Source organism: Mustelus asterias, chromosome 8 (genome assembly GCF_964213995.1).
Source record: "Mustelus asterias chromosome 8, sMusAst1.hap1.1, whole genome shotgun sequence".
Taxonomy (NCBI): Eukaryota; Metazoa; Chordata; class Chondrichthyes; order Carcharhiniformes; family Triakidae; genus Mustelus; species Mustelus asterias.
Window position 1 is genome coordinate 39,533,878 of NC_135808.1, and position 72,089 is coordinate 39,605,966.

A 72,089-nucleotide genomic window follows, 5' to 3' on the forward strand; every position below is an offset into this window, starting at 1 on the left:
GGGGGAGGTGGGGGTGTGGGGGTGTGGTGGGGTGCGGGCAGTTGGAGGGGTTGGGAGGGGGGTGGGTGGGGGGGTGGTGAGTGGGGTGGTGGTGGATGGGGGGTGGTGGGTGGGGGAGTGTGGGGGGAGGGCGGGGGGGTGGGGTGGGTTGGGGGGTGTGGGGTGGGGGTGGGGGGGTGGTGGGGGTGGGGGGGTAATGGGCGTGGCAGGGAGGGTGGGTGGGATGGTGGGGGGTGGGGGTGGTGGGGTGAGTGGGAGGGGGGTGGGAGGCGGTGGGTGTGGGGGGTTGGTGGGTGGGGGTGTGTGGGGGGGGTGACCCCCCCACCCTCACCCACCCCCATCCCCACCACCCCCCACCCCGCCCCCCCACCACCCCCACCCTGCCTCCCCACCCCCCCACCCCCCCACCGCCCCCACCGCCCCCAACCCCCCCACCCCCCACACCCCCCTCCCACCCCCCCAACCACCCTCCTCCCACCCCCCCCACCCCCCCACCCTCTCCCACCCCACCCACCTGCCCCACCCCCCCAACCCCCCCACCCCCCCCACACCCCCCTACCCAGCCCCCCCACACCCTCCCCACCTCCCCCACCCCACCCAACTAATACACTGCAGAAAAGGATGTCCTGCAGTGGCGAGACCATGCAGACACTACGACAACAGATGAATGGATACTGCTCACCAATCACCAGGCAGGAGTGCTCCCTTCCTGTTGGGGGACACTTCAGCAGTCAAGGGCATTCAGCCTCTGATCTTTGGGTAAGTGTTCTCCAAGGCGGCCTTCAAGACAACACGACAACGCAGAATTGCTGATCAGAAACTGATTGCCAAGTTCCACACAAATGTGGACGCCCTCAACTGGGATCTTGGCTTCATATCACATTATCTGTAACCCCCACCACTTGCCTGGGCTTGCAAAATCTCACTAACTGTCCGAGCTTGAGTCAATTCACACCTCTTTAACCTGTGACTAAACCTCTCCACTTGCATTGTCTGTACGTGTAAAGACTTGATTATCCTGTTCAGACTCGCATTCTATTCATTATCTTGTAATTAAGTTTGTGTCCATATATGCCCTCTTTGTAAACCCAACCCCCACTCACACAAGGGGCGGCACGGTAGCACAGTGGTTAGCACTGCTGCTTCACAGCTCCAGGGTCCCGGGTTCGATTCCCGGCTCGGGTCACTGTGTGTGTGGAGTTTGCACATTCTCCTCGTGTCTGCGTGGGTTTCCTCCGGGTGCGCCGGTTTCCTCCCACAGTCCAAAAATGTGCGGGTTAGGTTGATTGGCCAGGTTAAAAATTGTCCCTTAGAGTCCTGGGATGCGTAGGTTAGAGGGATTAGCGGGTAAAATATGTGGGGGGAGGGCCTGGGTGGGATTGTGGTCGGTGCAGACTCGATGGGCCGAATGGCCTCCTTCTGCACTGTAGGGTTTCTATGTTTCTATGTTTCTATGATGAAGGAGCAGCGCTCTGAAAGCTCATGCTACCAAATGAACTTGTTGGACTTTAACCTGGTGTTGTGAGACTCCTTACTGTGGAATGGTAAGAGCACCACCAACCCATTACATTAGACAAGGGATCAGAGGCACGTATATTTGAATAGGCCAGTTTGAGACTGCGCCAGGAGCAGTATCCTGATGAAGAGATTCCAATATGGAATTCCCAGGAATATGTACATGAATTTTTTGAAGCGATCTCTCGCTGGAGAGGAAGTTTAAAATTTAAATTTAGTTCCAGGTATTCGAGGGAAAGAGTGGATTGGCTTCAGAGGAAGGCATGCCAACAGTGGCTTTAAATGGAGGGAAAGACAAGGCGAGACACATGTCAAATAATGACAAACCAGGGAGCTAATAATTGGGAATGAATGGTTACTAACCATGTGGAAATCAGCTCTAGGTACAAGGAGGTGTGTTGCATCGATAAATAAACTTCAAATAGAGCTTGAGGGAATATACAAGGGAAATTGGTGAAGCACTTCAGTTGAAGGATGAATTCTGATGTTGGTTCGTCCTGAGAATAAGGGAAGTTTGGTTTCCACAAAAGCTGGTGGGGAGGTTATCTGAATGCTAAGAAAACCCCAATCATCTGACTTTTCTTTCATGAGGTGGTAGAGGAGGGGAAGAGGAGATATACAAGCAAAAGTAATTGTTGTGAAGAAGCAGGGGGCTTAGTTTTGTGTTACAGAATGACCCTCGATATACTGGCCTCTTTGACAGGAGGAAACCCGTTTTGTGGGATCCAGCTCAATGCAACAGTGCAGCAGTTACGTTCAGATGTGTTTTCCATGGATATTTAGAAGTGAAGTTAGACTGCATCAGGAGGGTGCATCTGGGGAGACTGAAACTGTTCCTAACATTTGCTACAATTCTGAAACTTGTTGAGGAATCTTGATTCCTGAAATCTTATATTGTTGTGCCTATGTGTTCGTCTTGAAAGAAGTGGTTTCTGTATTTCAGCAACAAAATGACTTCTAGTGCATCCGAACATCCTTGGATGAGGTTGCTTTTGCGTATGGAACATGCTATTTAGTGATGCATCTCTTTTAAGGTTAATTAATTAGCCGTATTTGGCTAATGTGCACTTTACCTCCACGAACCCAGTTATCAAATTAATATTGGAATATTTCATTTTATGCAACGTGTTCTGTTCCAGATGGTACCATTTCAGTTGCCCACATGAAAATTCACCTTTAATATTTGAGCCATTATACATAATTAATCAACCTGGAACTGCCTGTTCTTCATTCCCCCACAAGTTCTGTGGAACATGAAAGAAAAATACTTGCAAAACTGCAAAATCTGCTGCAGATCGATGTTAATTACGATTGCTTACATAATTTCCCATTCAGAGTAAACACATATTTCACTGCCTTCTTCAGTTCGCGCCTGAATTTCTTCTGTGTCAGTTCATAGATACAAGTGTTTGTGCAAGAACTCAGGAGCTGCAGCATGAACCCAACTTGTTGCATAATATATATTGAGTTACGATATTATTTATCTGAGTAAGGAAAGTTTATCACCTGCCAGTTTATTGAGTGCACAACATAGATCATCCACAACAGGATGAAACTGGCAGAAATAGTGAAGAGCAAGACCATTGATTCCCTCTGAATTTTAATCTTTGGGTCATTTGGGTTTTCACTGTAGCTTTGAAAATCTGGCGGACTCTATTTTCTGCGATTAAACATCTGATTGTCAGAGGATTCAACAGCATAATTAAAAACATTGGTAATAGAGGAGTTATATTGCTGTCAATCCACTCCAGTGCCTTCAATAATGGGGAGGTGAGATCATCAGCTTTTGCTGCACAATGCCATGGCATATTGTCATTTATGAAGGCGGGCTCAGTTATAAAGTAAAATTGAATACCCCTCGCACAACTCATTAGAAACACAATGGAAATAACCACCTTTGCTGTTTTTTTCCGTACAATATTTTGACTGTAGCTTTGGCAACAAATTGCTACAAAATGATCAAATGTCAAAGCGACTCTAAATCAAATAGAACGGTCTACTAGTACAATGTATGAAACAAGGTTCAGAGTACAGATTGGAGTCAGAAGCAGAATAGTGACTGGCAAATATATTCTATTAATCTGATGAAATATCACATGGATGAGAACCACCATTAGATCCGCCACTGTCATCACTACAAGGTAGAAGGTGATGCATTTGGAAATACCACATTTTCCTCACAACAAGATCGCTATCACCACCAAATTAACTGTAGAAATTAAGTAAATATGATTTTTTCCTCATGACAGTTCCGAAATATTCTGGTTAAGGAACGACTTAAAGCATATTGGAAACATCTGAAAATGGGTGTTCTCCAGTTATGAAATAATATGATTGGTAATTTAAACAGCTGTTTATTGCCGAGCACGGAAGTCCATGCCAACGACATTACAAAGGCTATATGAGTTGATTAGATGTAAATAAAGATCATTACGTCTGATAGACAGAAAGGTGCTCATGGGGTAATGCTATTCTACTTTTTCTGGAGAATCCACTTGTATCAAGCACACATATGCAATGTTGCATTATATCAGTGCCTCCAATTCCAGATATCTGGGACTCAGTTCAACACCTTTGGATAAAACACTGTGCAAAATAAAGGGTGAACTCTCACAATTTGGAGTTATTGTTCGTGCAACATGAAAGAAAATTCTGTTTGTATTTTGAGTGCAACTTGGAGACTGCATATTCGTCCTCTTGGGTGACAATGTAAACCGATGCACAGTGTACTCCCGCCCTCTCCGTACAACGTGGGAAGAGTGTCCTCACCCTGTTGCATTGTGGCCTGTACAACATGGAGAGCGCATCTTCATCTTGTTGTATAATGGTCTATGCAACATGAAGTAATGATGATTGTTGTTAGGATTCTTAATCATTCTTTCATGGGATGTGTATATTGCAAGAATGGCCAGCATTTGTGAGCCATATTTACTTGTCCTTATGAAGGTGAGTTTGCATTCCTGCACCACTGCAGTCCATGTGTTGCATCTACATAGTATTCTTGATCCAACAATAATGAAAGAAGGGTGATATATTTCCAAGTTATGATGGCAAGTGACCTGCAGGGAGATATGCAGGTGACGGTGTGTCTGGTGCCCTTTTCCTCATAACGAAGAGCTCAAGTGTTTGAAAGGTCCTGTTGAGAGAGCCTTGATGAATTGCTGCAGTGCATATTGTGCATGTTCACATTGCTGCCATTGTGCGTTGGTGATGGAGCAAGTATATGTAGAAAGATTGTGTGCCAATCAAGGGTGTTACTTTAACATGGATGGTGTCGAGCTACCGTGCCGCCCCGCGGCACGGTAGCACAGTGGTTAGCACTGCTGCTTCACAGCTCCAGGGACCTGGGTTCGATTCCCGGCTTGGGTCGCTGTCTGTGTGGAGTTTGCACATTCTCCTCGTGTCTGCGTGGGTTTCCTCCGGGTGCTCCGGTTTCCTCCCACAGTCCAAAGATGTGCGGGTTAGGTTGATTGGCCATGCTAAAATTGCCCCTTAGTCTCCTGAGATGCGTAGGTTGGAGGGATTAGTGGGTAAAATATGTAGGGATATGGGGGTAGGGCCTGAGTGGGATTGTGGTCGGTGCAGACCCGATGGGCCGAATGGCCTCTTTCTGTACTGTAGGGTTTCTATGATTTTCTATGATTTCTATGAGTGTTGATGGAGCTGCACACGTGCAGGAATGTGGACAGCATTCTATTTCATTTTGTCTTGATGGCATGATACTGGGAGCAAAGAAGATCCAGGCACAATTCCCACAGGGTTGATCATGAGACAGTATTACACACTCAGAGAGCACATAAAGACATTATGTCATTCCAAATGATAGTGCAGTATTGTGCGTGAGCCAAATATGAATCATGTGTTATGAATGCCACCTTTACAAGACAGCTACGATTTAAAATTTCTCCTTTACCATAACATGAAACAGAATGTTCCAGAAATTGGAATGATCAGGTCATCTGCTCGGAGGCACGCCATTGTGATCTGGCAATGATGGAAGAGAAACTCATCAAGAAACCGACTGAATTCAAGTGCACGTTTTGAGTTTTGTGCAATAACTCACAGGGAATAGGAACACATATTTACTTTGCAGACACAGAGGCAACGCAAATAATAGGGTGGGGAAGAGAGATAGGATACGATACGAGAGGGGAGGAGGTCATATCAGGCTATTGAGTTGGATGATCAGCCATGATTTCAATGAATAGTGAAACAGGGCTGAAGGGCCAAATGGCATCATCCTGCTCCTATTTTCTTTATTCTGTGTATTCTAGGAATGAAACAGTTGATGCTGTGTGGAGAACAGAAGAGTTGTTTTGTGATGACAACAAAACAAGATGAGTCTGAGAGCTGGTTTTATGTCAAAACGAAGGAGACAGAAACGATAGGATTTGGAGATTTAAGAAAAAGGAGTCGCTCAGGTGGCTTATGCTTGTGAAAGGGGGATGTGAACGTGTAAGGCTGAGTGGAAGAGCGTTCCATTGCGTTTCGCTCTCACCCCAGAAGGAGAATTCAGCCAGATGGAGAGCCAGAAGTAATATTGGACTCATTCTTCTAATTCTGGACACGTGCTGGAAATGTAATGGAAAGCAAAAACGGTTGAAAAATGTATTTTGATTCAATTAACTAGTCAACACGAATGCACCATTTCATTGCCTGTTAACTCTTGTTTGATCCATGTTAATTTTAGTTTTTTTCAGAATAAAGGTATTGAAGCATGAAATATTGCCCTTCAGTTATTTGCACCTGTCATGGGGAGAGTCACCACTTTAAAAAGTTTTTAAACTCCACATGAATGGTAACGCATGAAAGAGGTCATCAACAACTTCTGTAATAATGTAGAATAGGCCTTGAACCCAAGACTATGATGCACACACTTCTGCCAGCGCCAATGAAGATAAACACAGCAGTTTTTTTAATGCACTTTAATCAGGCAATAGTTCAAAGGCTCTCAGGGCACTGAGTGCTTGCATTGACCAGGTAAAAATTACAGTTTTCCACAGATTTCATTGCTATTGACATGTCCCCAGAACAGGATTAGGAGAGTTCTCTGGAATTTCAGAAACAGTTTCACAGTATTGGAGGCTATTGGTAGAACACATTTTCCAATGAACCACCGAGCAAGGAAACTTGCATAACTCAACAGGAAGAACATAAGAACATAAGAAATAGGAGCAGGAGTAGGCCATCTAGCCCCTCGAGCCTGCCCCGCCATTCAATAAGATCATGGCTGATCTGACGTGGATCAGTACCACTTACCCGCCTGATCCCCATAACCCTTAATTCCCTTACTGATCAGGAATCCATCCATCCGCGCTTTAAACATATTCAGCGAGGTAGCCTCCACCACCTCAGTGGGCAGAGAATTCCAGAGATTCACCACCCTCTGGGAGAAGAAGTTCCTCCTCAACTCTGTCTTAAACCGACCCCCCTTTATTTTGAGGCTGTGTCCTCTAGTTTTAACTTCCTTACTAAGTGGAAAGAATCTCTCCGCCTCCACCCTATCCAGCCCCCGCATTATCTTATAAGTCTCCATAAGATCCCCCCTCATCCTTCTAAACTCCAACGAGTACAAACCCAATCTCCTCAGCCTCTCCTCATAATCCAAACCCCTCATCTCCGGTATCAACCTGGTGAACCTTCTCTGCACTCCCTCCAATGCCAATATATCCTTCCTCATATAAGGGGACCAATACTGCACACAGTATTCCAGCTGCGGCCTCACCAATGCCCTGTACAGGTGCATCAAGACATCCCTGCTTTTATATTCTATCCCCCTCGCAATATAGGCCAACATCCCATTTGCCTTCTTGATCACCTGTTGTACCTGCAGACTGGGCTTTTGCGTCTCATGCACAAGGACCCCCAGGTCCCTTTGCACGGTAGCATGTTTTAATTTGTTTCCATTGAGATAGTAATCCCATTTGTTATTATTTCCTCCAAAGTGTATAACCTCGCATTTCTCAACGTTATACTCCATTTGCCATATCCTCGCCCACTCACTCAGCCTGTCCAAATCTCTCTGCAGATCTTCTCCGTCCTCCACACGATTCACTTTTCCACTTATCTTTGTGTCGTCTGCAAACTTCGTTACCCTACACTCCGTCCCCTCCTCCAGATCATCTATATAAATGGTAAACAGTTGCGGCCCGAGTACCGATCCCTGCGGCACGCCACTAGTTACCTTCCTCCAACCGGAAAAACACCCATTTATTCCGACTCTTTGATTTTCTGTGATGATCATTTTTGATGCTCAGCTGCAGTTCCTGAATGCCAATGCAGATACCCGGGTATGCGATATAATGACTTCATTACAGGCTTCTATCAATTTTCAGGCATGTTATATATAGGTCTAAATAGGAAGCAGGCGGCTAAGGGAGTTGCGGGACATCAACTGAATGAGGTGGGTGCAATCATAGCATCATTGAATGATAGAATCATAGAATCCTACAATGCAGAACGAGGCCATTTGGCCCATTGAGTCTGCACTGATGACAATCCCACCCAGGCCCTATCCCCATAACCCAATTCGTGCTGCAAATGAACCCGGATCCCTGGCACTGTGAGGCAGCTGTGCTAACCACTGTGGCACCTTGCTGCCCAGTTAAATTGATTATAGCAAACAAAGATATGGTGGATAGACTAAATTAAATTTACATCAGTCTTCAGCATGGAAGACATTGCAAACATCACTAAGTTGTCAGATGGGCTGATTTCAAATGACATGGTAGAACATACAAAAATCCCAATCACAATGGATAAAGCATTCATGAAAGATCGGCAGGGTTCAATGTACTGCAGGCTAGGATTTTAATGGAAGTGGCTGCAGAGGTAGTGAATCCATTGGTTAAAATCTTTTGTAACTTGCTAATTCTGGGATGCTATCAGAAGTTTAGAAAACAACCAATGCGATGCCTTTGTTCAAAAAGAGAGAAAGACAGAATGCAGGGAACTAGGCCAGTTAGTTTAACATCTATTATCGGCAAGATATTGGAGTCAAGAATCAAAGAGGAAATAGCTAACCTTTAGGAAAAATGAACATAATCAAACTTAGTCAACATGGATTTATGAAGGATAAATAATGTTTGACAAATTTTCTTGAATTCTTTGAAGATGTAACAGGGAGAATAGTTAAAGCGAGACATGTAGTGTATTTAGATTTCACAAATATATTTGACAAACTGCCGCATAAATGGCTGGTGCATAAAGTGAAAACCCATGGTATTGGAGGAAAATTGGCTGCCACATCGGTAACAGAGAGTTGGAATAATAGTCCTTTTTAGACTGGAAAGATGCAACTGGTTGAGTACTACAGGGATCAGTTCTTGGCCTGCAGTAGTTCACTATTTACATTAATGGCCTGGAGGAAGGAACAGAATGGAAGAATTGCAAAATTGCCAATGATATAAAGATAGCTGGAAGGGCAGGTTGTGATGAGAATATTGTAATTCTGAAACAGAATATATATCGATTGGGTGACTGGGCAAAAATATGGCAAATGGATTTTAATGTAGTGGGGTTTGAGGTCATGCTGTTTTGTCGGAGGAATCAAAAGGCAGATTATTATCTAAATGGAGAGGGACTGCAGGCCATTGAAATGCAGAGGGATCTAGGTGTCTCGTGCATGAATCAAAAGAAAACTAGCAAGCAGGTTCAACATGTTATTAAGAAGGCTAACGGCATATTGGGATCTATTAAAAATAGGGAAGCTTTGTTGCATTGGTACGGGGTGTTTGTGATGCCTCACCTGAAATACTGTGTATGCTCTTGGTCCCCTTACCTATAAAGGATAGATTAACATTGAAGGCAGGCCAAAGGAGATTTACCAGGTGAATTCCTGGGATGAGATGGGTGTCGTACCAATGAAGACTAAATAGTCTGGCTCTGTATTGCTTAATGTTAGAAGAGTGAGGATGACCTTATTAAAACATGTAATATCCTGAAGGGGCATGAGAAGATGATGATCATCTAGGATAGATGATGACATGTTTTCACTAGTGGGAAAGTCTCGAACAGGGGGACATAGCTACAAGAAAAACTTAACACTAAGTTGCATTGAACTTTATTCTCTGAAGTCTCTGGAATTCTCTGCCACAAAGGATAGTTGAGTCTGGATCATTTGAAGTATTTAAAGTGGAGCATAAATATTTGATAAATTTGATAGATCGAGGAATAGAGTGCAATGGGTAAATGGAACAGAAAAGGTGTGGAGGCCAGCATAGATCAACCATGATCATATTGAATAGGATGGCGGGCTTAAATGGCCTTTCTCTTGTTTCTATTTCTTCTGTTCTCGTGCTGTCCCAGAGATCTCGGTGAATATTCAACAACAAGAGTTATTGGCTGAAAATGTGGTTGTTGACCCTTTACTGCAGGCCCAAAAGTGTACTCCAGGAACTTTACACGTTTGCACGCATTATGTTGTGGAGAAGAGAATTGGGGTCTTAAAATCAGGTTTCCCGTGCCTAGGAATGGGGCACTTCACAAAAATTTCCTATCGGAATATTGAAGATTTCCGTGGTCTCTTCCATATTGTACAGCTTAACATTGCAGGAAGAACTTCGCCATCACCCAGCAGAGGAAATTGTGCCAGCACCTGATGAAGTGATGGATTGTGACATGGATGTGGCTTGGCCCATGCTTCATCAAGTGCCTCAGCAAGATTTTCTCACTTAAAGACCAAGTATCATTTGCTTTCCTAATAAGTTGTTATATCTTGTCATGCATTTTTTGTGATTCAGTTACGATGTTGCACAGGCCCCTCTGAATATTCGTATTTTCCACAGCATAGCCATTTTATATTTTTAAAAATTTTGTTCTGAGCAGGAACACAGCCGACATTAAATTCCAACTTTCCAATGCTTTTCACCAATCATGATGAGTGGCACACAATGAAACAACTCACTGGAGGAAGTGGGACCAAGTGATGTTAATGCTGGACTCTCAATCCAGAAGCTCAGCTAATGTTCTGGCGACCCAGGTTCGAATCCCACCACCACAGGTGGTGGAATTTGAATTCAATAAAAAAAATCTGGAATTAAGAATCTACTGATGACCATGTAATCATTGCCGATTGTCGGAAAAACCCATCTGGTTCATGAATGCCCTTTAGGGAAAGGAATCTGCTGTCCTTACCTGGTCTGGCTGACATGTGACTTCAGAGCCACAGCAATGTGGTTGACTTTCACGTGCCCTCGGGAAACTAGGAATGAGCAATAAATGCTGGCACGCCAACAATGTCCATGTATCACGAATGACAAAAAAAAATCCTCAATAATGGAAGCCCCCAGCAAATGAGTGCAAACGTTAAGGCTGAAACATTCTCAAGAATCCTCAGCCAGATAGTCTATCTCCACCTCCTCCGGAGATCCCCAGCATTATACAATTCAGTCTTCAGCCAATTCGATACACTCCACTTGATATCAAGAAACCACAGAACGCACTGAATACTCAGAGGCCCTCACAATGTTCCGGCAAGATAGCTTGTGTTCCTGAACTTGTCACATCCCTAGCCAGCTGCTCCAGTCCAGCCCTAACACTGGCATCTAGCTGGCAATGTGAAAAATTGCCGAGGTATGTCCTGTAGACAAGAAGCAGGGCAAGTCCAAATTGACCAATTACTGCTACTTCGGTCGACTCTCTATGATCAGTAAAGTGATCGAAGGGGTCATTATCAGAACTTTCAAGTGGCACTTTTTTGGCAATGACCTGCTCACGGACTTTCATTTCTGGGCCCACTCATGTCCTCCTTCATTGCAACCTTGGTTCAAAGATACTCAAAGGTGTTGAATTCCAGTGGTGAGGTGACTGCCCTTTGCGTCAAGGCAGCATTTGACCGATTATGGCATGAAGGATCACTATCAAAACTGGAGTCAATGGGAATAAGGGGGAAAACCTTGACTGACTGGAGTTATACTTGGCACAGAGGAAAGAGGTTCCTTTGGCGGGAGGCCAATCATCTCAGTCCCAAAATATTACTGCAGCTGTTCCACGGGTTAGTGTTCTAGGGCCAACCATGTTGGGTATCTTCATAAATGACTTTCCTTCGATCATAAGTTCAGAGTGGGAATGCCCAGTCCATGCTAAATGCAGAAAGACGTGGACAATATCCAGGCATGGGCTGTCAAATGCAAGTAACATTCATGCCACACCAATGCCAAGCAATGACCATCTCCAACAAGAGAAGGTCTAACCATTTGCCCTTGATATTCAATGGTATGACCATGCTGAATCCACCACTATAAGCATCATGGGGGTTACCATTGTAAGAAGTCTCACAACACCAGGTGAAAGTCCAACAGGTTTATTTGGTAGCACAAGCCACAAGCTTTCGGAGCGCTGCTCCTTCATCAGGTGAGCGGGAGTCGTGTTCACAAACAGGGCAGATATGGCCACATCATGGCTGCCATCGACACCACAAACTGCCGGCTCCAAGTGGAGAGGATCTCCAAGAAGCTCGCGCATATCGACACAGACATCAAGTTTCTACAAAGATGCAAGAAAGCAGACAAGATACCGAAAGGACTACAGATCACGAGCCCACTAAGGTCAACCTATAACACAGACTACACTGAGAGACTTTGCCGTCACACCTCTCTCACATTCCTCAATCACCTCACACACCAGCTCTACAGCAGATGCTGTATCCTGGAAACCAAGATAGAGTCCATATTCTCAACTTGTGCTCAGGACACAGACCAGCTGTGAAACACTGCCAAGCAGACGAGACAAAGGAACTACACCATCTCCATGCACACCAAGAACAGGAAACTTGAGAAACTCGGCATCACCATCAGCAGCAACCAAGCCTCCCCCGGTACCACAATAGAAAACAGTAGCACTGCAGGGAAGTCCATTGTCAACTTGTCGGACTACACACTTCAACCAGATGAAATCGAAGTTCTCAGCCGAGGGCTCAATTTCTTCCCCACCACCAAAATAGACCACATCAATCTCGCAGCGGACACAGAAGAATTCATCAGGCGAATGAGGCTGAGGGAGTTCTTCCATAAACCCCAAGAGCCAACAGCGAAGACAATGAGACAGCCAATGAACCGGAATAGGTGACAGAGAGATCTGCGGTGCAGCTACCGAAGAGGAAAGAGTCGAATTGGACTCCTCCGGAAGGCGGCTGCCCTCCACTCAACATGCATGCCCAAGCCGTCAGGAGGTGCGTCAATGCCAGATTCATCAGCCGCACTCACAAGACAGCCCCGAATGTCAGCCAAGCACAACGCAACACCATCCACTCTCTCAAGGCCAACCGCAACATTGTCATCAAACAAGCAGACAAAGGAGGGGCCACTGTCATACAGAACAGAACGGATTACTGCAAAGAAGTGTACCGACAACTGAGCAACAAGGAACACTACAGACAGTTACCTGCAGATCTGACCAAAGAACACACCCGTCAACTCAACAGACTGATCAAGACCTTTGATCCGGACCTTCAGAGCACCCTCTGTGCTCTCATCCCATGTACTCCCCACATTGGAGATCTCTACGACCTCACGAAGATACACAAGGCCAACACACCCGGCTATCCCATCGTATCAGGCAATGGGACCCTGTGTGAGAACCTCTCCAGCTTTGTCGAGGGCATCCTGAAACCCATTGTACAAAGAACCCCAGCTTCCGTCCCGACACTACGGAATTCCTACAGAAACTCAGCACACATGGAGCAGTTGAACCAGGAGCACTCCTTGTCACAATGGATGTCTCGGCACTCTACACCAGCATCCCCCTCAGCAATGGCATTGCTGCAACTGCCTCAGTACTAAACGCTGACAACTGCCAATCTCCAGATGCAATTTTACAACTCATCTGCTTCATCCTGGACCACAATGCCTTCACCTTTAACAACCAGTTCTTCATCCAGACACGTGGAACAGCCATGGGGACCAAATTCGCACCTCAATATGCCAACATTTTCATGCACAAGTTCGAACAAGACCTCTTCACCGCACAGGACCTTCAACCGATGCTATACACTAGATACATCGATGCCATTTTCTTCCTTTGGACTCATGGTGCACAATCACTGAAACAACTATCTGATGGCATCAACAAATTCCATCCCACCATCAGACTCACCATGGACTACTCTCCAGAATCGGTTGCATTCTTGGACACACACATCTCCATCAAAGACGGTCACCTCAGTACTTCACTGTACCGCAAGCCCACAGATAACCTCATGATGCTCCACTTCTCCAGCTTCCACCCTAAACACATTAAAGAAGCCATCCCCTACGGACAAGCCCTCCGTATACACAGGATCTGCTCAGATGAGGAGGATCGCAATTGACACCTCCAGACGCTGAAAGATGCCCTCATAAGAACTGGAGATGGCGCTCAACTCATCGATCGACAGTTCCAATGCGCCACAGTGAAAAACCGCATCGACCTCCTCAGAAGGAAAACACGGCAGACAGAGTACCATTCAGCGTCCAGTACTTCCCTGGAGCGGAGAAGCTACGACATCTTCTCCGGAGCCTTCAACGTGTCATCAATGAAGAGGAACATCTCACCAAGGCCATCCCCACACCCCCACTTCTTGCCTTCAAACAATGGCACAACCTCAAACAGATCATTGTCTGCAGCAAACTACCCAACCTTCAGGAGAACAGTGACCACGACACCACACAACCCTGCCACAGCAACCTCTGCAAGATGTCCCCGATCATTGACACGGGTGCCATCATCTCACGTGAGAACACCATCTACTAGGTACACGGTACATACTCTTGCAACTCGGCCAACGTTGTCTACCTGATACACTGCAGGAAAGGATGTCCCGAGGCATAGTACATTGGGGAGACCATGCAGACACTACATCAATGGATGAAAGAACGCCACTCGACAATCACCAGGCAGGAGTGTTCTCTTCCTGTTGGGGAACACTTCAGCCATCATGGGCATTCAGCCTCTGATCTTCGGGTAAGCATTCTCCAAGGCGGCCTTCATGACATGTGACAACGCAGAATTGCTGAACAGAAACTAACAGCCAAGTTCCGCACACATGAGGATGGCCTCAATCGGGATCTTGGGTTCATGTCACACTATCGGTAACTCCCACAACTTGCCTGGGCTTGCATAATCTCACTAACTGTCCTGGCTGGGACAATATGCATCTCTTTAACCTGTGCTTAACCCTCTCTCCACACACATTGTCTGTACCTTTAAGACTTGATTGCCTGTAAAGACTCGCATTCCAACCATTATTTTGTAAATTGAATTTGTGTCTTTATATGCCCTGTTTGTGAACACGAATCCCACTCACCTGATGAAGGAGCAGCGCTCCAAAAGCTTGTCGCTTGTGCTACCAAATAAACCTGTTGGACTTTAACCTGGTGTTGTGAGACTTCTTAAAGTGCTTACCCCAGTCCAACGCCGGCATCTCCACATCAGGGTTACCATTGGCCAGAATTGTAACTGGACTAACAATATAAATACTGTGGCTATCAGAAATAGTCAGAGGGCAGGAAACCCATGGCGAGTAATTCACCTCCTGACTCTCCTAATCCTATCCACAATTTATATTGTACAAGTCCGGAGTAAATTAAATATTCAGCACTTGTCTGGATGAGTGGAACTCGAACAACACTCATAAGTCTCGACACCATTCAAGACAAAACCACTGGCTCAATTTGCACCCAAACTACAAACATTCACTCCCTCCACCACTGAGGAACATTGGCAGCAGTGTTAACCATCTACAAGATGCACTGCAGCAAATCACCTTGGTTCCTTCAGAGGCACCTTACAAACCCATGACCATGGCCGTTGAAGTGGACAAGGAATGCCGTTAATTGGGAAGACAACAACCTCGAATTTTCCCTCCAAGTCACTCACCATTCTGACTTGGAAAAATATCATTGTTCCTTCACTGTCACTGGATTGAAGTTGTAATTCTCTCCCGAACAGCACTGTAGGTGTACCTACACCTTGTGACCACAGCAGTTTATGAAAGCAACTGACCACTTCCTGCTGAGGCATAGGCCTTAACTTCTGGCCTATCGAGCGATGCCCACATCCAGTAAATTATCAAAGAAACTTATTTTCCTTTGCAGGTACTTGGCATTCTCATTAACCGGCCCTATGACGACAGCCTAACAAATTGAAAATGTCTGCCTATTCTTCATCACTGTTTTTCATTCTTTATCTAAATCTCTGTGTTCCCTTATATTTGCTCAATCACAGTCATGTACATGTCCAGTTATATCTCAATTCGAATGAAGAATGCATCATCAATGCTGGTACAATACAGGGTCTGCATTATGCAATCAAAAGCAGAATGCGCTGATAATATTCAGCAGGTTTGCCAACATCTCTGGAGAGAGTATTAAAGTTTTGATTCCAAGGAGAAACGTATTTGGAACTGTGCAAGGATCTTGGGGATCGTGCAAAACTGATGGCTTGGGATGAGCCAGGGTTGTACGTAAGAGGGTGTGTGTTTTGTGAACTTTGGAAGAGGTAGGATCATCGCAAGAGCAGATCACAACAACAATATCTATACTACTGGGTGAAAGAGTGAACTGGTCATACTGCATATGTATCATAGCGCTTGGAAGGAACTAGGACATATAGAAATACACTGGAGATACATAAGTCCAGGAACATTGATCTGTAACATAGATCTCAGGGAATGTCAGACCTGACCCATTATGTTTTACCAGTATCATGGGAGATCAGACCAAGCCCATTGTTGCTGAAACACAGATGCGGAGAACACCCCTGCATCTGCATCGCCAGTGAACAGGATAGACAAGCAGCACTATGTCTGTATCATTGATCTCAGAGGAGAGCAGATCTGTCCCACTGTATATGTATTGCTCACCTGGGAGTGAGCATATGTGTTGCAAACACCAAGGCATTGAAGATGGATTTCCCTGTAACTTGGAGGCCATTGGTAATTTTGAATAAGAAACCGAATGTTGATGCTACAAAGTCTGAGAAACATCTTCTCAGTAAAATCATCTTACAATTACAGAAAAGGGATATTTTATCATATGTTTCAATTCCTCTCTGAACTTAGTCTGTGTTATGGCATAAATACAAGTGTTTGTGCAACTACTCAGGAGCTGGAGCATGAATCCCATTTCCTGTACAAAACGAGGTAAATATATAGACTCATAACCCAAACCCGACATTCGGTTCCATATAGAATACAACATGAACATTGTCCATAACAATATGAAATTCCCTGAGACCACAAATAATAGAATGATGGATTTCCTTCGGCTCTCTAACTCTGGGTCACGAGAAGCTTTGCCACTGCTATTAACTTGGAATCTCCTGCGAACTCGGCTGGCCACCAAAATATTTCTGATGGTTAAAACATTGAGTAGAAAAATCAGAACAAATGGGATACATGGGGTGAAGATATAGTGAAGGAACTCAATTGAAGCCCATACCCATGAATCCCCGGCATCACCTGCTATATGACAAAACCAGGGAATATTTGTCAGCCAATATTTACCTGTAAACATAAAATACCAGAAAATGTTCTTTAAGCAGCTCAGTAGCATCAATATTCCTAGAACCAGATCTGCAGTTTTCTTGGAGCAATATTTAGTCTTCAGCTTTTGACAACAAATGGCTACAAAGCGATCAAAAGTGAAAGTGACGGTGAACCAGACAGAGCAGTCTGTGGCTGCAAAAAGCATGACAGCATGAATATTACACACGGGTATTGACAAAATAAAATAAAACTCTTCCCAATACGTAATTGGAATCTGCCTCAACATCAGGTCAAAAATAACGACCAGTAGATCTGCCACTGCCATGGCAACCAAATAATGAGTGACACATTGTGAGAGATCACATTTTCCTCGAGACAAGATCATAATCGTCACGATGTTAACTGGAAGGAAGACACATAAAAAGGGAAGATATGCATCAGGCTGGGAGCAATGCAAGTTTGAAAGTGCATCTATTGTGACTTCACAATGCACTATTAATTTAAATGACTGTACCTATGACTGCATTAACTCCTCGAGATACTACGACAACGGATGAATGAATACCGCTCGACAATCACCAGGCAAGAGTGTTCTCTTCCTGTTGGGGAACACTTCAGCGGTCACAGGCATTCGGCCTCTGATCTTTGGGTAAGCATTCTCCAAGGCGGCCTTCATGACACACAACAATGCAGATTCGCTGAGCAGAGACTGATAGCCAAATTCCGCACACATGAGGATGGCCTTAACCAGGATCTTGGGTTCATGTCACACTATCTGTAACCCCCACAACTTGTCTGGGCTTGCACAATCTCACTAACTGTCCTGGCTGGAGACAATACACATCTCTTTAACCTGTGCTTAACCCTCTCTCCACACACATTGTCTGTACCTTTAAGACTTGATTACCTGTAATCACATTCCAACCATTATTTCATAAATTGAGTTTGCGTCTTTATACACCCCGATTGTGAACTGAAATCCCACTCACCTGATGAAGGAGCAGCGCTCCGAAAGCTAGTGGCTTTTGCTACCAAATATACCTGTTGGACTTTAACCTGGTGTTGTGAGACTTCTTACTGTGTCAACTCCTGGAGACAGTGAATCAATAGAATCATCCATTAAGGAGAAATTCAAGCTTATAGTATAATTAATATCTGAGCTCATATGAGATTTGCTTCTGAACTGATAGCTTCTTCTTTTTTCCAGCAAAAGCCGCCATTCGAAACAGGCCACATGAACATTGTTTCATTAAGGGCATGTAGAGTTCAGCTTAACGACCTTGTGTTTAGGTAGGCTAGGTGGACTTCATCCCTGTTGATGAGCGCTAAGCATGATTCTAGTTTACGGTGAATTACCTAATAACTCATCAGCATTTTCCAGTGACTCTGCATTCCTGCAGGTCGACCATTCAATTTCCTGCTCTTAATCGCTGCCAGTGAAATTGAATTAATTTGCCAATTGTGACGTAAGTGTACCTTGAAGAGTATTTTTAACACTCATGTTCTCCCAGCTCTCAGCTCTCAGTGTTGTCGGTGGTCCACCACATGTCTTGTTATTGCTCCTTAAGTGGCTTGGATGGGAGTTGTTTGTTTTTACTTTGCAGCTTGTTACAACTGTGCATTGTTAGGAGCAATGAAAATCTGGTTGGCAGGTCAGGTGACAGAAGTTCTTTCAGTTTGAGTTCTGAGCTACAGTTTAGTTTTAGAAGGAACAACAAGCTGAAAAGAGGTCTCTCTCTGTCTCTCTCTCCCTGGTTTTGGAACTTCTGCTAGTTAGCTGAAAGCAAGGTCTTGCCTTCCTGCAGGAAAGAATCAGCTGTTGGCGGCTTGACAAGTGTTTCTCCCTGGGGTTCTGAGACGTTGTTTTGACCTCAAACTTTTCTGAGTGAATCAAGAAATCTGCAGACTTCATCCAAATGACTCAAGTCCAGTATCACGGGAGCATTAGTCTTTGCTGTGTTAAACCTGTTAAAAGGGTCTTTTGTCTATGGGATTGGCTTGATTGGGACGCATTAGATACATTTGTGAGGTGATATACATTATCGCGGTTGTTTTGTTTTCTGTTTGCAATTGATAAATGTTCCTGCTAATTTTCTTACCACACATGTCAACTATATTCTTAGATAAACTTTATTTGACAAAAGCTCCCGAGTGGGTCATTTGAATCGTACCTGAAGTGATACATATCATGCTTATCTTAGCCAAAATAAAATAAAGGTGCAAAACTTATGATCCAGGCAGGCTCCATAAAACACTTCGGAGTTTCTGACCTGAATCATCTGGGCTGCAGAGGAATCTGGAGTGGGAGGGTGAAAATCCAGTTGTTGTGGTCCATGTAGGTGCCAATGACATAGACAAAACAGGAACTAAGGATCTGCAGAGGGAGTACGAATTGCTGGGGAACAAATTAAAAAGCAGAACCAACAAGGTGGTAATCTCTGGATTACTACCTGAGCCACACACAAATTGGCGCAGGGTTAATAGGATTAAGGAGACGAATGTGTGGCTCAAGGATTGGTGTGGGAGGAATGGGTTCGAATTCATGGGGCATTGGCACCAGTATTTGGGCAGATGGGACCTGTATAGATGGGATGGTCTCCGTTTGAACCGTGCTGGGACCAGAGTCCCAGCGAATCGTATGACTAGGGCTGTAGATAGGGCTTTAAACTAATTTATGAGGGGGAGGGTGCAGAGGTAAGAGGAATTACGAAATCAATGGTAGAGGAGAGGGAGCGAGTGCAAGTGAATGAGGGCATTCAAGTAGTTAAAGGAGTAGAGGGTGAGGGAGAGGTTGATAGCGTTTCATCAAATCGGGTCCAGATAAAAGCTGGAATAAAGACACTTTGCCTGAATGCAAGAAGCATTCGGAACAAAGTTAATGAGTTGATGGTGCAAATCAGCACAAATGGGTATGATCTAGTGGCCATTACAGAAACGTGGCTGCAGGGAGACCAGGACTGGGAGATGAATATCCAGGGGTATCAGGCATTTAGGAAGAATAGACAGGAAGGAAAAGGTGGTGGGGTAGCTCTGTTAACAAAAGATAATATCAGGGGAGTACTGAGGGATGACATAGGCTCTAAGGAACAAAACGTGGAATCGTTATGGGTAGAGATAAGGAATAGTAGGGGGAGAAAGACACTAGTAGGCGTGGTCTATAGGCCCCCAAATAATAATGTTGAGGTGGGGAGGGCTATAAACAAGCAATTAATGAATGCGTGCAAAAACGGAACGGCAATAATCATGGGGGACTTCAACCTGCATATTGATTGGCTGACTCAAGTTGGAAGGGGTGGGATGTAGGAAGAGTTTTTAGAATGCTGTCGGGATAGTTACCTTGAACAGTATGTTACAGAACCGATGAGGGAATGAGTTATCTTAGATCTGGTAATGTGTAACGAGGTAGGTAGAATTAAGGATGTTCTTGTGAAGGACCCTCTTGGGTCAAGTGATCACAATATGGTCGAATTTCTGATCCAAATGGAAGAGGAGAAAGTAGGGTCCCAGACCACTGTCCTCTGTTTGAACAGAGGGAAGTACTATAGGATGAGGGCTGAATTGGCTAAGGTGGACTGGGAGAGCAGACTGGTAGATAGGACAGCTGAGGAACAGTGGAGGATTTTTAAGGAGATCCTTTTCAGTACTCAGCAACAATATATTCTGGTGATAAAGAAGGGCTGTAAGAAAAGGGATAACCAGCCGTGGACAACGAAGGAAATTAAGGAGAGTATTAAATTAAATTAAAATTTGGCGTACAGAGTGGCCAAAAATAGTGGAGAATCGGAAGATTGGGAAAACTTTTAGAAACAACAAAGAACCTCTAAGAAAGCGATAAAGAACGGAAAGATAGGTTATGAAGCTAGGCTCGCTCTAAATATAAAAAATGATAGTAAAAGCTTTTACAAATATATAAAAAGGAATAGAGTGGCAAGAGTGAATGTTGGACCCTTGGAGGACGAGAGGGGGGATTTAATAGTGGGAAATGAGGAAATGGCTGAAACTTTAAATAAGTTTTTTGTGTCGGTCTTCACGGTGGAAAACACAAATAGTTTACCGAATATTAACGATAGAGGATTGGTAGGAGGAGAGGTACTCAATACAATTAATGTTACCAGGGAGGCAGTGCTTGGTAGACTAACGGGACTGAAGTTGGACAAATCCCCAGGTCCGGATGGAATGCATCCCAGGGTACTGAAAGAATGCGTTAGTGGTTATTTATCAAAATTCGTTGGATTCTGGGGTAGTGCCGGCGGATTGGAAAACGGCTAATGTTATGCCGTTGTTTAAAAAAGGAAATAGACAAAAGGCGGGTAACTACAGGCCGGTTAGCTTAGCGTCTGTAGTTGGGAAAATGCTGGAATCCATCATTAAAGAAGAAATAGCAGGCCATCTGGATAACAATGGTTCGATTAAGCAGACGCAGCATGAATTCATGAGGGGAAAGTCGTGCTTGACGAACTTGTTGGATTTTTATGAAGATGTGACCAGCGCGGTTGATGGAGGGGAACCGGTGGATGCGGTGTTTTTAGATTTCCAAAAGGCGTTTGATAAGGTGCCTCACAAAAGGTTGCTGAAGAAGATTGGGTCACATGGAGTTGGGGGTAGGGTGTTAGCGTGGATTGGGGATTGGCTATCCGACAGGAAGCAGAGAGTCAGAATAAATGGGTGTTTTTCTGGTTGGCAGATGGTAACTAGTGGCGTGCCGCAGGGATCGGTACTGGGGCCTCAACTATTTACCATTTATATGGACGATCTGGAGGAGGGGACTGAGTGTAGGGTAACAAAGTTTGCAGACGACACAAAGATAAGTGGAAAAGTGAATCGTGTGGAGGGCGTAGAAGGTCTGCAGAGAGATTTGGACAGGCTGAGTGAGTGGGCGAGGATCTGGCAGATGGAGTATAACATTAACAAATGCGAGGTTATTCACTTTGGAAGAAATAATAGCAAATTGGATTATTATCTAAATGGAAAGAAATTACAACATGCTGCTGTGCAGAGGGACCTGGGGGTCCTTGTGCATGAGACGCAAAAACCCAGTCTGCAGGTGCAACAGGTGATCAAGAAGGCAAATGGGATGTTGGCCTATATCGCAAGGGGGATAGAATATAAAAGCAGAGATGTCTTGCTGCATCTATACAGGGCATTGGTGAGGCCGCAGCTGGAATACTGTGTGCAGTATTGGTCCCCTTATTTGCAGAAGGATATATTGGCCTTGGAGGGAGTGCAGAGAAGGTTCACCAGGTTGATACCAGAGATGAGGGGTGTTGATTATGAGGAGAGACCGAGCAGATTGGGTTTGTACTCGTTGGAATTTAGAAGGCTGAGGGGGGATCTTATAGAGACCTATAAGATAATGAAGGGGCTGGATAGGGTAGAGGTGGAGAGATTCTTTCCACTTAGAAAGGAAACTAGAACTAGAGGGCACAGCCTCAAAATAAAGAGGGGTCAGTTTAGGACAGAGTTGAGGAGGAACTTCTTCTCTCAGAGGGTGGTGAATCTCTGGAATTCTCTGCCCACTGAAGTGGTGGAGGCTACCTCGTTGAATATGTTGAATATAAGTGGAACTGATCCACTTCAGATCAGCCATGATCTTATTGAATGGCGGGGCAGACTCGAGGGGCTAGATGGCCTACTCCTGCTCCTATTTCTTATGTTCTTATGTTCTTATGAACCACAACAATTCGGGCTCTTGCGGCATTCAAATCTATATTTCTTGATTGAGTTGGGATTACTGAACTGAAAGACAGTGAGTGGTGAGCATATTAGTGTTTTCTTTTCAGATGTATTCAGGTTTAAATAGAGAGTGCCTTGTGGCATAATTGCTCTTTCAGAAGCTAAGATGTCCCTGGGTGTGGAAGAGGTCAGGCAATGTGGTTTACAAAGCTTTTGGAATTAGCAAAAATATTGCAGTTGACATTGCCTGACAATGTAAGAAAAGGGGCATAATTGTGGCGCCAGCTCAGCATTTAACACTGCCAGAAACACAATCAGACTCATTGAAAATTGCGAGGATTCACTTACCAATGAAACAGCTTGAACATGAAAAAGAATTAAAGCATCTTAAGTACGAAACAAAGGAAAGGGAGAGAATAGTGAAACCCATGGAAAGGGATGAAATTGCAGCAGAAAAAGCAAAAGAAAGGGAACACTGCAGCAGAGAAAACCAGAGAAAGGGAGGATCGAAAAGGAAATACAAAGGCATAAAGGGCAAAAGAGTAACAAGGGAGTGAGTAAGGCCTCTTAAGGATCAACAAGGTCATCTATGTGTGGATCCACAAGAGATGGGTGAGATCCTAAACGAATATTTCTCATCAGTATTTACTGTTGAGAAAAGCATTGATGTTACGGAACTTGGGGAAATAAATAGTGATGTCTTGAGGAGTGTACATATTACAGAGAAGGAGGTGCTGGAAGCCTTACAGTGCATCAAGATAGATAAATCCCCGAGACCTGATGAAGTGCATCCCAGGACATTGTGGGAGGCTCGGGAGGAAATTGTGGGTCCCCTAGCCGAGATATTTGAATCATCGATAGTCACGGGTGAGGTGACTGAAGATTGGAGAGTAACAAATGTTGTGCCTTTGTTTAAAAAGGGCTGCAGGGAAAAGCCTCTGAACTACAGGCTGGTGAGCCTCACATCTGTGAGGCTCTAAATGCTCTACAGGCTCTAAATGTCTGTAGTTCCTGTCTCTCAAAATACCTTCCAACAATTTACCCAAGGACTGATTAGGGACAGTCAGCATGGCTTTGTGAGTGGAAAATCATGTCTCACAAATTTGATTGAGTTTTTTGAAGGGGTAACCAAGAAGGTAGATGAGGGCAGTGCAGTTGACGTTGTCTACATGGACTTTAGCAAGGCCTTTGACAAGGTATAGCATGGTAGGTTGTTGCATAAGGTTATATCTCACAGGATCCAGGGTGAGGTTTCTAAATGGATACAAAATTGGCTTCTTGACAGGAGCCCGAGGGTGGTTGTAGAGGGTTGTTTTTCAAACTGGAGGCCTGTGACCAGTGGTGTGCCTCAGGGATCAGTGCTGGGTCCACTGTTATTTGTCATTTATATTAATGATTTGGATGAGAATATAGGAGGCATGGTTAGTAAGTTTGCAGATGACACTAAGATTGGTGGCATAGTGGACAGTGAAGGAAGTTATCTCCAATTGCAACGGGATCTTGATCAATTGGGCCAGTGGGCAGACGAATGGCAGATGGAGTTTAATTTAGACAAATGCGAGGTGATGCATTTTGGTAGATTGAACCAGGGCAGGACTTACTCAGTTAATGGTAGGGCATTGGGGAGAATGACAGAACAAAGAGATTTAGGGGTACATGTTCATAGCTCCTTGAAAGTGGAGTAACATGTGGACAGAGTGGTGAAGAAGGTATTCGACATGCTTGGTTTCATCGGTCAGAACATTGAATACAGGAGTTGCAATGTCTTGTTGAAGTTGTACAAGACATTGGTAAGACCACACTTGGAACACTGTGTGCAATTCTGGTCACCCTATTATAGAAAGGATATTATTAAACTAGAAAGTGTGTAGAAAATATTTACTCGGATGCTACCGGGACTTGATGGATTGATTTATAAGGAGAGGCTGGATAGACTGGGACTTTTTTCTCTGGAGCGTAGGAGGCTGAGTGGTGATCTTATAGAGGTCTATAAAATAATGAGGGGCACAGATCAGCTAGATAGTCAATGTCTTTTCCCAAAGGTAGGGGAGTCTAAAACTAGAGGGCATAGGTTCAAGGTGAGAGGGGAGTGATCCAAAATTGTGCAGAGGGGCAATGTTTTCACAGAGCGTGGTGAGTGTCTGGAAAAAGCTGCCAGAGGTAGTAGTAGAGGCAGGTACAATTTTGTCTTTTAAAAAGCATTTAGATAGTTACATGGGTATGATGGGTACAGAGGGATATGGGCCAAATGCGAGCAATTGGGATTAGCTTAGGGGTTTTAAAAAAGAAAGGGCGGCATGGACATGTTGGGCCAAAGGGCCTGTTTCCATGCTGTAAACCACTATGACTCTATGACTATGGCTATGAAAGAAATTAAATCATTTGAATTACAGACAAGGGAAAAAATGGAAAGGATAGACCTAGCAGAAAAAGAATAAAAAGAGAGAATTTGAGCTTCGGAGACTGGTAATAAGAATGAGCGTCAGTTTAACTTGGTGGAGGTAAAGGGTAAAGTACAGTTGAGGATAGTGATGGGGACAGTGAGAAGGAGCAAGAGCTGCCTAGTAAAAGGCTTGATGGGGGTCCATTAAAATATGTCCAAGCATTGCCAAGGTTTGATGAGAAGAGTGTAGCAAATCTTTTCATTTCATTTGAGAAAGTGGCTAAAGAAATGAAATGGCCACCGATCATGTGGGAATTACTGATTCAAAGAAAGTTGGTATGTAGAGCTACTGAGGTGTTTGCATCACTATCAGAGGAGATATCTGAGAATTATGATCAAGTGAAAAAAATCCGAGGTGCATATGAACCAATGCCAGAACCCTACAGACAGCAGTTTAGAAATCTAAGGAAAGAACCTGGTTAAGCATACATAGAATTTGAAACAATCAAATAGAGTAATTCTGTTTGGTGAATAGTGTATTAAATGTGGATCAAACTCTTAAAGAAGTGATTATTTTGGAAGAGTTTAAAAATTCAGTTCCTGGTGTAGTGAAAACACATGTGGAAGAGCAGAGAGTTAAAACTGTAGGTCAGCAGCAGAAATGGAAGATGATTATGAATTAGTTCATAAATCAAAGTTTGGTTTCCAACATTCAGCATGTGAGGGATAGAAACTTGAGGAAAGAGAAATTCTCAGGTGGTAGGGTAAAGGAGATCTGGTGGGAGGTAATAAAGACCATAAGACCATAAGATATTGGAGCAGAATTATTCCATTCGGCCCATCCAGTCTACTCAACCATTCAATAATGGCTGATATGATTCTCAATCCCATTCTCCTGCCTTCTCTCCATGACACTTGATCCACATTTTGATCAAGAAACTAGCTATCTATGTCTTAAAGACACGCAATGACCTGGCCTCCACAGCCCTCTGTGGCAATGAGTACCACAGGTTCACCACCATTTGGCTGAAGAAATTCCTCCTCATTTCAGTTTTAAATGATCGTCCCTTCACTCTGAGTTTGTGCCCTCGAGTTCTAGTCTCTCCCATTAGTGGAAACATCCACTCCACTCTATTTAGGGCTCTTAGTATTCTGTGAGTTTCAATTATATCCCACCTCACTCTTCTAAACTTCATCGGGTATAGACCCAGAATCCTCAACCGCTCCTCATATGACAACCCTTCATTCTTGGGATCATTCTTGTGCACCCCCTCCAAGGCCAGCACACCCTTCCTGAGGAATGGGGCCCCAAACTTCTCAAAAGATTTCAAATGTAGCCTGACCAGAGCGTAATGCAACCTTAGCCGTACATCCCTGCTCTTGTATTCTGGCCCTCTTGAAATGGATACTAACATTGAAGTTGCCTTCCTAACTGCCAACTGAACCTGAATTTTAAGAGAGTCCTGAACCAGGACCCACAGGTCCCTTTGTGCTTCAGATTTCCAAAGCCTCTCTCCATTTAGAAAACAGTCTACACCTCTTTTCTTCCTGCCAAAGTGCATGACCCCACACATTCCCACATTGTATTCCATGTGCCACTTCTTTCATCACTCTCCTAGCCTGTCCAAGTCATTCTGCAGTCTCCCTATTTGTACAACACTATCTTCCCTCTACATATTTTGAATCATCTGCAAATTTAGCAACCATGCCCTTATTTCCATCTTCCAGATCATTAATAGAAACAGGCCCTTCAGCCCCACAAGTTGTGGCGAACATATCCCTACCTTTTCGGCCTACCTATAACCCTCCATCCTATTAATAGAAACATAGAAAGATAGTGAAAAGTTGTAGTCCCAACGCTGACCCCTGTGTAACCACTAGTTACCGGTTGCCATCAGGAAAATGACCCCCTTATCCCCACTCTCTGCCTTCTGTCTGTCTGCCAATCTTACATTCATGCAATTGCCTTGCCTTTAATACCACTGGCTTTTAGCTTATTTTGCAGCCTTCAGTAAGGTTCATTGTCAAAGGCTTTCTGGAAATCCAAATAAATCATGTCCACTGGCTCTTCTTTGTCTAACATCTTAATTACCTCCTCAAAGATAGTGTACCTCAGTTTTAAAAGGAAATACAGGAGAGTGGAAGATAAATGAAAGGTCTCAGATGCTTTCACCGCAATTAATTAGGCCATGTAAAGTCACAGTGTTGCTGGTTTAAGAAAAGCACTGGGACGACTAACGTGCTAAACAGGAAAGGCAAGTGAGGTTTGTTAAAGTGGTAAAGGAAAACCCAGTTAAAGCGAAGGAGGTGCAAAGGAGTGAACAGCCTGGTCAGGAGTTGTGTGATAAGAAGTTTCTAGATCTCTTTAAAAAATCCTACTTGCGTGGGTAAAGTTTACTCATGTGTACCAGGAGGAGAAGGTAAAGAAGTTCAAATTTTAAGGGATGCAGGAGCAATTCAATCTTTGATAATAAGTAGTTTGGGAGGAGTATTGCTAGAAAAGGTGGTGATATGTGGAATTCAGGGTCAGAAGAGTAGTTTTCCATTCCTTAAGGTGAGTCTGGAGAGTCCAGTGAAGTGTGGTGAAGTGGTAATGGGAGTTATAGTGAAATTGTCTTGTCGAGGACTACAGTTGATTCTGGATAATGAAATTGCTGGATCACAGGTAGTAGTGATTCCTACTGTGATTGAAAAGTGAGTGGAGAATCAAACAGGATGCATATCCCAAGATTTTTCCTGATTGTGTAGTAAGAAGGTCAGAAAGTCGCAGGTTAAGGCAAGAGGAGAAATCAAAGCGTGAAGATAAGAAAGTTGAAGTACAATTATCAGAAATGATTTTTGACCAGATGGTTGGAAAAGAACAAGAAAAGGTGAAGGATGAGGTGAATATTTTTAGTTCAGGAAAGTTGGCAGAATTACAACAGAAAGATATAGAAATAAAATAGTTGTATCAGAAATCCCACACAGAAGAATCTGAGTGTATTCCAGAATGATATTATCTTTAAAATGATGTCTTAATGAAGAAATTGAGACCGTTACATATTCAGGCGGATGAAAAGTGGGCAGACATTTCTCATGTGGCATTGCTGGTCGGGTAGAGAAAGAAGGTGTTATGAGTAGCACATGAGATACCAGTAGGAAGTCATTTGGGAGTAAGGAAAACTCAAGCTAAAATGCATAAACAATTTGATTGGCCTGGACTGCATAGAGATGTGATTAAATGTTGTCGGTCATGTCACACATGTCAAGTCACAGGAAAATCTCAACTAGTGATAAATCCAGCACCCTTAATAATGATTCCAGCATTTGAGGAAACTTTTACAAGTGTCTTAATTGATTGTGTGGAACGCCTCCTTAAATCAAAAAGTGGGGATCAATACCTGTTGACTATAATGGATGTGTCTACTCGGTTTCCAGAGGCCATTTGATTCCGTAATATTACAGCTAAAAGAATTGTAGAGGAGTAACTTCAATTTTTTTTTACTAGATATGGACTACACAGAGAAATACAATCAGAACGAAGACCAAATTTCACATCAAAGTTGTTCAAAGAGGTTATGGATAGCTTTGGCACAAAACAATTCAAATAACGGCGTACCATCCAAAATCACAGACAGCATTTGAGCAGTGGCATCAAATTTTAAAGACAATGTTGAGAGCTTATTGTCAAGATCATCCAGAGGATTGGGATGAAGGAATTCCATTTGTATTCTTTGCAATTAGATCTGCACCTAATGAGTCAACCAAATTCAGTCTATTTGAATTAACTGGATCCAAAACTCGCTCAGTTTTGAGAGACAAGGTGATGACAGAAGTCTGCTTCAGTGACTGGAAGCCATTGTCCAGTGACATACCACAGGGATCTGTATTGGGCCCCCTATTATTCATCATTTATATAAATGACATTGATGACTATGTGGGGCATAGGATTAGTAAGTTTTCGGATGACACAAAGATTGGACAGTTGGTTAACAGTGAGGTGGAGTGTCTTCGGCTACAACAAGATATAAACAGAATGGACAAATGGGCAGGTAAATGGCAGATGGAATTTAGACTTGAAAAGTGTGAGGTGATACACTTTGGAATGAGTAATTTGACGAGAATGTATTCAATGAATGGTAGGACACTAGGAAGTTCTGTGGAACAAAAGGACCAAAAGGCGTGTTTGTCCACAGATCTCTGAAGGTGGAAGGGCATATTAGTAGGATGGTGAAAAAGGCATATGGTCTTTATCAATTGCGGTATAGATTACACAAGCAGGAAAGTCTTGTTGGAGTTGTGTAGCACTTTGGTGAGGCCACAACTGGAATACTGTGTGCAGTTCTGGTCATTGGAAGGATGCGATTCCATTGGAGGGGGTGCAGAGGAGATTCACCAGGATGTTTCCTGGGATGGAAAATTGAAGTTATGAAGAAAGGTTGCGTAAGTTTGGGTTGTTTTTATTGGAGCAGAGAAAACTAAGTGGCGACCTGATCGAGCTGATCAAGATTTTGAGAGACATGGCCAGAGTGGATAAGGAGCAGCTGTTCCCCTTAGTTGAAGGGTCAGTCATAACGGGATATAAGGTCAAGGTGAGGGGCAGGAGGTTTAGGGGGAAGTGAGGAAAAGCTTTTTTACCCAGAGTATGGTGACAGTCTGGAAAGAGCAGCCTGGGAAGGTGGTGGAGGCGAGTTGCCTCACATCCTTTAAAAGCTATCTTGATGAACACTTGGCACATCATAAAATTCAGGGCTATGTGCCAAGTGACCCCCGATAGGATTAGATAGGAGTTCAGGTGTTTCTAATGTGTGGATGCGGACTCAATGGGCCGAAGTGTCCCTTCTGAGTTGTATGATTCTTTGATTCTATGACTCTATAATTGTTGGTCATGAGTTAAGAGGGCTACTTCAATTGATTAAGGAGATATTGGTGATTGAGTGTTCTGAGACTACATTATTGGACTGTGTGTCATATTTTTAGAGAAAGTTGAATACAGAAGGTGAATTGGCTCGGCAACATTTAAAAGTAGCACAGCACGTGATGAAACAGGAAGCAGAAAAGAAATAGAATGTTCGTAGTTTTGCTGGTGGGAATAAAGTCTTAGTACTGTTACCTGTGGTAGGTGAACTGTTAAAAGCAAGGTTTCGTGGATCTTACCAAATTGAAAGGAAATTGAGTGAGCTGAATTATTTGATAAGCATGCCAGATGGAAGGAAAATTCACTGAGTGAGTCATATGAATATGCCTAAAAGGTATTTTGATCGGGAAGGAAAGCAGGAGGAGAATGTTTTAATGGTTCTAATCAGGGTAAAGAATGGAATCCAGATAACTCTTAATTTGACATTCCTCAAGTAAAATTGAATAACGAGGATGTTATTACAAATTGGGATAAATTATTGCATTACCTTCCAGAGGAAAATGAGACTGACCTGTAAAAGTTATTAATTTCACATGGACAAGTATGTGGGGATACACTGGGAAGTACTAAGATAATTGGAAGTGAGGTAGTTGTAGAAAGTGCTGTTACAATTAAGCAACATCCTTGCAAACACACCCCTCTCTATATCAATGGGGATGGCGTAGAAATGGTCGAGAGCTTCAGGTTTAATGGTGTCCAGATCACCAACAACCTGACCTGGTTCCCCCCATGCTGACACTATCGGTAAGAACGCCCTCCAATGTCTCTACTTTCTCAGACAACTAAGGAAATTTGACATGCCCGCTACGACTCTCGCTAACTTTTACAAATGCACCATGAAAAGCATTCTTTCCAGTTGCATCACAGCTTGGTATAGCTCCTGCTCTGCCCAAGACCACAAGAAACTACAAAGGGTCGTGAATGAAGTCCAATCTAACACTCAAATCAACCTCCCATCCATTGACACTCTCTACACTTCCCGCTGCCTCAGAAAAACAGCCATCATAATTAGGGACCCCACGCACCCCTGACATACTCTCTTCCTCCTTCCTCCATCGGGAATAAAGATACAAAATTCTGAGGTCACGTACCAACTGAGTCAAGAACAGCTTCTTACCTGCTGCCATCAGACTTTTGAATGGACCTACCTCACACTAAGTTGATCTTTCTCTACACCCACTGTAACATTACATTCTGCATTCTCTCTTTCCCTTCTCTATGGATGGTATGCACTGTCTGCATAGCATGCAAGAAGTAATAGTTTTCACTGTATACCAGTACATGTAACAATAATAAATCGAATCAAATCAAATCAAATCAAACCTGTTCAATTGTCTCAGGTTCAGGTGGAAAAGCTGATGCTTACTCAATCTGAGAGACATCAGCCAAAAACATAGAGCAGTACAGCACAGAACAGGCCCTTCGGCCCATGATGTTGTGCCGAGCTTTATCTGAAACCAAGATCAAGCTATCCCACTCCCTATCATCCTGGTGTGCTCCATGTGCCTATCCAATAACCGCTTAAATGTTCCTGAAGTGTCTGACTCCACTATCACTGCAGGCAGTCCATTCCACATCCCAACCACTCTCTGCATAAAGAACCTACCTATGATATCCTTCCTATATCTCCCACCATGAGCCCTATAGTTATGCCCCCTTGTAATAGCTCCATCCACCCGAGGAAATAGTCTTTGAACGTTCACTCTATCTATCCCCTTCATCATTTTATAAACCTCTATTAAGTCTCCCCTCAGCCTCCTCCGCTCCAGAGAGAACAGCCCTAGCTCCCTCAACCTTTCCTCATAAGACCTACCCTCCAAACCAGGCAGCATCCTGGTAAATCTCCTCTGCACTCTTTCCAGTGCTTCCACATCCTTCTTATAGTGAGGTGACCAGAACTGCACACAATATTCCAAATGTGGTCTCATCAAGATCCTGTACAGTTGCAGCATAACCCCACGGCTCTTAAACTCCAACCCCAAAAGTCTCGATCATTCACACAAAACTGGTGAAGGTGGAGAAGGAGAACCAGTTAATGTTAACAACGAAAGTGATCAGGTGAGGAGACGGATACCATCAAGTTGACTGTTTTGGAAGATGTTCCTGAACTATTCAAATTGACTGAACATAAATTGCAAGGCTGTCAATGACAGCTCCTGATCGATTAAAAGAAAATCATGGATCCATCAACAGTCATGTGTGATCTCAAAAAGGAGATTGAGGAGTGGAAGAATCGTATTAATGTGGATCAAAGGAAAGGACAACAACGTGAGATCAAACTGCCAAAATTGTACCAACATCTAAAATGAACTGCTGGCATAATAATTCTGAACGTTGTACAGGTATATGGATGCAGATGAAATTGTTCTGTACACTGCAGATGGTCGAATGATTTGTGCTGGTTTGTGCAGCAGCATAACTGCCACAGTGATTTCTGGACTCATGGTTGAAATGAATTCTGACACCAAGAAAGACAATCTACCGTGTTTCTCTGCCAAAGAGTGTGCAGAACGTGATAGTGCAGATCCAGAGCAAACAAAGGAGTTAACTTTTGAGGCAGAGGAGGAGCTAATGGGAATGAACAAGAAAGGGGACAGAGATAAAATGACCTTTTCAAATGGCCCAGACTACACACATATAATATGTTATATTACTGATCCTGCTTAGATTTCTGAGGACATTACCACTGCTAATTTATCGCTGTAACAACAAACTGAGTTTGTATTTGGAATCAAAGCAGTAGTAAGGACTGAAGGAGAATTTTGGAGAGAAATCAACTTATTACGAATGTGATAAAAGGAGTGCTCGATGGTGCAAGACAAGGACTGAAATGGATTATATTACTACTGTTTGCATGGTTTGATTTTGTAAAATCTATGTATATATATTGTAGAGTACTAGTCATGTGAAACAGAAAGGGTTTGAAAAATATAACCACCTTTGAAGGTTGATGGTTCATTTTTTTTCTTAAGGCGGGAGGTGTGACGTTAATGTACCTTTAAGAAATATTTTTTTAAAACTCGTGTTCTCCCAGGTCTTTGCTCTCAGTGTTAGCCGGCATTCTACCAGATGTCTTTTAATTGCTCCTTAAGTGGCTTGGATGGGAGTTGTTTGTTTTTATTTTGGGATTTTTTATAACTCTGCATTGTTAGGAGAAAACAACTTGGTGGCAGGTCAGGTGACAGAAGTTCATTCATTTTGAGTTCTGAGCTACAGTTTAATGTTTGAAAGGACAAGAAGCTGAAAATAAGTTTCTCTCCCTCGATTTGGAAACTCTGCTGGTTAACTGAAACCAAGGGATTGCCTTCCTGCGGTAAAGAAGCTGCTGTTTGTGGCTTTAACCTGGTGTTGTTAAAACTCTTACTGTGTTTCTGGCTTGACCAGAGTCTCTCTCTGGGGTTCTGAGAAGCTGTTTGACTTCAAACTGTTCTGAGTGAATCACAAAAACTGCAGACTTCATCCAAATGACTCAAGTCCAGTATCCCGTGAGCATTAGTCTTTTCTGAGTTCAACCTGTGAAAAGGGTCTTTTGTCTATGGGATTGATTTGATTGGAACACATTAGATATATTTGTTTAGGGTTATACATTATTGTGGTGGTTTTGTTTCTTGTTTGTAATTGATAAATGTTCCTGCTAATTTTCTTACTGCACATGTTAACTCTATTCTTAAATAAAACCTTTTTTGATAAAAGCTGCCAAGTAGCTCATTTGAATCGTACCTGAAGTGAAACATATCATGCTTATCCTAGCCAAAGTCAAGGTGCAAAACTTATGATCCAGGCGGGCTCCATAAAACATTTTGGAGTTTCTGTTCAGAACCATGACACAATTAATCTTGAGTTTCTCGCTCTATAATAGATACCCACACTTGGAGTATTGTAAAAAGTTGCCGTCTCCAAGTTATATAAAGTAAATATACAGAGAATCTGAATATGATACAAAAAGATTTTGGGAGTTTGGATTGGAATGGGGAGGTTATACCAATCAGGAAAGAATAGACTGAGATACACTTCTAATACTAAAATTGGTAAACCGAATAAAGATAGTTGAAATATTAAGGACAAAGGAAGAAAGCTAGATAGTGTTTAACTTTCCATCAAATATAAGATCGTTAAAATAGAAAAAAAACCCAAATGTAATCTGGAACAAAATACTTAGCCAGGCAATTCTGCAAATTTGCAACTGAGTACATTAGGATGGGGAAAGATGAGGGCTTAAAGATCACTGTATTTAATGGAAAGGTTATGAGGACAAATAGACAAGACATATTTACTGGTGCAACTGTTGGGGAAATTCAGCCTCTGTGCTGCATTTCCGTGTACTTGCCCAGTGCAATTGTTTTTGGTTGAAGGAGTCAGCTCACGTTCTGTTCCTAATTTTGTCGATGTGATCTTGGGTTAAATCCAATCAATTTGTTCAAACTTAGAGATTGGCCATTGAGTGGGGCTAAATCTGTCGTAGTTGACTGGAATGCCTGGCGAACAACCTAAGGTAAGACCTTTGTATTCCCAATACTTCTACCGTTTTCTGTCGGGAAAAGGATATAAAAGTCTGAGATCATGCATGATCTTACTCAAGAACAGCCTGTCCCCTGCTGCCATCAGACTTTTGAATGGACCTACCTTATGTTAAGATGATATTTCTCCACACGTTAGCTCTGACTGTAACACTACGTTCTGCACCTTCTCCTTTCATCTCCCCTATGTACTCTATGAACGGTATGCTTTGTCTAAGTTGCATACGGGAAACAATACTTTTCACCGTAAGACAACTCATATGACAATAATAAATCAAATCAAAATTTTAACAGCCAGGATCAAACCAGGACAATGGATATTATCGTTCATATAGAGACTTATCAAATCGTGATAGGAACAAAGGATGAAAAATAAATGGTGAAAATACCATAATGTAGGAAGCAATGGTTAGTAGAGTTAATAACTAGATATAGAGTCATGCCAGGAATAACAAATCTAACAGCGGGAGAGCGAGTTACTAAAATTGTAATGCGGTTTCGCAAAGTTTTACAAATTAATAATTCGATGGAGACTTACCAGGGACACCAACAATGGCAAGGATGGGATAGTAAATGTATTGAATAATCTGAAGTCCATAGTATATATTATTTTCTAATGTGAGTACATGAAAATAGGCAGCAAACGTTTCAATTTCCCAGTAAAAACTCCTGCTATCTGTTTCAATATTTGAAGCAATTGTTCTTTCATTCTGAGCCATTGTTGCAAGATTCCAATATGTCGTCATTCACTCTCTTTGGCTTCCGACTCCTTTTTGTAATCAACGTGATGATTTCTCAAACAATGTGGAATTGCATATCGGATGTGTGCCTTATTATAGAATGGAGGAAATCTCAAGTGACACAATTAGACTGCTTGGGAAATTACATCAATTGCAATCATTGCACAAACAGATTCAGTTAAACCCTTTCTATTCAACATCTTCTGTACCCAAACCCAAAAAAATCACAACCTAGAACTAATACATGGGTTGTGTCAAAAAATATGGGCTAACAATTGAGAATCCACCCAGGTTTGTTAAAATGTCACCATGTCTGGCACAACAGATTTTTTGATGAAGTAACTGAGAAGTTCGATGACTTGGTGCCCTTGATGCTATGTTTTGTAAATAGACTTTCAAAAGACATTTGATGAAGTTCCATTCATAGACTTATTAGGAAAACTAAACGTCCGGTATTGTCGGGAGTGTGTCAGTCTGGATGTAAGTTTCATTAAAGGACAGGATGTAGAGAATAATGGTGAATGGTTTTATTTTTGTTCAGATTCTGGACAGGGGCAGTATCATTCCAGGGAAGGCTGACAGCTCCTTTTTAAAATAAATAACGTGGTCTTAAACATTGAAGTCATCAGATCAACATTTGCAGATGACACGAAACCCAAAGAAATAATAAAGATTGAGAATGATAATTACAGGCTTCGGAAGTCTAGAGAGAGAGAGGTGCAATGAGCACAAATATTGCAGCTGAAACTGAATGCAGATTACTGCGAAGTATTGGTTTCTGGTGGAAAAATGAGAGGAGATGAATCGTTCCTTTTTAAAGGAATGAATAAAATGAAGGCGTGTAGATAAACCAGTCTTTGAATGTCACTGGGATAATTGTTAACAGACTGCTGGATATTTTGCTTTAAAAAAGAGGAAAGAGCATTTTCACTTCATTCTTCTACAGAGCAATCCAAATCCGCGACGGCCACCAATGAGAGGGAAAAGGACCGAACAGACAAGGAAACTCACCACACAGAACTTCCCCTCCAGGATACACACCATCCTGACTTGGGACAATATTGCCGTTCCTTCACTGGGTTAATGCCCTTGCCGATGAGCACTGCGAGTGCAATGACATGACAGGATGTCAGAGCAGCTGTTCAAGAAGGCAGTTCGCTTCCAATTTCTGAAGGGTAGTTAGGAACAAACAATAGAAATGCTGGGTCAGCCAGCGGAGCCAACATCCCGTTAAATATTTAAAATAAACTTGACAGTTGACCAAAGTAAACAAATGTAACACAATTGGGAAACCAGCCAGAGGACGACGATGAAAATATTACCATCTGATATCATATGGATTTCCCTCCCTGAAGATGCGATGAATACTTGCAAACTTCAAAAGGAAACTTAATAAATGGAAGGCGGAGGGAGAGATATGTTGCAGTGTTACAAGGAAAGCTCATTGGAGCGACAATCATACATAACTCTTAAAAAAAGCTGACACATGTTTGAAGAACAAAGAACAAAGAAAATTACAGCACAGGAACGGGCCCTTCGGCCCTCCAAGCCTGCACCGACCATGCTGCCTGACTTAACTAAAACTCCCTACCCTTCTGAGGACCATATCCCTCTATTCCCATCCTATTCATGTATTTTTCAAGACACCCCTTAAAAGTCACTACTGTATCCGCTTCCACTACCTCCCCCGGCAACGAGTTCCAGGCACCCACCACCCTCTGTGTAAAACATGTGGCTTGTACATCTCCTTTAAACCTTGCCCCTTGCACCTTAAACTTGTGCCCCCGAGTAATTGACTCTTCCACCCTGGGAAAAAGCTTCTGACTATCCACTCTATCCATGCCTCTCATAATCTTGTAGACTTCTATCAGGTCGCCCCTCAACCTCCATCGTTCCAGTGAGAACAAACCAGGTTTCTCCAACCTCTCCTCGTAGCTAATGCCATCCATACCAGGCAACATCCTGGTAAATCTTTTCTGTAACCTGTCCAAAGCCTCCACACCCTTCTGGTCATGTGGCGACCAGAATTGAACACTATATTCCAAGTACGGCCTAACTTAGGTTCTATAAAGCTGCAACATGACTTGCCAATTTTTAAACTCAATGCCCCTTGATGAAGGCAAGCATGCTGTATGCTTTCTTGACTACCTTGTCCACCTGCATTGCCACTTTCAGTGACCTGTGTATCTGTACAACCAGATCACTTTGCCTATCAATACTCTTAAGGGTTCTTCCATTTACTATATATTTCCTATCTGTATTAGACCTTCCAAAATACATTACCTCACATTTGTCTGGATTAAACTCCATCGGCCATCTCTCTGCCCAAGTCTCCAACTGATCGATATAAGAACATAAGAAATAGGAGCAGGAGTAGGCCATCTAGCCCCTCGAGCCTGCCCCGCCATTCAATAAGATCATGGCTGATCTGACGTGGATCAGTACCACTTATCCGCCTGATCCCCATAACCCTTAGGGGGTTATGCTGCTGTATCCTCTGATGGTCCTCATCACTATCCACAAATGCACCAACCTTTGTGTCGTCTACAAACTTACTAATCAAACCAGCTACATTTTCCTCCAAATCATTTATATATCACAAACAACAAAAGTCCCAGCACTGATCCCTGAGGAATGCCACTTGTCACAGCCCTCCATTCAGAAATGCACCCTTCCACTGCTACCCTCTGTCTTCTTTGACCGAGCCAGTTCTGCATCCACCTTGCCAGCTCACGTCTGATCCCGTGCGACTTCACCTTCTGCATCAGTCTACCATGAAGGACCTTGTCAAAGGACTTACTGAAGTCCATGTAGACAACATCCACTGACCTATCCTCATCAATCATCTTCGTCACTTCCTTGAAAAATTTGATCAAGTTCATGAGACACGACCTCCCCTTCACAAAACCATGTTACTCTCACTAATACATCCACCTATTTCCAAGTGGGAATAAATCCTGTCTTGAAGAATCCTCTCCAATAATTTCCCTACCACTGATGTAAGGCTCACTGGTCTGTAATTACCTGGATTATTCTTGCTATCCTTCTTGAACAAATGAACAACATTGACTATTCTCCAATGCTCTGGGACCTCCACTGTATGTGGAGATGCCGGTGTTGGACTGGGGTAAGCACAGTAAGAAGTCTCACAACTCCAGGATAAAGTCCAACAGGTTTATTTGGTAGCACAAACCACAAGCTTTCGGAGCACTGCCCCTTCATCAGGTGAGTGGGAATTGTGTTCACAAACGGGGCACATATAGACACAAACTCAATTTACAAGATAATAGTTGGAATGCGATTCTTTACAGGTAATCAAGTCTTAGAAGTATAGACAATCATAGCTGGATATGATTCGTTGCCCATCCAGCATCCAGCGTCATCAGTATGAATCAGAGCAGGGTGTTAGGGAGAGGTATTAGGTTTCTCAAATCTCAGAGGTTACCCATTCATTAGCTCATTCCTCCCATACCTCCCCCCACCACAAGTAGCAGTCCCTCTGATCTGATGTAAACACTTTGGGGGCTGCCTGTTCCGGAAATAGGGAGGATGTGGATATTTCTCATCTTCAGTCTCTCATTGCTCGCACTCCCTGTTCCTGAACAAATGTTGGAAACAAACTGGCCCCTGTGAAAGAAGGCTGTCCCACAATGTTAACACGTTGGGCAGCATGAACGGGATAAGTGTGGTATTTTTAAACCTCAGTGGCAGTTCTTACTCTGTAGCTTCCAGGACCACAGATGACCAATGTAGAGAAAATTGTCTGAGGTCTTGGACAGGGAAGGATCGGAGTGACTCGCGGAGGAGTTGGTGAAATGGTTTTGGAGTCTAATTGGGAAGGGACAATAGGGTTATCAACTTGGGTGGTGCTTTCAATGCACATGGGGCACCACCCCCTCCCCAAAATGTCTACCATTTCTTCATGCTTTTGAACCAATTTTGATAAAAATTTGAGCTGCCCTCATCCAATGCTCCTGACCACATGAACGTACAACGCGGAGGCAGCTCATTATCTGGGTCAATTGCCTGAGTAATAAATACAATTGATTCTTATTTACTTGTTTAACAATACACAGAATGATGAGTATTTAAGTGCAGTTGCTGGAATATTGTCAGAGCCTATAGCCTTTGAAGTATCCAATGCATGGAGTTAATAGAATTGGATGAATACTGGCATCCTGACGCAGTGAACCTATGGAGAAGGCCGAAATGTATCATCCACATCCCTTCTGAAAGAAGATTGTTGCGAATTTTTTAACCATATCTTTTTCAATTATATGCTCGGCTCCCCCATCATTATGGGATAAATTGTGGAGCCCACTCTGTTATTTGTGGGATCACTTACCTCTGTCTATACCTTGCTGTTTAAGCTGTTTGTCACACAAGTAGTCGTGTTTTTGACAGATGCCTGAAATTGCTCCTGGTATGCCGTCCTGCACTCATCATTTAACCAGTATTGATCCCTTCACGTGGTAGTAATGATGGAGTGGGGGAGATGTTATGTTATGATTCTACATATTGTGGTTGAGTATTATTCTGCTGTGGATGCTCTACAGCACCAAATGAAAGCCTCGTGCTGAGTTGCTAGATCTAATCGAAATCTATCCCATTAAGCACAGCGACACAACAGGGTGGATGGCTTCCTTCAGAAGAAACTGAGACTTTATGTCCAAAAAGACTGTGGTGGTCACTCCGATGGATCTGTAGATTAATAATGATGAGGTCAAGTACATTTCGCTCTTGTTGATTCCCTGACTCCCTCCCACAGGCAAACTCCAGCAACTTTTTCATTTCAGACACTGACAGCACCACTTATAATTATTCAGTGTTGTATAATTCTACAATGCCATGTAATCCTTCAGTGTTCGATTATTCTTTGCTGCTGCAAAAAAACTTTTATGTTATAAAATTCCACAGTGTGCATAATACTTCAGTTTTGTATTATTCATAAATGTGGTATAATTATTCAGCACTACATAATTCTTCAATGTTGTATTGTTCAATGTGGTCTAATTACTCATTGCTATATAACTCTTCAGCACTGTACAATTCTTTAGTACGCTATAATTTTTCAGGGTGGCTTAATTCTGTACTGCTGTATAAATTTTCAATGCTTTATAATTGTACAATTCTGTACAGTTCTTCAATGCTGCATAACTACTTAATGCTGTATAATTCTTTAATGCTGTGCTTGACAATTATTCAGTGCTGTACTGTTCATTAATGCTGTATAATTATTAAGTATGATATGATTCTTCAGTGTTGTACATTTATTTAATGCTTTATTAATCTTCAGTGCTGTGCAATTCTACAATACTATATAATTGTTCAATTCTGTATAATTCTTCATGGCTGTAAAATTCTCCAGCGTTGTATTATTCATCAATGCTTTGCAATTATACAGTGCTGTACAATTCTTCAGTGGTATATACTTTTTCGGTGCTGTATAATTCCTCAGTGTGGTATAATTCCTGTGTTTTATGTTTCCTCAGTGCTATATAATTCTTCAGTTCTACATAATTCTTCAGCGCTGTATAGTAATCCAGTTCTGCAAAATCCATCGGTGTTTTATAATTCTTCTGTGCTCCCAACTTGCAGCATTCTGTGAGTACACAAGCCATTGAGTCCTCATGTGGTATGGTCAATTTGTTTGTAGAATCAAATTTTTAAGCAGATGCTAATAATTGATTTCTGAAGAAGAGTGATATTGTACGAAAGAAACGTCTGTTCCCTTCACAGCAGATGCTGCCAGATCTGATGACGTTTTGAAGAGTGTTCTGTTTTTCCTTTGTAACTTTTTTTGCACTCTGATGAAGACCTGAATTGAAATGCAAGCACAATTGATGGTGAGCTAAGTTATAATTTTAAATTTGTTTGACACTTCACTCCGATTACAGGCATTCATTAAAGGGAGGGGAAAAAACATTGATTTCATTCCTACGTTACTTTTATATCTTAATATATTGGCGCATGCAGGACATTGGAAAAACATATTCTCCCATCACGTCTTCACCAGAGGATCTTCATCATGAATTGGTGAAGCTGGTGTATTGTAGGCACATAGACAACCAGATGTGTTGATGTTGGAGATGATGTGATTCTCGCCCAACAGCACTGAAAGCAGAGCAATATATTCTAAAAGTCAGGATGGCATGTGAACAAAGAACAAAGAACAATACAGCACAGGAACAGGCCCTTCGGCCCTCCAAGCTCGTGCCGCTCCCTGGTCCCAACTAGACCATTCTTTTGTATCCCTCCATTCCCACTCCGTTCATGTGGCTATCTAGATAAGTCTTAAACGTTCCCAGTGTGTCTGCCTCCACCACCTTGCCCAGCAGCGCATTCCAGGCCCCCACCACCCTCTGTGTAAAATACGTCCTTCTGATATCCGTGTTAAACCTCCCCCCCCTCACCTTGAACCTATGACCCCTCGTGAACGTCACCATCGACCTGGGATAAAGCTTCCCACCGTTCACCCTATCTATGCCTTTCATAATTTGATACACCTCTATTAGGTCACCCCTCATCGTCCGTCTTTCCAGTGAGAACAACCCCAGTTTACCCAATCTCTCCTCATAACTAAGCCCTTCAATACCAGGCAACATCCTGGTAAACCTCCTCTGCACTCTCTCTAAAGCCTCCACGTCCTTCTGGTAGTGTGGCGACCAGAACTGAGCGCAGTATTCCAAATGCGGCCGAACCAACGTTCTATACAACTGCAACATCAGACCCCAACTTTTATACTCTATGCCCCGTCCTATAAAGGCAAGCATGCCATATGCTTTATTCACTACCTTCTCCACCTGTGACGTCACCTTCAAGGATCTGTGGACTTGCACACCCAGGTCCCTCTGCGTATCTACACCCTTTATGGATCTGCCATTTATCATATAGCTCCCCCCCCCCGACGTTAGTTCTACCAAAATGCATCACTTCGCATTGATCAGGATTGAACTCCATCTGCCATTTCTTTGCGCAAATTTCCAGCCTATCTATATCCTTCTGTAGCCTCTGACAATGTTCCTCACTATCTGCAAGTCCAGCCATTTTTGTGTCATCCGCAAACTTACTGATCACCCCAGTTACACCTTCTCCCAGATCGTTTCTATAAATCACAAACAGCAGAGGTCCCAATACAGAGCCCTGCGGAACACCACTAGTCACAGGCATCCAGCCGGAAAAAGCCCCTTCCACTACCACCCTCTGTCTTCTGTGACCAAGCCAGTTCTCCACCCATCCAGCCACCTCCCCGTTTATCCCATGAGATCCAACCTTTTGCACTTGGACTTGGAGGAAAACTTGCAAGTGGTGGTGTTGCCATGCATCTGCTGCCCTAGTGATAGCAGTCACTGGTTTGGAGGGTGTTGTGGCATGAGCCACATGCTTGTGCAGCTGCTGTGCAGCTCTTGGATGGTTAACTTACGCATCGTTGGGTAAAGGCAATGTCTGACTAAGGTGAAGGCTGATGTACCGATAAAGTGGCTTCTTTGTCCCACATGGCGCAGGGAATTTTGAATCTTTTAGAGCTGCATTCATCCATCCAAGTGGAGGGGCAGGGAAACCGCTGCCTCTATGCATCATAATCGATGGCGGAAGGGGTGATCAATGCGCGCTGCGGGGAGAGGGGGGGTGGGGGAGATGTTTCTGGGTGGTGTGGGGCTCACGTTCGGTGGGGGGGGGGGGGGGGGCGGTGGGGGGGATGTTGCGGCTGGGTCGACGCCAGCTGGAGGAACACAGGACCGACATGTCCCTCTGTCAGTCCTGTCAACCCTTGGCTGTTGGTATTGCGCATGTGCAGCCAAAGAGGTCAGCACATGCGTGATAGCTCTCTCTGCTGCTCCGGTAGGCTGGCTGGTAATTTAAGCTCCGCCCACTCCTTCTCGGGGCCGGAAATGGTTTCGACCATTTGTTTTGTTGTCCAAGTGCATAAGATTGAGATTTTGAACTCGGCCAACAATCTGAGAGTCCCATTTTCACACCGGCTTGGCACTTATAATTTTTCCTGTAAAATTTCGCCCCAAGTGTCCAGCTAGCGTGAACAGGGGAGAGTTTCAGATCCGTTTTTTGGGTGAGTCTTTGCTCCGAATCTTACAGACTTATCAATGAAAAAATGGGCCAGACCATTTCTGGTCAACAGAGCAGAGGGAGGGGCGGAATTCGCCACCAAGCCTGCAGCTCAGATCAGAGACAGAAAATCCGCATGCGCAAAAAAGTATCAAAACTTCTACTCTCCTGAAAGGCACCTGCGCGGCAGGCGCAGCTGCCCCCTCACCCCTATGGACAACGGGGACTCCCTTCACATTAGCAAGCCCTTAGCCACCGACATCCCCTCGCTCCCCACCCCACCCATTACTCGCCTGCTCCCCTTGCTGAGTGACATGACCCTCTCTCTCCCTTGGCTCTGATCTTTGATGGAGAGTCAGCCAGTTTGCTGGAGGTGGTGGAGGCTAAAAGGAAAAACCTATCCCCCGTCCAACCCCCTACCCCCCTGGCCACAGGGACACCAACCCAGGGAAAGCAGCTTGAGAGGCAGTGACAGTAGCTGTCAGTCTGAGGGCACTGCACGGAGAACTAGAAACCAGCGCTGGAAAAAAACTCAGAGACCAAATCTAGTCAGAAAGGGTGAGGGCTAAACCTGACCCGGCAGCTTTCCCATATGTGACCCCCAGTTGCCCCCACCACACCACATTGAATTCTTTCAGTGCCTGACTCCCTCGCACCTCCCTTCCCCACCGCAAACAGCTCACAATCCTTGCCATCTGAGGGCCACACCTTGCAAGCGTCCTGTCTTCAAAATGGACATGACTCCTTCTAATCTACAGGAGAATAATGCCCATTACTACCGGGAGAGGGCCAAGTCAGGGATTGACGTGCCAAAAATCCGGGTCCTCACGCAATTTGAGAGGGCACTGGAGCCCGCAGGAGAGGAGAGGCCCGCACCATCAGTGACAGACAGGTCGTGCTGAAGCAGAGAGGTGAGCTCCTGCCAATCATCCACTGGTTGGAGATATCTCATTTCCATGTAGTGCAGATTCCTGTCGCCCCCTTTCGCTCAACCTCGTGTCCTGTGATGCAGGAAAGGACCATGATGCACCGGGCCCATCTGCCATCACTGTGCCCATTGCGGCTCCCACCCATCCTCCAAATGATAACACTGAAGACTCCTTAGAGGAAGGCGATGATAGGACCTCTGAGGCTGGCAGCAGTCTCACGTCAGCTTCCAGCTTGCAGTTCACCATCACATCAATGGGACAAGTTAGTGGTGAGACACCTGGAACACTCTCTGGGGTGCACCACACATTTGGTGATGTGCTTCAGGGTGGAGGAGGGAAATCATCACCATGAGTGGCAGGGTCCAAGTGATGGCTGAGTCAGAGCAAGCCACGGCCAAGTACCAGAGGGCCCCAGATGAGTGACAGTGGGCCATTACTGAGTCACTGCAGGCCACAGCCTTATTGAGATTCTGCAGCCCATGGCTGAGACGTTTCAGAGCTGTCTGAGCAGGACACTGCCAAGACACAGAGGGCTGTGGCAGCAGCCCTTGAGAATGTGGCAGACTCTCAGAGGGTCATGGCCCTCTAAGAGGGCACTTGCTTCTGCTATTGACAGCTGGCCCCAGACTCAGAGGGGCATTGCCAAGGGCTTGAACACCTTGGCACACAGGTGGCCCTCCAGGACTGGCAGGGCCAGGTGGCACCAGAGCTTCTGCAGCTCACTACAGAAGCACCAGCGTCCCATGGAGTGACCCAGGTGCCCTCAAGAAACCCGAGGGAGAAGGATGGGCTGGAGCCTATGCCGAGGCCTTCCACCCTGGAGACTGCAACTGTGGCTACACATTCTGATCACCCCCCCCTTCTCAGCACTGGGGCATCTGAAGAGCACAAGGATGAAAGGGAGGCATGATAGATCCATGACAACTGGAAGCCTGAAGGTCCAGGCACTCCAGAGGACGATTGCCAAGGGCTCACAGACGTGGTAAGCAGCTGTCTGCCTCCACCTCCAAATAATACCCTGGGGAGACACTGAGATGCAGTGCTAGGCCATGTAGAATGAAGACGTTGTAGCATTACCAAGATGGCATGGGTGAATGATGCTGACACCAGTTCGATTGAGGAATTAGAGACTCTAAAGTTTCACTTGCGCTTGAGGCTATATATGAGCACTGAGTTAGATGGCACATTTACTGCCGCCAATAAATGTTACTGCGCCACACAGCTATGACTAAATTGTCTCTGATTAGCCTCCACAGGGATTCTGTACCCTGACCTTTTGCCAGAGGGACCCTACCCGTTGAAATCCGTGGAGAAGGGGCCCTCAGTACTGTAAAAGTCAAGGTGCTCAAATCATTCAGTGACTAGAGTGGATGGTATGCAGGGGCACCGACTTAGCATATCTGCGATGGCAACCCCAGAACCAAGGAGAAACTCCCCCACACCCTACCACCCCTACCCTGAGGCCCTGCATCTGTGTTCTTTGCTCCCTTACCCCAACCCAAATGTGGGCCCGGGTGCCAGCGTGCATGCAGAGCTCAGGTAGGATTCAGACACGTTTGCAGCAGGGCAGCACGATATAATAGCAGTCATCATCACCCGCCTGCCTGCCACAGAAACGCGCCAACACAGCCTACCCAGAGCCTACACAGCCTACCAGGCCCCCGACTCTGGTGTTGAAATGGTGCAGGAAATTGTAGGGGTACGCAAGGTAGAGGTGGGGGGGGGGGGGGGGGTTGGAACCCACGTAGATGAGAGATGGATAAGTTAGAAACCTCTTTCCCAAGCCCCCACACGCCCCCCCCCCATTGACACTTCATCCCCCACACAATCTCCACGCAACCCCCACACCACCAGACAAGGAACATACACACCCCACTGTCCCCCCACCCCTCCAGTCAATCCATAACCCCCCCCAAAAACACACACATAGAACCCATGCAATTCTGGCCCAATACAGCGCTATTTTACAAGCCCCACCACTAACTTTGCTTGCTGCTGCCAGCGCTATGACCCAGAGTCAGCGCTAAGACACGAGGTCAGCCCCGGATCAGCGCTGAGAGCGCAAGATCCAAAGCTGTGTGCAACAACATCTCCCACCGCTAACACACACGCAGTTCCACCACGCGATATGCAAACGTTGCCACCACGATTCAAACCACCCTCTGCAGCACTGAGCCCTGTGGTTATAGCGACCTACCTCGTCATTCACCCTCGGTGCTTATGTGTCTGCAGCAGACTTTAATAGAGCAGGTGTTTTCCTTGACAGTTGCAGTTGCAGTGAACAATGCCTTTAAGGCAGTCGAGGTGGTACGATTGAGAGTGAAGCTGGTTAATGTAATTGATTGTTGCGATAATGGTTTTGAAGGCTGAAATGTAGTCATTGAAGAGGAGTCTGACATAATGTCCTTGTTATCCATGCCTTCCAGGTATGAGTGTTGGGCCAGAGAGATGGTGTCTGCGGTGGATCTGGTACGGCAATACGTGCACTGTAGAAAGTCCAGGCAATCTAAGACACCGGAGTTCATGCGTGCCATGACTAACCTTTAAAGCATTTCATAATGATGGATGTCAGAGCGACAGGGTGGTAGTCATTAAGGCACGTGTAGTGGCCTTTCTTGGGTCCAGGAGTGATGGCTGTCTTTTGGAAGCAGGGAAGGATCTTAGATCGGTGTAAGGAGAGGTTAAAGTTATTTGCAAATTGACAATGTCATCAAACCACGTTATGTAGATGGGAATGATGGAGTGGAGGGCAGGGAATGGTAAATGTGGCTTAAAAGCAGGAATAATTATTGGAATGGTAAGAGCAGCACCAAGCCATTGCATTGGACAAAGGATCAGAGGCACACATATTTGAATAGGCCAGTTTGAGACTGCACCAGGAGCAGAATCCTGATGGAAGAGATTCCAATATGGAATTCCCTGAAATATGAACATGATTTTGGAAGGTTTAACCTGTTGAAGGGATCTAGAGATGGAAAGGAAGTTTAAGACATAAATTTAATTCCAAGTATTAGAGGGAAAGAGTGGATTGGCTTCAGAGGAAGGCATGCCAACAGTGGCTCTTAATGGAGGGGAAGAAAATAAGAGAGACCAATGTCAGAGAAGGAGCTAATAATGGAAATGAATGACTACGAATTATGCGAAAATCAGCTCTGGGCAGAAGGAGGTGTGTTTCATAGATAAAGAAACATTGAATAGAGCTTGTGGGAATATAAGAGAAAAATTGATAAAACACTTTAGAAAAAGGAGGATTTCTCAGGTTGATTCGCCCTGGAGAATAAGGGAAGTTCGGTTTCCACAAAAGCTGGTGAGCAGATTATCTAAATGCTTAAAGAACCCTGAACATCTGACCTTTTTCATGAAGTGACAAAGGAGAGGAAGAAAAGATAAGCAAGCAAAAGTAATTGTTGTGAAGAGGCAGGGGGCTTAGTTTTGCGTTGCAGAATGACCCTCAATATACTGGCCTCTGTGACAGGAGGAAACCCGCTTCGTGGGATCCAGCTCAATGCAACAATGCAGCAGTCAAGTTCAAATGTGTTTTCCATGGACATTTGGAAGAGAAGTTAGACTGCACTAGGAGGGTGCATCCAAGGAGACTGAAACGTTTCCTAACATTTGCTATAATTCTGAAATTTGTTGAGGAATCTTGATTTCTATATCATTGTGGCTGTGTGTGTTTGTCTTAAAAGAAGAAGTTTGTGTGTTTCAGCAAAAAATGACTTCTGGTGTGTCCGAACATCCTAGGATGAGTTTGCGTTTGGGTATGTAACATGCTATTTAGTGATGCGCCTCTTTTAAGGTTAATTAATTTGTTGGATTTGACTAATGTGCACTCTAACCCCATGAACCCAGTTATCAAAATAATATCGGAATATTTCATTTGACATAACGTGTTCTGTTCTACATAGTACCATTTCAGTTGCCTACATGAAAATTCATCCTTAATATTTGAGCCATTATACATAATTAATCAACCTGGAACCGTCTATCCTTCATTCCCCCACACAGTTCTGACGTGGGAGACGAGGGAAGAGATTGCAGAGCCTCTGGTGATGATCATTGCGTCGTCAATGGAGACGGGAGAGGTGCCGGAGGATTGGAGGATTGCGGATGTGGTTCCTATTTTCAAGAAGGGGAATAGGGATAGCTCAGGAAATTACCCACCGGTGAGTCCAACCTCAGTGGTTGGTAAGCTGATGGAGAAGATCCTGAGGGACAAGATTTATGAGCATTTGGAGAGGTTTAGTATGCTCAAGAATACTCAGCATGGCTTTGTCAAGGGCAGATCGTGCCTTACGAGCCTGGTGGAGTTCTTCGAAAATGTGACTAAACACATTGACGAAGGGAAAGCAGTAGATGTAGTTTTATATGGATTTTAGCAAGGCGTTCGATAAGGTCCCCCATGCAAGGCTTCTAGAAAAAGTGAGAGGGCATGGGATCCAAGGGGCTGCTGCGCTGTGGATCCAGAACTGGCTTGCCCAAAGGAGGCAGAGAGTGTGTATAGATGGGTCTTTTTCTAAATGGAGGTTGGTCACCAGTGGTGTGCCCCAGAGATCTGTTCTGGGACCCTTGCTGTTTGTCATTTTCATAAATGACCTGGATGAGGAAGTGGAGGGATGGGTTGGTAGGTTTGCCGATGACGCGAAGGTTGGTGGGGTTGTGGATAGTCTGGAGGGATGTCAGAAGTTACAGAGGGACATTGATAGGATGCAAGACTGGGCGGAGAAGTGGGAGATGGACTTCAACCCAGATAAATGCGTCGTGGTCCATTTTGGCAGGTCAAATGGGATGAAGGAGTACAATATAAAGGGAAAGACTCTTAGTACTGTGGAGGATCAGAAGGATCCGGGTCCGTAGGACTCTAAAATCGGCCCCGCAGGTGGAGGAGGTGGTTAAGAAGGTGTATGGTGTACTGTCCTTTATCAATCGAGGGATTGAGTTTAGGAGTCCGGGGATAATGATGCAGCTATATAAGACCCTCGTCAGACCGCACTTGGAGTACTGTGCTCAGTTCTGGTCTCCTCATTACAGGAAGGATGTGGAAAAGATTGAAAGGGTGCAGAGGCGATTTACAAGGATGTTGCCTGGATTGAGTGGCTGAGGGAGCTCTGTCTAACCTCTAATACTAATAGAGGTATATAAGATGTTGAGAGGCATAGATCGGGTGGACTCTCAGAGGCTCATTCCCAGGGTGGTAATGGCTGCTATGAGAGGACACAGGTTTAAGGTGCTGGGGTGTAGGTACAGGGGAAATGTTAGGGGGAAGTTGTTCACACAGAGGGTGGTGGGCGAGTGGAATCGGCTGCCATCAGTGGTGGTGGAGGCAAACTCAATATGGTCTTTTAAGAGACTTCTGGATGAGTACATGGGACTTAATAGGGTGGAGGGTTATAGGTAGGCCTAAAAGGTAGGGATATGTTCGGCACAACTTGTGAGGCCGAAGGGCCTGTTTTGTGCTGTAGTTTTCTATGTTTCTATGTTTCTAACATGAAAGAGAATTATCAGCAAAACCACAAAATCGGCTCCAGGTCGATGTTACTTATGATTGCTTAGAGTAAACATATATTTCACCCCATTCTTCTGAATTTCTACTGTGTCAGTCCATAGATACAAGTGTTCGTGCAAGAACTCAGGAACTGCAGCATGAACCCAACTTGTTGCATAATATATATTGAGTTACTGTCGTATTTGGCTGAGAAATCAAAGTTTATCACCAGCCATTTTATCGAGTGCACAGCATAGGTCATCCACAACTAGATGAAATTGGCAAGAATAGTGAAGAGCAAGACCATTGATTCCCTTTCATTTTTAATCTCTGGGTCATTTTAGTTTTCATTGCAGCTCCGAAAACCCTGGCGGACTCTATTTGCTGCTATTATGTCTGATTGTCAGAGCATTGAACAGCATAATTAAAACATTGGTAATAGATGCGTTATGATGCTGTCAATCCACTCCAATGCCTTCCATTGTGGGGAGGTGAGATAATGAGCTTTTGCTGCACAATGCCATGGCATATTGTCAATTATAAAGGCAGGCTCAGTTATAAAGTAAAATTGAATACCCTTCACACAGCTTATTAGAAACACGATGGCAATAATCACCTTTGATGTTTTTTTCCATACAATATTTTGACTGCAGCTTTTGGCAGCAAATTGCTATAAAATGATCAAAAGTAAAAGCAACAGTAAACCAAACAAAGCAATGGATCAGAACCATCATTAGATCCGCCACTGCCATCGCTACAGGTAGAAGGTGATGCATTTGGAAATACCACATTATGTCAGATAGAGAGAAAGGTGGTCATGGGGAAATGCTATTCTACTTTTTCTGGAGAATCCACTTGTATAAAGCACACATATGCTATGTTGCATTCTATCAGTATATCCAATTCCAAATATCTAGGACTCAGTTCGACCTTGTTGGATAATACACTGTGCAAAATAAAGGTGAACTCTCACAATTTGGAGTCATTGTTAGCGCAACATGAAAGAAAATTCTGTTTGTATTTTGAGTGCAAATTGGAGAGTGCATCTACTTCCTCTTGGGTTACGACGTAAAAAGATGCACAGTGTACTCCGCCCTCTCCATACAATATGGGAACAGCGTCCTCGCCCTGTTGTATTGTGGTCTGTACAACATGGAGAACGCATCTTCATCTTGTTGTATAACGGTCTATACAACATGGCAAGCATATCCTTGCTTGTTTCGTAATGATCTCGGCAGCATGGGGAGCACATCCTCACCCTGTTGCATAATGGTCTGCCGAACATGGAGAACACATCCTGAACCTGTTGTATAATTGGCATTCTAACGTGGAGAGAGCATCCTCCGCTGTTGTAAAAGAATTTGCATAACATGTAGATCGCATCCTTGCCTTGTTTTGTAGTGGTTTGTGCAACATGGGGAAAGCATCCTCCCCTTATTAGACAATGGCTTATATATTATGGAGAGCACATTCTTGCTGTGCTGCATGATGGTATGTAGAACATGTACAGCGCAATCTCCTTTTCTATAATGGTCTCTGCAACAGAAAGGAGACATTTTAATTTGGAATCTTTGATTGATTAAAATTGCGCTTTTTTTCTCATGACCTGCGTCTAAAGATGTCCTGCGCAAAAACAGAATGTAAATTCTGTTGGGTATATCGCTCATTAGCAACAGGAAATACTGGCCTGTCCCTTCTACATCAACCAACAGAAAATTACAATCCATAGGGAAAAAAAGTCAAACGCAAATAAGAGATAACACTGCAGTGAAACTAAACGTAAATCTGCAACAAAGTTGCGACAGCTAGATTTATGAATAGCATGAGGCATTTCACATCTGATGTTGACGCCACATCTGTGAAATGTTTCTACTCGAAACATTGAATGTTTTCTTTTTCAAAGATTTTGGTGGCGAAAATTGGGAAAACGTTATTAAAAAATGAAGACATCACTTTAAAACAACAGGACACTTTACGCTGAATTTATTGCAAAAACAATGAAAATCTAACACAAACAACCACATATTGGTATTAAAATGTTACTGTCTTGTTCCACTATCTTACCAGGAATAGCAATGGCTGCAAGAAGTGGGTAGTAAATAAGGTCTATCTGATATATTACAGAGTATCCTATCTCCTTCCTTAACCTTCAGCGAGGCACGGAACTCTGACTGCGAGAATAAAGAGAATTATACAGAGGATCCTTTGTTAGTACCTTTGAGTAGCCCCCATGGAGCATGTTCTCCAGAGAATGTGGGAAGAGAAATTGGTTCTTTTCAACTGAACAAACTAATTTATTAAACTAATTTGATTGTGCAGTGCATTAATAAGAGAAAATGCAAAACAAAATATTTTTATTTGCTGAAATTTGCAACTTTTATATAATCCCTAAATTGGAGCTTGATGTACAGCTCCTTTATCAGCAGATCGGCTATTGCATAGAATGATAGTTTCATTGACAGGAATCATGATGTTGAGTCAAATTAACAGTTTACTTTAAAATAGCAAAAAGTAAAAATGCTGCAAATACACCGTAGGTCTGGGTGAATTTGCGGAGTGAAAAATAGCCCTAGCGTTAAACTGGATGAAGAATCCCTTTAATAATAGCCCCGAATGTCAGTCAGTATGATTATATAGCTTCATGAGCAATAACCATAGTGTTAAGTTAAAAGTATGTTTCCATTAACAATTGCTATGGTCTTCATCAAAATGAATAATCCTATTTGCTGTAATCTTGGTGTTAAATTGCATTAACAATAGCCATCCTGTTAATATGACTGAATAGTCCCATTAGTCTTGCTGTTGAAATGGATAAACAGTCTCATTACACAGTCCGAATGGTGAGTTGAATGAACAGTCTCATTTAAAGTAATTCTGGTGTATAACAGGACGAAGTATCTCTTTATGTTGCTCTGGATCATCGATACCTTTTGAATTAAAAAAAAACTGGAAATCTGGAAGAAAAAAACAAGTATGGAAATATGAAGCTACTCTTAAAGCATATGTTCTTATGTTCATATATGGGAGCGTAATAGAGTTCATGTCTGGCATTGAATATGACTCCTCTTCCGAACCTTTTTCAGTAATACTGATGTTGGTTCAATTGATAATCATAATTAGTAACAATAGATTCCTGCTGGTTTAGACAGGCCCGATGGGGCGAAGTGAAATTTTCAGCATTTATGGTGTTCCTCGAGATGAAAAAATCCTTTACATTAGAACTTGCGTTTATGAGAATTGTTAACTTGTTTGCACGTGCATTCTATAAATGCAGAGATAAAGGGCAGAGTAGGTATAAACTGGGTGTGCATTGCTCGCTATTCGACAGCTGACCAGAATTCTGCTGGAGGCGTTGGGAATTTGAAGACAGAAAGGAGTCGGTGTTAAAATACAAAAGCAAATTACTGCACCTGTTGGAAATCCAAAATGCAATCACAATATATGCTGGGAACACTCAGCATATATCTGAATACCATCTGCTACTCAGTCTGGTACCATCTATTGAAAGTGAATTATCAATTCCGAATTGTTCTGATGAATGATCATCGGCATGAAACTTCCTTCTTTGATTCTTTCTCCAGAGGTCTTGGCAGACAGATGTGCTGGATATGTTCACAGAAATGGTTAATTACTGGCGTATTCTGAAGACCAGCCTCTGATGCTGTTTTCCTATCTCAGTGCAGTCACATTAGACTTCGTGGAATCAATTTGTTATCCAGGGACTTGACACATGGCAGAAAAGTTTCGCATTCTCTAATAACATGGAGAAAAAGAGGGAGATCTTCTTGTTACTCACCTTTCTTCCACGAAAGTGTAAGTAGATGATAGTGTGGCGTAGATGCATGAATCCCTTGGCCAATGTAGCTGCTTTTGACTGGATTTTTTTCCTCGAACGTCAGGGGCTCGTAGCCCAGAGGGAATACAGAAACATCTGGCCACACTGAATGGCTGTGTCACCAAGTAAAGAATAAATTCACATGCAAAAGTAAAATACTTCGGATGTTCGAGATCTGAAGACGAAAGGCAAAATGCTGCAATCGTACAGCGGGTCAGGCTTTGGAGAGAAACAGAGGTAACGTTTCAAGTGGAGATGACCCCTTGAACAAAACTGAAGAAAAAATTAAATGTTAGCTATTTCAAAGTCAATAGAAGGCAGAAAAGGGAAGAAAGAACAACATGAGTCTCTGTGACAAGGTGGAGGGCAGGAAGGATTAAATAACAAAAAGATTTGATGGTACAACAGCCGAAGAGCCGATGGATATAGTAAAGAAATAACTATTATGTCCAGTTAAGGTGCCAATAGCTACATAACAACTGTCAGAAAGGAACATGAGGGACTAAATATAGAAACAGGACAAGACCAAACAAGCAAAAGAGAAAATGGGAGGAAAACATTCTTCACCCAGGAGAATTTCCAGTGGGAAACTGGAACTCACTGTCTGAAAGAGTGCTAGAGGTGGGAACCCTCACAACATTTGTGAAGCATTTCTATCAACAATTGAAATGCTTTAGCTTACAAGGATATGGACCGAGTGCTGGAAAACTGGATTAGAATAGATAGGTGCTTGATTTCGGGAACAGACACGATGTGCGGAATACCTCTTTCTTTGCTGTAAAACTTTATGGCTCTAAGTACAATATAAAGACAGGTGTGTTCATCAAGTGTTAAACGCGATGTTGAGTCAGAAGGTCGCAGAGTGCCAAGTCCAGAGAAAAGGAATTGTTATTCATGTTTGTGCTGATTGTATTGTTATTGACACTAAACCTTTGTGAGGTTCAGTGTTAATTTTCTGAATTCTGTTTTGAGGAAACATGGAATTTAAGTGCTAAAATGATCAGATTTATTAAATTTCAGAACGTGGAACAAAGCGATGTCTTTGATGCCTATGTTGGCTTTTTGAAAAAGCAGCAAACGATGTTCCCTCTTCCTGCTGAGTAAATGTTGTCCCGTGGATGCTTCACTTTAAAGTCCATGTCGATATTACCTGTCCAAAGTGGAAAATGATCTACGTATTGCAATATCTTCAGTGTATGCTTCCTATGTCACAAAACGGAGCAATTGAGATATATTAACATTTATGAATACTTCTTATATCCCAGCTGGATCATTTTGTCGAATTCTGGACATCTCACTTAATGATGGGGATGGGTAGTTTGGGGGAGATGCAGAGCCAATTCACTAACATGAAAGCAGTGATTGAGGGTTTTTCTTCCATGCATATGAAGATAATGATTAGAATTGAGTTATTTAGTGCTCTCGTCAAACAGGATTCAATGGCGATGTTCAACTCAAGAAGAATTTTTGACAAATTGAACACTTATGGTAGAATTGACTCAGAGATCATTGCAAGTTATTGTCTACATAGTACAAATTATTGTCTACATCTGCCAAACGTATATCGCAGCTGGGGAAAGAAATTTTAAATTACAACTATGGTGTCAGAGATGAAATGGTGGAAGTGTCATGAAAGCCTGAAAAGACTGTGGCTCCAGGAATTGACAAGGAAGCATAGAATCTTTGAATTAATGATGATTGTTGTTAGGATTCTCAATCATTCTCTCATGGGATGTGGATGTTGCAAGCATGGCCAGCATTTGTGAGCTATATTTACTTGTCCTTATGAAATTGATGGTGAGTTCGCATTCCTGCACCACTGCAGTCCATGTGTTGTTTCTACACTCAGTATTCTTGATCCCTCAATAATGAAAGAATGGTGGTATATTTCAAGTCATGATGGCCGGTGATCTGCAGGGAAATGTGCAGGTAATGGTGTTCCCGTGTGTCTGGTGCCCTTTTCCTTATAACAAAGAGCTCACATGTTTGAAAGGTCCTGTTGAGAGAGCCCTGATGAATTGCTTCAGAGCATATTGTACACATTGCTGCGACTGTGCGTTGGTGATGGAGCAATTATATGTTGACGGATTGTGTGCCAATCAAGGGGGTTACTTTAACATGGATGGTGTCGAGCTTCTGAGTGCTGATGGAGTTGCACCCATGCAGGAAAGTGGACAGTATTCCATTTCATTCCTGACTTGTAACTTTTTGATAGTAGACAGGTGAGTTGAGTTGCATGCCTCTGAATTGCCAGCCTCTGAACTGTTCCTGTTATGAAAATATTAATATGGCTGGCCCAATTCACACAGCATGGTGGCATGGGCGGCATGGTGGCATAGTGGTTAGCACTGCTGCCTCACAGTGCCAGGGTCCCAGGTTCGATTCCTTGCTTGGGTCACTGTCTGTGTGGAGTTTGCACGTTCTCCCCGTGTCTGCGTGGGTTTCCTCTGGGTGCTCCGGTTTCCTTCCACACTCCAAAGACGTGTGGGTTAGGTTAATTGACCATGCTAAATTGACCCTAGTGTCAGGGGGATTAGCAGGGTAAATATGTGGAGTAAGGGGAATAGGGCTTGGGTGGGATTGTGGTCAGTGCAGATTCGATGGGCCAAATGGCCTTCTTCTTCACTGTAGGGATTCGGTGATTCTATGAATTCAGTTTCTGTTTAATGGTAACAACAGCATTTTGTTGCTTTGCACGTCGAGTTTACACCTGGGAAGTGTTCGAGAAAAGTGTCTTTTAATTGTCACTACTGGCCCAGACCTTGAAAAATTTGTGAAGCAGAAGCTGTCGACTCTGACTTCAAAAACAGCAACTCTCTGAACTCTATCAATTTCTGATGTGTAGTTACCTCCCTACCAACATGAACTGAGATCAGCTGCCAGTCAAGCTGATTCATTGTGTTGCAACAATAATGACAGCAAATAGTTAAGAAAAGAATCAGGTTGAAGTATTCATACAGAGGCATTTCTTATGTTAACTCCAACTAATTGCTTAACATTTATTTTACTTTTTCAGATATTGATGAACATTGTTTACTTGGTAGTACAGAACTTTAACATTTACGGAGAAAGAAAAGACACATTGCAGAATCTTATCATTTTTCACTCATCAGGACAGGCGCAAGAATGCCAAATTTCAAAGGGAGCAACAATGTATGCTGAAATAAAAAGCAAAAGTGCTGGAAAAACTCAGCGGGTCTGCTGGCGTCCGTGGAGAAATCAGAGTTAGCAACTCGAGTCCAATATGATGCTTTTTCGGAGCAATATATACAACACAACAAAAGACTGATGGTTTGTTGGTGAGTCAGGTTGGCCAAGGTGTTGCCATGGAGAATGCACCAGGAAACACCACATTTTTGTGTAATTGAACAATGTACAATGCCTGCTCATATTCATTGTGCCGTCAGAGAATATGGTCTGTGTATATGTCCATTCGTAACATCTAGCAAGCGTAATTGAGCGAACAAGTATACTTATGCCCGACTCGTCCTCATTGGCTACATCTCAGCGATAATCTTAAATTGGTTGCTGGTGTAAATCTTTTCACACAAGGATTTTTGCAGCAAGAGCTATCCAATCACAGAATCACATCTAACATTAGATTTAATGTCGTCGGCTTTGCAAGCATGAATACCTCTGCAGTGAATATCTAAATATCAGTGAATATCTTTGCTAAATTGGATGCTGGGTTTTTGCTATTGTCATTGCATTGACAATGAAATTTATATATCACATTACTCATTTATGTAGTAAAGTAAAGTTTTAAACTTTTCATTTATTAGTCACAAATAGGCTTACATTCACACTGCAATGAAGTTACTGTGAAAATCCCCTAGTCCCCACACTCCAGGCGTCTGTTTGGGTACACTGAGGGTGAATTTAGCAAGGCCAATTCACCTAACCTGCACATCTTTGGACTGTGGGGGGAACCCCATAGGGAGAATGTGCAAACTCCACACAGACAGTGACCTAAGCCGGGAATTGAACCCGGGTCCTTGGCGCTGTGAGGCAGCAGTGCTAACCACTGTAACCGTGTTGCCCAAATGTAGCCAAAATGTCATTTTGGCTTAATGGTAGCATAGTGTTAGTATAAATTAACAGTCATGTTATGAATACACAGTAGAAGTGTGAATTGGTTCGCTTCACATGTTACCACAGTTTTGAAATAGCTCACTATTCCAGAGTAATTTGAGGTCACTGTTCTTGGCCAGTATTCTGGCGAATCGAATAACCAATGTCATACATGTTGGTTTGAAGCAAAGTAAAATCCAGAGTTCAAGAATGTGTAAATTCTCAAGCAGTGAGACAGATATTGAGGCTGTATACCTGGACAACAGAATTTGGAATAAACATTAAATTGCGTGAGGAAGAGACAGAAAGATTAAAACCTGTAATTTCGCATAAACAGCAAAGGGGAGAAAGGTTCACTGAATGGGTAAAGACATTATTACCAGCTGCGTAAAACTTTTTTTAAATGAACAAATATGAGTGAGCATAGAAACAGTTGGCTTTTGTGGAAGACACAAAACTTATCAGTGTTTTAACCCGTGAAGATAATAGTGTAAATCATGAAAAGAACGCAGACAAGTTGATGGCGTGGGCAAAAAGCTGTTAGCAAATGAAGTTTAACGCAGGTAATAATGAGATAATGAATTTTATGAAGAGCATGGAGAGAAAATATAACATAAGGCTTAAAGGGCATGCAGGAGCATAAGGCCCGAGATGTATTTGTGTATAGATCATTGAAGGTTGCAGGAGACATGGGGAGAGGCTTTCTTATGGGCACATACAGTACATGAGTAAGGAGGCTATGCTGAACTTTCACAAGACACTATATCGACGTCAGCTGGAGTACTCTTTACAGTTCTTGATGCCACATTATAGGAAGGATGTGAGTTCTGTGCATCAGAGGTTTACAATAATAATTCCAGGGTTGAGAAACTTCAGAGATGAGGATAAATTGAGGAGGATGGAGCTATTCTCTTTGGAGGGAAAAATGTTAAGAGGAGCTTTGGTATTGATGTTCAAATCATGAGGATGCCGGACAGAATAGATAGGGAGAAACTGTTCCCGCCCGTAAAAGGATCCAGAACGGTAGGGCACAGATTTAAAGTGATGTGAAAAAGAAGCAAATATGATGTGAGGAAAAAAAAAAGTTTTTTCACACGAGTGGTGGTTTGGATGCAGCGCCTGGAAATGTGCTGGAGGCAGGTTGAATCAAAACATTCACCAGGGCATTTGATGATGACTTGAAAATAAACAATGTGCAGGGATACTGGAAAAGGGCAGGGGAATGACATTAAGCCATCATGCTCATCTGAGGAACTGGTGCAGGCAGGATGGGTGAAATTGCATCCTTCTTTGCTGTAACAAACCTGTGATTCCATGATTGATCTTCCAGGATTCTGGCCGTCAAAATAGAAAAAGGATTGGAAGGTTTGGGGTTGTGATAGCCCTTCAACCTGCTCTGCTATGCAATATGATCGCTCATCTGTATGTGGTTACTACTCCACTTTCATGTCTGCCCTTCGTAACTGCATTGGCTTTAATAACTTGCCTCTGTGACATGGCAGGTACTGGTCGCAGCCGGACTAATCACTACCTGAATAATCCACCAGCTTCATCAGCGAAACCCCCCAAACAACGGCGGCTCCAGAAACAATACCATCAGAAGTGGTCCTTCTCAGTTATTATGGTGGAAAGAGACGATTTCAGCTCATAAAATGAGCATGAATAATCAGAGTGTGGAGCTAAGAAACAACTAGTAGAATGCACCAGTGGGTGTAGATTCTGAATTCGCTTACAGTAGTGACAGTGTCTGGAAAACCATGAGATGGCAAATTAGAGAATGCGTAAAAATGACAAGACAGTAATGGAGTTGCGAGCCTCATATAGACTGGGCAAAGCAAATGTGGAGCATAAATTCAAATAAAGTTTCCAAGATCATTTTCAAGATTAATATGCCGAAGGATCAAGTAGAGAGCATGCAATTTTTTGATCTAGGTTCATGCAATGAAACGGGGTTAATTAATATTTCATTCAGAAATAAAGCCAGCTCTGAAAATGTTAGCTCCAATATAATAGTTATACACTAAATGTTAGGATACAATAGTTAAACCAGAAAGTCTTCTATCTCAACGAATCAAAACACATGGATTTAAGTGTAGATTTGGATATTGTGGATTTGGAAATTAGACTAATAATTTGGCAGTAATTAACAATGGTAAATATTTAAGGCAATAATTCCCAACATAAATACGGATTAAATAAAAATAAATCACAGGAAATAGGACTAACAATAGGAAATGTATTTGTATCAGTTTAAAGGAAGATGTTTAAAATGCTGCCAAAAATAATACGAACATACGAATATACAAATGAGAAGCAAGATTAGGCCACTCAGACTACCGAGCCTGCTCCGCATTCTATAAGATCATGGCTGACATGACTGTAAACTGAAACCCACATTCCTGCCTGCACTCGATAACATTGTTAAATAATAATCTATCTAGATCTGCCTTAAAAATATTCCAAGTTTCTGTTCTCTTCCTTCTGATGAATAGTTCCAGAGACTCACGACCTCTGAGAGAAGGAAATTCTCATCTCCGTCTTTAATGAATGACCGCTTTATTTTTAATCAGTGCCCCCGGTTCTAGTTTCTCTCGGAAGAGGAATAATCTTTTTCACAAGTAACAGGTCAGTATATTAACAATTTCAATCACGTCACCTCATGTAGTTTAAAACTCGAGTGGATCGAAACCTAACCTTTCTAACTTTCCTCAGAAGACAACCCACATTCTCCCAGTCCAGCATACCTTCTCTGAACTGTTGCTAATACCTTTATATCTAAATAAGGAGACCAATAGTGTATAACATATGCAGATTACCAATGCCCTGTATAATTGAATCATAATCTCCCCAATTTGTATGCAGCTGCCCTCACACTAAACGGTAGCATTGCAATAATTTTACTAACTAATTGCTGTATCTGTATTCTAGACTTTTGGGATTCCTGCACAAGGACAGCAGATCGCTCCCCATCTGAGAGCACTGCATTATCTCACCGTTTAGATAATAAACTACTTTTAATTCTTTATACGAAATTGGACAATTTGATATGGCCCACATTATACTCCATTTGCCAGATTGTGGCCCACTAGCTTTAGCTATTTATGTCTCTTTATAGCCTCCTTAAGTTCTCTTCATAATTTACTTTCCTACCTATCATAGTGTCGTCGGCAAACTTAGCATCCATACCTTCAGTCTTTTCATCCAAGTTATTAATATAAATTTTAAAACATTGAGGTCCCAGCACTGATCCCTGTGGCACACTATTTGCTACATCGTGTCAATCAGAAAAAAGGCCCATTAATGCCAACTTTCTGTGTCCTGTTACCTAGTCAATCTTCAATTTATGCCAATACGCTGTACGCTACACCATGAGTTTTTATTTTGCGCAATAGCTATTAATATGGCACCTGATTGAATAACTTCTCGAAATCACAAAATAATAATTAAGAGGCATTTCGCCTTCAGCACAGAAAGGTCACTGACAGAGAAATCACTGACAGAGAAATTAGAATAAGAGACGAAACTACTAATTTTCACAAAACATGCGACTATAGGTATGGAAGAAAAAATAGCACTAAAAGTGAATAGTGGTCCGTTCGAGAAATTAATTTTAGTAACAGATACTGGCCACAACTCTTGCTGCTGAAATTTACCAGGATGATGCCAAGGAATGCAGAAGGTTAGCCATGGGGAGAGTTTGCAGAGGCTGGGTTTGCTTTCTCTGGCACAAATATGGCAGATGTGAGATTGAATTGATGTCCCATAAATTAACATAGACACATACAGATTTGAGGGGTCCAGATAGAGTCGATTGGTAGGACATATTTAGTTTCACAGGGATATCATAACGGGGGAGCGGGGGGGGGGGGGGGGGGAGGGGGAGGGAACTGTCGAAAGTAGTTGATGGGAAGATTACAGGGCATTTGGCGAATGAGACATTAACCCAGAGGATTGTGTAGATCTGGAGCTCAGTGCAGAAGATGTACTGCAGGAACTCACCTAAGCTTTTCGGATAGCATCTGTAAAAGATACGGCCACTACCATCTAGAACGACTAGGACAGCAGGCACAAACGAACAGCTGTTCTAATTTTCCCTACCATGCACAAACCACTCTATGTTGGAAATGTATCGCCGTTTCTTCACTGTTGGTCAATATCCTGGAATTGCCTCCCCAACAGCAGCCCAGGTATACATCCAACACATCGCCTGCAGCTGTTCAAGAAGGCAGTTCACCACCATCTTCTCAAGGGCAACTCGGGATGGGCAATAAATGCTGACGTCGGTAGCGACGCCGACATTCCATTCATGAACTAAATTAAAAGAGTAATATAGGCAGGAACCCACCTCGCATTAAAAATAAATACATTCTGATGAGCACTCGAGGATCCGTTAGGTGGTGGGCTATGGATCAGGATATAAAAGTTGAATTTTCGACTGGCACAGCAATGCTGGAGCGAAATGCCTCCTCCTGTGCTTAAAGCCTTTCTATATTCCATAATGTGGAGATGCGGCGTTGGACTGGGGTGGGCACAGTAAGAAGTCTCACAACACCAGGTTAAAGTCCAACAGGTTTATTTGGTAGCACAAGCTTTCGGAGCACTGTCCCTTCATCAGGTGAGTGTTCCTTTACCTGATGAAGAGGCAGCTCTCGGAAAGCTCATGCTGCCAAATACTGTATATTCCATGAGAACAACACGTTTGCCCATGCGTCCACTAGCATTATTAACTGCATGCAACACAATGCAGTGGTCACTGTACCGAATGGATTCACAGAAAATAAAACAGATTTAAGCAGTATAATGTGGAGCAATGTGAGGTTATCCACTTTGGTAGCAATAATAGGAAGACAGAGCATTACTTGAATAGGTGTAAATGGAGAGAGCTGGATATATCCAGGGCCGTGCCGCCCTAGATATAACAGGGCGGCACGGTAGCACAGTGGTTAGCACTGCTGCTTCACAGCTCCAGGGTCCCGGGTTCGGTTCCCGGCTCGGGTCACTGTCTGTGTGGAGTTTGCACATTCTCCTCGTGTCTGTGTGGGTTTCCTCCGGGTGCTCCGGTTTCCTCCCACAGTCCAAAGATGTGCGGGTTAGGTTGATTGGCCAGGTTAAAAATTGCCCCTTAGAGTCCTGAGATGCGTAGGTTCGAGGGATTAGTGGGTAAATATGTGGGGGCAGGGCCTGGGTGGGATTGTGGTCGGTGCAGACTCGATGGGCCGAATGGCCTCCTTCTGCACTGTAGGGTTTCTATGATTCTATGCATCAGTCACTAAAAGTAAGTGTGTAGGTACAGCAGGCAGTAAAGAAGGAAAATTGAATTTTTGGCCTTCATAGCAAGAGGATTTGAGTATAGGGATGTTCGCTGCAATTGTATAGGGCTTGGTAAGGCCACATCTGGAGTATTGTGTGTGGTTTTGTTGTCCTTATCTGAGGAAGGATGTCCTTGCTATCGGGGGAGTACAGCAAAGATTTATCAGGTTGATTCCTGGAATGGCAGGTCTGTCATATGGGGAGAGATTAAGTCGGTTAAGAGTATATTCACTAGAGTTTAGAAGAGTGAGGAGGATCTCATAGGAACTGATAAAATTCTAACAGGGTTAGACAGGGTAAATTCAGAAAGAATGTTCCCAAAGGTGGGGGAGTCCAGAACTAGGGTCATAGTTTGAGGATAAGAGATAAATCTTTTAGAACTGAGGTGAGGAGAAATTTCTTGACCCGTCAGGTGGTGAATGTTTGGAATTCATTACCACAGAATATAGCTGAGGCCAAAATTTGTGTGATTTCAAGAAGAAATTAGATATAATTATTGGGGCCAAATGGATCAATGAGTTTGGGGGGAAAGGGTGGATCAGGATAATGAATTCGATGATCAACCATGACCAAAATGAATGGCGGAGCAGACTCGAAGGGCCAAATGGCCTATTCCTGCTTCCAGCTTTTATATCGCTATACAACTTCCAAATGATTCCTAATACAGTGACAGGAAAATAATCATCTGATATTTCAGTATTTTGGAGGATGAATTATGATTGTTATAATATAAAGGGAAACATTAAAATACAGCCATAAGCTAGGCGGGTGGAATAGATTCTGGGTTATTCCATTGAAAGCCTTCATCTGTTTGTGATCTGCATAAATATATGGAGTAGACTTGATGTCCAATTTCTAATTGGTGTTGGAGAGTGAAGACATTGGAATTTCAAGAATGCATTACGTGGAAGGAAGGGTAAACCAGAGGGTGTGACAGCCTTTGAAATCAGAACAAAAATTAGGTTACTCTGTAACAGTAAGTCAGGGAACATTAAAACAAAATCTCCTCCATGGCAAAAGACGGTTACGAATGAAAGTAATCACTGGATAGAATAATTTTAAATGAAAATAAACAAAATGCAATGAAACATGGAATGAAGAATTAATAGCTGGATATAGAGAGTTAGCAGGAATAACAGCACCTACAGTGAGAAGAAGACGACAAATATCAACAACAGCAAAGGCGAACAGAAGGCGAAACTGCCTTCTATAGTTTTTTGAGATACAGACTTACCAGGAACACCAACAGCCGCGAGCATGGATAGTTCAATTGCTGAACTTTATAGTGCAGCATTCCTATCTTCCAAATCGACTTATTCTTTCTCTCTCTCTCGCTCTCGGTCCTTAATTCCTGCTTGTGCCAAAGGAATCGCATCACTGGAAAGATGGCATCAATTTGTTAATGGAGTGAGCTATTAAAAGAACAAAGAAATTCTCCAGTGACGTAACTGCTCTTCATGGAAACGGACGTTACTTGCAGTCACTAAACAAATGCTTTCAGTTAACAGTTTTCAGCTAACACGACAACTTTCTCATCAGAGCTAAAATGCAAATAGATTTAAAATAAACACGTAAGACAGAGAATGTAATATTCTAATTTTCTCAGTGCTGAAGGCATCTTGGAGGTTGTGTGGATGGTGTGTGTTTGTGTATGTGTGTGTGTGTGTGTGGGGGGGGGGGGGGGTGGGGGAGGGGAGGGGAGGTGCGTATAAGTTCTTATATTTTATGTACAATCAGAAAATCACTGAGGCCTTTGAATCTCATTTGTCAGGCGCTGGTCTGTCAAACATCCATGTTTATTCGGCACAATGAGCAGAAAACGTCGTTCCCATGCAGTGAGCATAAAACCACAGCCGTCCCCTACCATGTCCCTACTTCCCCTCCCCATTCGCCCACCAATATACACAGCGAACCCAATGTGCCATGCCGGCACACAAAGTAATAAAGTAAAATAAAATAAGGTGATATAAAGCACAAAAGTAAATTAAAAGCAGGAGAAAATCTTTGATCAATAGAGAAACAAGAGACAGTTATCCATGAAGAGCGAAAGAGATAAAGAGAGAGATGCAGAGAGAGAGAGAGGGAGACAGACAGAAAGAGTGGAATCCAGAGAAAGAAGAATAGAAGCAGAAATAAGACTGGGCTTTGGAAAAAGCTAAACCAAAGTTACAGAAAGAGAAAGAGGGAAACGCAGGTCCAGAATGACAGTAGCTAACAGACAACGTGAAAATTAATAAGCCAGTAAAAGGGGAATGAGAAAGCTCGACAGGCAAAGAGATTTAGGGCGAGAGGCGAGAGATTGGTGTGAGGTGGGGGGGGGGGGGGGGGCGGCGGGGCTGGGGTGGGGGGCGGGGAGGCGGAAGGGGGTTGGCAGAGAGAGAGTTTCAGGGAAAGTGGGGCAGAGAGGGAGAGGAGCTAGAGGCAAAGAAATATAAAGCTCCAGACAGACAAAAACCAGGCATCCGGAGAGAAAACATCATAATCCAATGGCAATATGGCCAGTGAGGCCATCCAAGGTCCCGAGGCATTGCCAACGGACAAAATGAAGTGGAATAAAATTAAGGCTCATTGTTTGATTGGATTTGACAATTAATGCACGACAGGCATATATTTATAATTACATTCCAACTGGAATGAGATAACTATTCGTTCCGTTGTTATTGACTGAACCAAGTTGGTAATGATGTTTCAATGAATTAATGAATTGTACTGGGTAACTAAACTCAGGGTCTGTCAATTGTGGCTTGATAATACATCTTGAGAGGTCATATTGCAGATGGATATTCAATCTGACATGGGGCACATTCCACATTAAAATGAAATTGTGGTTAATTGCTGAATACAATATAACAATTAACATGAATGTAATTTGACTTCATAATCAGTGCATGGTGCATCAACAATTAACTGCTAATTTCGACTTAATATCTAATATACTCGAGAGAAAATTTACGTGCAATTGTTCAATTTGACTTGATGGACAATACGCACTGAGTAAAGTTAAAAATAAAAGTAACAGTTTTCTTGATTAATAAAATCAATAAAATAAAGTAACGGGAATGTCATGCTGGGCATGATATCTACCGCACGGACTATAAAATTGGAAATAATTGTTATGTTCAGCTCGACGGGCAATATATGGAGGAAGAAAGCTAACTTTAATTGTTAAATTAGGCTTGGCAACCAATTAACAGAAGAACAAAGTTATAGATATTTTAAAAATTGGGTCTGACAACCAATGCACTGTAGACTAACAGTGCAGTTAATTACTAAATATAACTCATTAGCCAATACACATGGGGCATTAAGATGCACTTAATTATTAAACCTGGTTTGGGAACAGGTGCATTGTAGTACTGTTAATTTTTATTTTTGCTTGATAATAATTCAAGGTATATAAAATTACAGTGAATAACTGAATTGAATGTGATAACCATTTCACAAGGGAATAAAGTTAGAGTTGATCGGTAGACTGAACTTGGGAGTGAATAGACAAAGTACATCAAGGCAGTTAATGGCTAAGTAGCTAATGTTAAACACTAAATAACGTCAACTTGTTTGAATTCACTTCAAACTCGACAGGATAACAAATAGTCAGCTTGCGATGCTGCAGTTAATAGATCTAACGTGTTTAATACAAAAAACATGTAAAAGTCGACTAAATGGTTACATTGTACCCGATAAGAAATACATAGGCATATAATATGAAAGATATAGTTTAATTCAAGTTAGTGAACAAACTGGCTAATGGAATTTACTACTTAAAATTAATCTTGATTACCAAGTCCAGGGACACAAACGTGACTGTTTTTAAAGACAATCCGCTAAACTGAAGATGAGAGAATAAGATTGTACTTGGTTGGTAAATTTAGCAGCCTAAATAATACAGAAGGGAAGACAATTTGTTGTTTACTGACAATGCGGTGAATATGCAATTTTAAGCACAGAGTCAATTGTTAAATCGGTCGTATAAAGCAACATCTTGGTTAATGTTGCCATAATTGGTTGCTAAAATTTGAATTTGCAATTAATAGACAGGTGAACATTTCATACATTTTTAAATCCGAATTTATGTTACCCACGTGCACAGAATTGCAATTAATCCTTAAATTAAGCTTAATAGCCTATAAAATGGGCCATAATGTTGATTAGTTCTACATGGTATGCGATCCGTAGAGGAATAAAATTAGAGTCAATTATTCTTGAATATAACAAAGACATTTAAAAAAATATTATATATTTCTTATTAGCCAGTGCTTGGTGTTAACACATGCATTTAACTGTTAAACTGGAAATTATAACGATTAAACAAGGTAATACGATTATGATTAAATGGAAAATTTGATGTGATAATTAATACATGGTTCAACGTTACAGATAATGGTAGGATAGTCTTCACACGGAACTCAAAAGACAGAAAATGGTTTTAAAAAAGTGGTTAGTGTTTAAAATTATGCTCTAGCTAATGAAAATTGCAAGGTTTAAAAAGGCACCATTAATAATTTTGTTGAACGTAACGATGAATATCGTTAGGTTGAAAGACCATGCTAAATTGACCATAGTGTCAGGGGGATTAGCAAGGTAAATATATGGGTTTACGGCAATAGGACCTGGGTGGGGTTAAGGTTGGTGCAGACTCGATGGGCCGAATGGCCTCCTTCTGCACTGTAGGGATTCTATGATTTTATGATTCTAATAAACAGAGACACGATATGTTACTTTTCACATTAGACTTGGCAATGAAAACACTGAAATATTGGTAGTGAGTGCTTTTAAATTGAACATGATACCTAATGGATAATGCCGGAACATTACGAGTATTATATTTTCTTTAATAATTAATCTGCCGGGAAATTAAAACCTGAATTATTAGATTGAGTTTGATAACCGTTGCACTGCAGCACAACCGTTATTTCTCATTGTTAAATCTGGACGTGTAAAAGATTCAGCTGATGGTTCAAATTAACCAATTAAGTTGCCGAACTGTGCAGGACACCACTACACAGTGTATCAAGTAACAGTTCACAAGTATGGTTAATGAATAAAAATGGTGAAAAAATGTTGAAATTTCGCAAAGGACTACTATTGTGTTTCATATCACGCCAAAAAGGTTGTGTTCAATTGTTTAAATTTGACACGCGAACTTATACATCAGAGAAAAAAGTCACAGCTATTTGATTAATTGACAAAACCTTTCAAAATGTACTTTGAGATTATAGGACAGATACTTGGTCAATTGCACATTATAACACATTGACGCTACTTAATGTTGCTGACAGTTCTTAGTAACCAGTACACCTGGTTATGTTGCTATTGCTAATAATTGATTTTCCCTTTTTCTGGAGATCTGGGTTCAACCCACCATGAGAGCTAGTAGAATATGAATTCAATTAAAATATCTGGAATTAAGAATTTACTGATGACCATGAAGCCATAGTCGAGTGTTGGAAAAACCCATCTGGTTCACTAATGTCCTTTAGGGAAGAAAATCTGTCCACTTTACCTGGTCTGGCCTGCATGTGACTCCAGAGCCACAGCAATGTGGTTGACTCTCAACTGCCCTCTAAGGGCAATTAGGAATGGGCAATAAATGCTGGCCAGCTAGCGATGCCCATGTCCCACGAATGAATAAAAACAAACTTTGACAGTCCATTCAGATGCTAAAAATGTAGCAGATTCTTAAATTGAACCGGAAATCTAATGCTCAGCGACTGTTATTTCCGTTAATTGTTTATAGAATCGCCACATTGCAGAAGGAGGCCATTCGGCCCATCGACTCTGCACCAACAACAATCCCACCCAGGTCCCATCCCCATAACCACATGCATTCACCCTGTTAATCCTGACACTAAGGCCAATCAACCTAACCCGCACATGTTTGGAGTGTGGGAGGAAACTGGAACACCTGGTGGACACCAACATGGACACGGGAACAACGTGCAAACTCCACGCAGAGAATCATGCAAGACCGGATTTGGATGCAGGTCCCTGGCGCTGCGAGGCAGCAGTGCTAACTATTGTGCCACCGTGCCGCCCTGTTAAAGTAGGCATGGCGAACAAATACTGAGGGATAAAGTGACACTTCATTGCAAAGTCAGAAGGTAGTTGCTACACAGATGTTTTCAAATTGGCATTAACTAATAAATTGTTCATGATAATTAATCATTACAACGGATGATAATGTTGCAGTTGAGTGTTAAATTGGGCTTGCTAAATTGTCGAATTTTATAAATGGGTTAAATAACCAGTGCACACCGTGAAACAGCCATAATTAGTTTTTTTAAATTGGCGCATAATAGAAATATATATATCCTTATTAAATATACATACACACACACACACACATATAAACGTTGCTGTTTGTTATTAAATTGGACATGATAACTTACAGTTGTATGAAGTTACAGTATTTATTCTGAACTGGAGGTGACAAACTGTACATAGTTGAACGACATTTCTGTTGATTGGTATTTGGGAATGATAGGCATTATTTAGGAGAACTTGCAAAATGTAACCGATATAAAGTGCATTCTATGTATAGTTATAGAGTTATATGATAATTTACATATGTTCAAACAAAATAAATCTCATTAACCTACCATGAATTCTTTATAAGGGCATGATATATTGTACACAAAATAATTCTTGCACTATCAATTGTTCGATTGGACGGGACAACCAATAAAAACGATTTGAAATGTGTATTTAATTGTTATATTTAATATAAGTTAAAACACAAAGTATGGAACTTTTCGTTAATTGCTGGATTAAAACCATCACGGGTCAGGAGAAGAAAATGGCAGTTGATCGTTACATTATACACATGAACGAATGCTTAGTGAATAAAGACACATGCAATGATTAGATTGCAAATGAAATATAATCAATGCACAGTGGTTTAAATTGAAAAGTGGTTGCCACTGAAAGAAGCGACATGTCAAAACGTTTTGCCTTGCACTCATCGTGACACTTTGAAAAATATAATGGGAAAACAGCAATATATATTTCAAGAGAAGAAAGTGCTCATTGGTTTGCAAGTGGCCTCTGATTGGTAGATGTCTCGGAATGGAGAATGCACTAAGTGACTGACAGTTAGCTGCCAAGCATTGTTTGAAATATAAAGCAGGCAGTTTGACCCTGATTGCTAAAAGCAATACCTTGAAGATTCAGTCAGCGGATGTTTGGCTGAGTCAGGCACATTGTTTGCACATGGCCCTGCTGTTTGCAGTTCCAGAAGCAATGAGATTGTTCTTATCGATTACCATACAAGCTTGATGCTGCAATAGCGCTCATGAAAGTCGTCCTGAGGATTAATCATCCTCATATATGACATATATAATTATTTAGTGTTTTGTATCACGTAATCTCATGAAGGCCGTCGGCCTCAGACTTCTCTGGCAGGGCAAGGCATCTTGGAATTTTGAGCACCAAGAGGGCGGCACAGTAGCAGTGGTTAGCACTGCTGCTTCACAGCTCCAGGGTCCCGGGTTCGATTCCCGGCTCGGGTCACTGTCTGTGTGAAGTTTGCACATTCTTCTCGTGTCTGCGTGGGTTTCCTCCGGGTGCTCCGGTTTCCTCCCACAGTCCAAAGATGTGCGGGTTAGGTTGATTGGCCAGGTTAAAAATTGCCCCTTAGAGTCCTGGGATGCGTAGGTTAGAGGGATTAGCGGGTTAATATGTGGGGTGGGATTGTGGTCGGTGCAGACTCGGTGGGCCGAATGGCCTCCTTCTGCACTGTAGGGTTTCTATGATCTATGAAGCCAAGCTGGCTGTTTTGAGTTGCTACCAACCAGCAGCCACACGAGTGACATTCAACCCCTAACAGGATGTTGCCATTAAGCTGAAATAACCTCTGCCTATCTAGCACACGTGTGTGTAAAGTAGTATATTAATTTCTTGCTTGTGTGTAGCTCGGTAGGTAGGCTAGGCGCACAAGTCCCAGCCGTCATTTCCAATGGGCAATGCATCCAGCCAATTGGTGCGCGCTAAACTGAAAAACTCAATGTTCAACATTAGCTGTGATTCGGCAATTGGGCAGCATTTTCTAACTAATCCTCAATGTGCTAGAATTACACTGACAGTCAAATTAAGATTGGAAAACAGCTTGCTGTAGCGGATTTGCATATACTGGAACCTATATATTTCTTACACAAGGTCCTGTTATTTGCAGATGGAAAGAACATGTACACACATGGTGTCTGTTTCAGCCAAACAAAGTGATTGGTAATCATTCGCTGACTCATTCCTCAGGGAATGATCGATCAGGGTCGAATGCCGGTTTAAATTTCAAATGATGCTTGGCCAGTAATTGTCAATCGCCTGATGCATTCTACATGACAATGTTTCTAACCATCATAGGCTACTTGCCAACCGATGAACTCTGTCTTGTCGTGCTGTAAAAGTAGCGTTTTCCCTATGTAGCGGTATTCATGCGCAACGTCGTTTTAAGTGCAAGATAAAAAGCATCAACGTCTATTTTTTCAGTAGTACCCAAGTTGAAAACTACCGCAGAAGTTAGTTTAAATGTGTTATGGCAATTAAGAAATTACAAATGGTTTCACAATTAATTGCCGAATAGAACATGGTACGGCGATCATAATCATTACAGTTAATTGAAATCATGGAGCTGATCAATTACCGGGTACATAAATTGGGAAAATGTTGAATTGAGTCGCGAATCTATTATTCTATCTAAATAAATTGTTGAAATTAATTATTAAAATGGACATGATAACTGATATACAGTGTAATAAGTGTGACATATATGCAGTGGAATAAAGTGCGAAATTAGCAAATGGAACAGGAATAGATTTTATCACCTTAGATGGAAATTATATAAAATTAATTGAAAATAATACTTCTAGTTATTTATCATGTACTGCTGATCACCTGTTTCATTTTCAGTCTTCTTCCTCTGCACGTAAGAGTCACTCACATCAAATGTATATGTTTGCTCTCTTTGCTAAGTCATGCCATTCAACCTTTCACTAAATCCTGTGCTACACATAGAGTCTGTCTCCCAGAATATCGGGGAAGGGGTGACGAGGGGACCGAGTAATGTAGAGGAAGCATGCCTACAAACGGCAAGACAGAACAGAAGCCAGACTGATAGAAAGGTGACAGAGTGAAAATCAGGTAGATATTGAAGCTGAAAGAGATGGAGGGCCAGGTAATCCAGAGACTTGCAGGCAAGTGAAACGAGATAAT